Source organism: Coenobita brevimanus, unplaced genomic scaffold (assembly GCF_032717465.1).
Source record: "Coenobita brevimanus isolate Jiangsu-jjx unplaced genomic scaffold, ASM3271746v2 jjx.HiC_scaffold_2611, whole genome shotgun sequence".
Classification (NCBI taxonomy): Eukaryota; Metazoa; Arthropoda; class Malacostraca; order Decapoda; family Coenobitidae; genus Coenobita; species Coenobita brevimanus.
Genome location: NW_027643557.1, coordinates 12,066 through 84,154, shown reverse-complemented (window position 1 = coordinate 84,154; position 72,089 = coordinate 12,066). Strand labels below are relative to the sequence as shown.

General features: G+C 42.0%; 1 protein-coding gene across 1 annotated transcript; it reads right to left on the bottom strand.

The window, feature by feature from the left end:
* Positions 1-18,531: 18,531 nt before the first annotated feature.
* LOC145389921 (cAMP-dependent protein kinase catalytic subunit 1-like) lies at positions 18,532-61,535 on the bottom strand. The gene is made up of 8 exons (XM_080265035.1): positions 61,491-61,535; positions 59,629-59,687; positions 58,380-58,493; positions 32,797-32,923; positions 32,359-32,454; positions 24,984-25,106; positions 19,346-19,510; positions 18,532-18,642 (listed from the first exon to the last, which is right to left on the bottom strand). Exons 1-8 carry the CDS (start codon positions 61,533-61,535, stop codon positions 18,532-18,534), a joined length of 840 nt encoding a protein of 279 aa, XP_080121161.1.
* Between the last annotated feature and the right edge of the window lie 10,554 nt (positions 61,536-72,089).

Below are 72,089 nucleotides of genomic sequence, written 5' to 3'. Positions count from 1 at the left end.
GTTGTAACTATAGATAACTAGAATACGATGCTAGTCACGAAGAAGGGCTATGAAAAGATACAGAGCTCGTAGTATTGGCTGAATGAATCACTCTTGCGTGATAATCAAAGACGGTGAATAAAACCCACACTTGTAGACGAAGAATATAATTACCAAACAGTTTCGGTGGACACTGCCACCATCTTCAGTGGTCAAGATAGTGAGAGGGAGTGACATACTGATTATACAAGGGTTCCTTTTTATGCGTGTGTGTGTGTGGAAGGGTGGGGTAAAGGTGAGGTGGGGTGGGGTAGATTGTAAGCGGGGATTAACCCAAGGGGGATTTTTGGGGGGACATTACCGGACAGGTCAGGTGTAATTCCTATCTGACCTTACCTGTGTCGTAGCAGGAAGGGTGGGGTAAAGGTGAGGTGGGGTGGGGTAGATTGTAAGTGGGGATTAACCCAAGGGGGATTTTGGGGGGGACATTACCGGACAGGTCAGGTGTAATTCCTATCTGACCTTACCTGCGTCGTAGCAGGAAGGATGTCTCTTCCTGCTACGACACAGGTAAGGTCAGATAGGAATTACACATGACCTGTCCGGTAATGTCCCCCCCAAAATCCCCCTTGGGTTAATCCCCGCTTACAATCTACCCCACCCCACCTCACCTTTACCCCACCCTTCCACACACACACAGGCATAAAAAGGAACCCTTGTATGGTCATTATGTCACTCCCTCTCACTATCTTGACCACTGAAGATGGTGGCAGTGTCCACCGAAACGGTTTGGTAATTATATTCTTCGTCTACAAGTGTGGGTTTTATTCACCGGCTCGTAGTATTTTTTTCTTTTAACTAAGATACATGAAATAAGCTGCAAAAATACGAAAATACGAGCTTACTTAATGTAAATGAATTATAGTACGTTCAGGATGGAGGGAAGGCATTTTGTATTTTGTTTGTGATGTTATAGTGCAGTGGTTCCCAACCTTTTTGGTCCTGTGGCCCCCCGAGAAAATTATGAGAAGCTCCATGGCCCCTATATAACTCAGATCGTATATTTATATATTTTTAATATTTGATATTGTGCAGAAAACGGTAATTACCCCAATATACTTAAGGCTAAACCAGCACAGTAAGGTATATTTCATACTTGATTTCTGTCAGGTTTTACCCAGACCAAGTAACTTATAATATCTTATATTACCAATAAGGCCCATGGCCCCCCAGTCAATGTCCCATGGCCCCCTTGGGGGCCATGGCTCCCAGGTTGGGAACCGCTGTTATAGTGTCTCTCAGGATCCTAGGATCCTGTCTCGGCTGAACCAAATTGTCTGGCGTCAGCTGGAACATGATGCTAGAGTTATGTCGGTCGTGAGGGGGTTAATGGTGACGGTATTGACACTGTCAGGCTCCTATGACTCACTCAGTCGAATAAAATCGTCTGAGTCAGCTGAAATGGGGTACTAGAGTTGTCCCGAGCATCACTCAGGGGGTTAAAATCCTAACCCTCTAGTGCTTGGGACAACTCTAGTATTCTATTCCAGCTGACAGACGTTTTTTTTCGGCTGAGTGAGTCATAGGAGCCTGACAGTTACTACACTCACCAATAACCCCCGCATGACCGGCATAACTCTGGTATATCATGTTCCAGCTGACGCCAGACAATTTGGTTCAACCAAATTGTCTGGCGTCAGCTGGAACATGATGCTAGAGTTATGTCGGTCGTGAGGGGGTTAATGGTGACAGTATTGACACTGTCAGGCTCCTATGACTCACTGAGTCGAATAAAATCGTCTGAGTCAGCTGACATGGGGTACTAGAGTTGTCCCAAGCACCAGAGGGTTAAGAAGGGTTAAGATTCTTAACCCTCTGGTGCTTGGGACAACTCTAGTACCCCATGTCAGCTGACTCAGACGATTTTATTCGACTGAGTGAGTCATAGGAGCCTGACAGTGTCAATACTGTCACCATTAACCCCCTCACGACCGACATAACTCTAGCATCATGTTCCAGCTGACGCCAGACAATTGGTTCAGCCGAGTGGGTCTGGGGCCTGGGGGGCACTAAATGAAAATATCCAAAAAATATTAAAGGGGGGGCTATATCAATTTTGCCACAGGAGGTATACCAAAATTGGACTTTTTAATAAAACCCCCTTCTCTCTCACTCCCTGTGTTTTGTATATACCCTTCTGTGTCTGCCGTCTGCCTGTGGTGTGTCTGTCCCACCCTCTGTGTGTGTGTGTGGTGTGTCTACTGTGTGAAGGTGGCTGTGAAGGTGTCTTGTGTGTGTGTGTGGTGTGCCTACTGTGTGAAGGTGGCTGTGTACGTGTCGTGTGTGTGTGTGTGGTGTGTCTACGGTGTGAAGGTGGCTGTGTACGTGTCTTGTGTGTGTGGTGTGTCTACTGAGTGAAGGTGGCTGTGTACGTGTCTTGTGTGTGTCGATGTGTGTATGTATGTAGTAGTGTGTGTAAGTGTCTTGGTGTATGTGAGCTGAAGTGCAAGTATGGGGCCTTGTGGTTTTAAGGAAAGCCTGCTACGCAAACTTCCCTCAGCCACATTTTAAAGAAACCTCTATCACACCGGGACTTGAACCCGGGTCTTCCTGATTACCAGGCCAACACCATGCTGACTCTGCTACCGCGGCCCCACAAGGTTAGCGGCTAAAACTTCTACTGTATTTTATTTCTTTACATGTTTACAAAAAATGGGAAATTGGACAACATGCATAGACTAAACTACATTTTCATGTACCTATTAATGTCGCTTTAGGAGGAGATATCTCGAAATTTCCTGAGCTACTTGGAATACCTAAGCCTGCAGTTTAATGCTAATCATGAACAAGTGCTATGGAAAGAATATAGAGCAGTTGCTACTTATATAAAGGGAGAAAGTAAAAACTGCAACTTAGCCTGCTATCGAACGGCAGGTCTTAAACGATTAACCATATATTACATAAACTTAACACACTGAGTGACACAGAAACTAAACATATGATACAAATTCTTTAATGAAACTTATAATGAGAGTACAAATGACAAAATATACACTGCACAGGAAGACAGTACAATACTTATTGGTCATACCTTCGGTGAGAACTGAGAAAGCCTATCTGTTGTACCGATTTATAAACGGAAGAGATGAATCGCTAAATTTGATCTACAGTAAAAAATAATATTAATAATAATAATGAAGACATAAAACAATAAAGACAAACCATACAGACTACATGTCCACCCTAAACTGACAAAAACCTGGCATCTCTCCACCTTGAATGCTGAGCTGTTTCTAGAGATAAAGACTAGCTTATCATGCAGATCACAATGAAGATCTATGGGGAGGATGCAAAACCATAATACTGTCTTATTCTGCCACTTAGATACAGGAACTAAGCAGCAGAAGGACTAAAATTTGTCAAGGTGAGCCAACTACAATGACACAGATGAAGTCTGAGATTATATAATGTGTAATCATGAACTGATTGCATCATTCAGTAAAGATTACAAAAGGAAAAGCTATCAAATCTGAAAGTGTAAGTACTATACAAGATATGATTAACCTTGTACATCCATATTCTGAGATATGCTTCCTATATCATAGCCTACACATAAATTCATCCCTCTCAACAGTAATGGTATATTCCTGCTGTCTCCTGACTTCCAATCAACTTATGAAACCTCTCTCCTAATTACAGTACAGTAATATGTTAATGAAGGCTACTAGTAATTACCTTCAGTATGATAATTCTTATTTAAAGGTAGCAGCAATGGTTAATGAAGGATGTAAGGTATGCAGTCCTTCCAGTTCAATATACTATGTCTCCAATCAGGCTTTATCCAGTGTCTCTCCTACACATGTTAAAGAATGTCATATGGGACGTTTGAAAAGTCTCTCCTCTGCTGATTAACATAGTTTAAAGGTAACAAGAATGGCTTAATGAAGCCTGTCCCTAACACCTTCAGTCCAAAAGCTCTATCAACCTTTAATTACTTTCCTACTGAACAGGTTCCTGAAGGTTGTAATGTGACCCTTCCAGTTTGAAAAGTCTTACCCAAGCTGAATAACAGTCTTAAATTAGCAAGAATAAAGGCTAATCATTGGAGCAGTTTGTGCCCTGTAATCCAAAAGATGTAGTTATATTCTCATTTTACTATCTATTTCTACCACCAGACCATCATATCTAACTTGAGACAGACATATAGTACTGTATTAAAGGGATTAATGGAGGAAAAACAGGACTGAAGAGTATTGTATCAGTGCTGTAATAAGAAGGGGTAGATTGAATGATGGGGCATGTTGAAAGGATGGAGGATGGCAACTGGACACAGAAAATGGCTTGGAACAAGGTCATAGAGTGTGACATCAGGGATAGGAGGCTGATCACAGAGGTTGCCAGAGGACTAATTCCAACCAGCTAGGGCCAATGGACCACATAGCTCTGAAGGGCAAGGAGAGACCTCGTATACACTACCCTGGTGGGGGCTCGAACTGTCAACTTTATGGTTGTGAAGAGCAAGCGCTACTACTGAGCTACTGCAATCGAGCAGCATGGAAAGTCGCCATTAGGTGACCAAAGCCAATGCATGCAAGAATGTTGGAACCTTCATAAATGATACGATATAACCCCTCCAGTTCAAAGTCTTTCCCATGCTGAATATCATCTGAAAGAAGCATGAATAAAATCAGTTCATCTTTCAAGTGTGTGGTTAAAACTGAAATCCATCCATCCATCCATCATCCAATCCTACGTTGCCCCATGAGGCGCGTAGGAGCCCGGGACTAGGCAGTTGGTCCTGACATTTAAGATGAGAGAGACCAACCTCACTCATCCCTGAGAAGCATTACGTGAGCAATAAACCCCAATCATCCCTTGGATATGAACCTTCACCAGCTTATGGTTTCCTGGTGTACAGGAAACCACTTGGCTTGTCACTCAGTGTAAAGTCACCCACAGGCAGAAGGAAGAGGAAAGAATGAAGGAATGCAAGACAGAATTGGGAGTGTAAAGTCACCCGTAGGCAGAAAGACGAGGAAAGAATGAAGGGGCAAAAACTGAAATAAAATACTTAATCCATGGGTCTTGGCATCTGGTATTGTATTTTAATCCTGTTAATTCTAAGTAATATCATTCAGCTTAGGAAAGAGTACATGAACTGGAGTGGCTAAAGCCTTGATCTACTTCTTTACTACTTGGAGACTCTTCCAAAGGAGATTAAACTTGCTTACTGGCCTAGTTCTACCAGAGGAAACAATGGCTAATGGGGTCTCTGAAGATTATTAAAACTGTCTACAAGTTATTTTTTCTAGCCTGAGAGATCTCCAACCCTTTCAGATTAGTTGATGGCAAGTGTGGCAAGACTGCACAGATGATAAGACTAGTAACCAAGGAGATATCATATGAAGAGAGACAGTGTGAAGGGAACTCCTAAGGTGATCAAAATTGCCTACACAGCATTAATTCTATCCTAACATAAATTCCTAATCTCTTGTAATTGAGCTGATGGCCAATTGTTGTTAGACTGGCTGTCAGTATGAATGGTAACCCAGGAGACTTACTCCTTCCTTACAACTATGACTCATTCTAAGCAACCACAAACTGGTATTTGAACTGTATGAGTGACCCAGGTCCCTCATTTATTTATTTTTTCTTACCTGCTGCTGAATCATACCTCACCCCTCTTTGTATTGAGAATTAGGTTCTGGTTGATGCTGGAGAGGGGTGCCTTCACTTGGTGGCACCAATATCACCAGGCAATAGAGCTGGCTATATTCTATCTATCTATCTATCTATTGCCAGACACCTCAATCCCGTTTGGGGTGGCCACAAACAAATCGCCTCCTACAATAAAACTTCTCTCCATATCGACTATTGAGCCAGAAGGGTCATATCAACCACACATACGCTTTGAGGTAAAACAGGGTGAATTTCATGAATATTAGTAATTCATACAGTACTATGATTATCTGATTAAATGCTGGAAGTTTTATGCAGGGGTTCATTGACAAATTTTGAGGTGCAAGATTTTCAGGAAAGTGATGGCCAATATTATATTTAATCTACCATTATCAAATTACACCATGGCCCTCCCAAAATGAACTACATAACAAACTCCAATCGCCAAGTAATACAGGCCATGACACTGAATTATATAATGAAATGGAATCAAGAAGACATGGCAATAAAAAGGAAACAGCAGCATGAAGAAATGTTACATAAAAGACATTACTAAAAGACCTTAAAATTGAACAGTAAGTGAAATACAGTCAGGAGGTAGAATGATTGCCTCAAAAATGTCAAAACTTCTGAAAATTGATATAGCTACATAATACAGTAATTCTGAAGGGCTTATGAGAAAATTCTCTTGTGGCCACAGGGAACGGGGTCCATGATTTATTTAACTCCTTCAGTATGATGGGACCCTCACTCTAATGGGTCAAGTCTCAAAGCCAATGCCTGGCAGATCTGATCTTCTGAATCACAGTGGCTTAATGAACTCTACTTGATTTAACATAACAGAATTAATATACTCATTCTAACTTATTTGCTTTAACCTACAACACTCAACTTACTGTACTTAGTTTAACCTACTAGACTTAACTTACTACATATAACATTTAATTTAACCAGCTCAATATTACCTCAGTTTAACCTATTCCACCTTACTTTAATTCTTATGGGGTACATGGGGTTAAGGGCTATAAATCTTATGAGGGATTCACAACAGCCTTAGGATCAATTTCATCTCATAACTAAGAGACATGGGTTAAATTCAGTTCTCTCTTCTCCTCATCCAACTTGAAGAAAAGAAATCACAGCTATGGCAGAAAACTGATCATAAATCCATCTGAAAGTATATACTGTACAATTTTTTTATACTGTATCATACACTTAGCCAGTCCTCTCATAAGTCAGGGATCACGCTAAATTATCAGAACTTTTCCCATATCAGGCAGCAATGTTTGAAAATATTACAAACGTTTCCATTCAACTCATCCTGTAAATCAGGAGCAACAAGATCAGATCAGATATACATGAACCAATGGTCACTCTGCCATTAAATGTCTGGACTGAAAACACTAGCCTCATACTCCTACGCTTCTCAAGGGGTACTAAAGGACTGGTCCAGTTGGATTGAGCCAGTTAAGGTTTATATCCTAGGGGTGGTTGAGGTTGATTGCTCATGTAATGCCACTCAGGGATGAGTGAGGCTGGTCACTCTCATCTTAAATGTCGGGACCTACTCCCTAGCCCCGGGCTCCTATGCTCCTTATTGGGCAATGTAGGATTGGATGATAGATGGATGGATGAAAGGACTTTGGGCTATGTTTGGTGTCCACTGTTTAGTAACTCTGCAAGTGTATTCTGATCATTACTTGTTCGCTTTAACACAAGTCTGCCTAAGGAGTCTTTCGTACTGTACACATGATGCTAAGAGGGACTCCTTTGTGTGGTGGGACTGATATAATCATGTGGCTTAACTACAGTACAAGGTAATACAAAATTATGTCCCTCACCACCCTCTTTTTCCCCCAGACCAGTTTTGGTGCCAGCAGTCCACCAAATTCACATTCAGATAAGCCTATGGTTACTACTGCTGGTTCAGTACAACCTGCCAAATCCGAACATCCAATTTCCAAAATATTTTTTCATAATATAGAGGGGTGTTGATATCATGTCCTCACACATTCAAGGCATAACTGAAGACTGAGTTCTTTTGTGGACATGTTTAAGAGCAGATAATAAGTTACTAATCCAAGTGCTTCAGTTTACTTATTGTTCTCAATTGCCTTGACTACATTATTTGTTTCACAAGTCATTTCTCACAGCTGCCATTATGATTCCACTTTCCAAAATGTTCCATTTTGCATAAAGCCTTTGGACCTAGGCATTTTGGATCTGAAAGGTTGTACTGTACACCTACTACTACTGTTCTTCTTAGATGGATACAATAGTTTACATATCTATTATCATAAAAAATACAATCTCATCATACTTCTTTCACAGTGTAGGATCCTGTGGCTAGGCTAACCTAGTCCAATACATGTAAGGGTAGATGACCTGTCTACATCCCTTGGTGGTGTTAAAAAAAAAAAAAAAAAAATCCAGTTGCTTCTTGGGGACAAAGCCATGCATGGATGTCATTCTGACTGGGCGTTCTAACCCCTAGATGTCCTTTTCCGGCCACATGCCCTTACTGGCACCAACCTGTGTCATTGTAGGGTATGGGGTATGATGCATAAAGTGCATGTATAGCAGTGAAGAGCAGGTAGTTATAAAAATGTTTGGCAGAGTATGCTGGCCTACCCTCTATGTTAGTGACACTGAAAAATGTCAAGGGGGAGCTCCAGCTCTCCCTATCACCAGCTTTTCCACCTTCCTTGAGAGTACAGTACTGCCCTCACAGGCTGGTACCATACTACAGCCTGCTCCTGATAATAATTATTTAATAATAATACAGTAATTATAATAATAATAATAATGATAATAATAATAATAATAATAATGCAGGTGGGGAAGGCACCAGGTGTGTCTGGGTTGACTGTTGAAACACTGAAAGCCTCAGGAGATACAGAAGCAAGGTTAGTAACTGACCTGATAAATACGATTATAACTGAGTGTGTTTTCCCAGATGATTAGCTGAAGAGTGTACAGTAATTGTAAATGTCTACAAGGGGAAGGGTGATGCCCTGGAAAGAAGAAATTCGTTTCGTTTCGTTTTTAAAGGCTCCAACATGCTTGCATGTGTCGGCCTTGGACACCTAATGGCGGCTCTCCACGCTGCAAGATCCATTGCAGCCTCCCTGTTCAGTCCCTTAACCCTAAGGTCACACTTAATTATAGAGGCATAAAGTTTTAGACCAGAAAATGAAGGTAATGGAGAGAGTTCTAGAAGGATGTACTGTCACCTCTGCGATCCAGACTTTTACATGGTCATAAGGGGTAGAAAACAAGTCACTATTGATGACCAATGTGTGATGAAACAGTCAGGAACTCAGATTGATGGAGACTCTCTCCCATTAACGGCCTCTTCGGTTGCGTTTATTACATTTCAAGTGGCCAAGTTAAGAGTGGTAGCATGCCAAGATGACTGGGCCAGTCTCCAACTAGGCCAACCCAAGCCCAACCTTTGCAGTTTCCCAGAATGCTTCTAAGTCGTACATTAATAAACCACTAGGTAAGCTCTACACGACCAGTTCTCAAGGGTTATACAAACAATAAGGTTCGAGTGGGAGGGAATGTGTATTAACAAGACCAAAAAGTAGAAATCTTCCCCAGCTACTTGCTTTACAGATTAAACATGAATCAACTGGAACATTGTTCAAAAAATATATACCTATATGGTCCCAATATCAAATGCACAAAATTTAGCTCCTCTGTCCCAGTCCAATGTGTTTCTTCATAATTGTCCCTCTGAGCACAAATTTCACTGGTCCAGCCCTCTGCCACTGCTGACCTTGACCTCCAAACTTGGGACCTTGACTCACTCACTGGTGCTTAGACCTCCACACTTGAACTTTGACTCCCTCAGGTACTTCGACCTCCACACTGGGACCCGCTAGAAGTTAATATGAATAATGAATAACTATTCCTCCCAATGCAAGTAATCCCTTCACATGATCAGGAAGGTCTCATAATAAAGAAACATGAGTTACAACACTCAGCATCTCAAGTAATAACAGAATAACACATGGCACTACAGACACATAGGTCTGCTCAAAATAATACTTATTGTAGGGATAACATGGAAGAAAAAGCACTGTAACAAATACAGTAAGCATGAATAACTGTAACTCTAACCATGAAAATCATCACTGCATCAACATCATTGTGCCTCACAAAGCAACTACGTGAACATTTACTCACAACATAGCCCTAAGAAGTACTGAATTGCAAAGTCATTTCAACTCATTAATAAATAATTCACAGTCTCTGGGCACCTAATACTTGGCCTACAAAAATCACACATTTATCTGAGGCTCAGACAGAACTCTATAGCATTTCGTATTCCAGTTACTAAATAATAAAGTACAGTACACAAAAATATGGGAAATACCTCACTATCCAGCTCATAGGGAAGTTGCCAAAGATCTAGCAGCATGGATATCACTATACTCCTTTCGCAGCAAGAAGTCCGTTCAGGGTGTGGCAGAAGTTGGAATTCCCCCGAGTGCGACGTTGCCAATTTGACCACCAATTATCGGATTATCACTCTGTCTCCCTACCTACCCCCATCTCACCTGTTTCTCTCTCTCTCTCTCTCTATATATATATATATATGTATATTGTTCTCTCTCTCTCTCTCTCTCTCTCTCTCTCTCTCTCTATATATATATATATATATATATATATATATTTATTATTCATTTTCAACTTTTTTTCCACACCACCTATGAGGTAAAAGTCTAGGCGCGTTTTATTTTTAAGAGGTTTCCCCTATAGGCCTAATCCTCTCTCTGATCTTTAATCATAATCTTCTTCGTCATCAGAACTTTCTGTTATATTGACGAAGAATGACTCTATGAAATGCTCAGCTGCTATGTCTTGTTGTGCTAGACAGGGAGTGACCCTGGGTCACTCGCCGACCTCGGCGTGGCAACATGGGAAATAAGCGCTGCCACGTGTCATATAATTCATTCAAATCGTTGTTATAATTCTAAAAAGTGATACTCAATGTACTATATAGCTTCCTTTACTATATACAGAATATAAAAAACAATTTCAAATAGCACATAGATGGGAAATAACAGAGAGAGAGGCACTACGGTTGATTGGGCAGCATCGCTAGAGGTGATTCACCAGGTGGGCCCCACCCTGAACGGACTTCTTGCGGTGAAAGGACTATAGCACTCAGAAATTTTATGCTATCCTTAACCATGCTATACCTAGATCTAGGTTTGGCTGCAATTATTTGGAGAGGGAACAAAATGATGAAAATTCCAAACCTGAACACTGACAGAAGAGCCAAACCCTCCTGTTTTGTGCCCATTTTGGGCCTGTCTGAACCTGAATCCCTGGGTTACCCACAGCACATCCTACCAACTCAGTTCCCTGGCCCAAACTACAATTCCCTACATCGTCATCTGGGATCCACTCGCACATGGCTCTGGTACGCCACCTGCTCCAATGTGCCATTTCACTCAACCTGTGAAAAAATATCATTAATACCATCATCACCATTTGGGATTCATCTGCTTAAGGTTTTGGAATAACAGGTACACCTAACATGCCACAGCAACAATAATAATAACTATGAGGTATTGACATCCTTGTAATAAGGTTTGCTAAAATTACAAGCAAATTCATAAGCAACAGCAAATGATAAAGTGAAAGGAAGTTGTGGTGCTAATGATGATGTGCATGAAAGCATTAGGAGGAATACTCTTGAGATGGTCTGGCCATGTGGAGGAGCAGAAAGTAAGAGTCTATCTATCTATAGCCCGACGCCCTAATCCCGCAAAGGGTGGCCACAGACAAAATGCCTCCAAGTCACTCTGTCACCTACCATTTGACTACCCTCCTCCCAACTCACCCCCCCCTCCCTCATATACCTCTCAACTCCATCCCTCCACCTCATCCTCGGTCTACCCCTCTATCTCCCTCCCTTCACTTCACCTACATACACCCTCTTAGTCAGTCTTTCATTCTCCATTCTCTCCACATGTCCAAACCACCTCAGTGTATTTCTCCTAATCTTCTCAACCACATCCACATCTACCCCACAACGTTCCGTCACTTCTTCATTCGTCAACCTGTCCCTCCATGTCACTCCACATGCTCCTCTCAAGTAACTCATTTCCACTGCTCTCACTCTTGACTTGTTCCCCTCTTGCAAGGTCCACGCCTCGCTTCCATACGTCAGGGCAGGGATCACAATACCATCATGCAGTGACTTCTTAATTTCCATACTCACCTCCCTATTTCTCATCACTGCTTTCAGTGTACCAACAACCTTCCTTCCCTGCTGTACCCTTTCACGTACTTCATCCCCCAAAGTTCCATCCTTACTCATCACACTACCCAAGTACTTGAATGCACTCACATTCTCCATATCCTCACCATCCAACCTCACTGTACATATTGTGACTTCATTCCTCTCAAACACCATAACTTTGCTTTTGTTTACATTAACTTTCAGCTTCCTCCTCCTACACACTGTCCCAAATTCATTCACCAAACCTTGCAACTCCCATTCATCTTCACTCAACAATACTGTATCATCAGCAAACAGCAACACCGGAAGCTTCCAAATCTCACCCTCATTCATTAGGGCCAGCCCCACATCCACTGCCCTACATTGCACCTCCTTTACAACCCCATCCATATATATATTAAACAGCCATGGAGACATCACACACCCCTGTTTCAGTCCCACATTGAGATCAAAGAACTCACTCAGCTCACCATCCACTCGCACCGTAGCCCTAGCTCCCTCGTACATACTCTTCACAGCACTCAACAATTTCCCCTCCACTCCATATATTCTTAATACCTTCCACATACCTTGCCTATCTATTCTGTCATAAGCTTTCTCCAAGTCCATGAAGGCAGCATACACTTTCCTTCCCTTCTCTAGATACTTCTCCACTAAACATCTTAGAACAAATATCTGATCTACACACCCTTTTCCCTTCCTAAATCCCCCTTGTTCTTCTCCAACTAGCTCCTCTGTCATATGCCTAACCCTATCAATGAGTATTCTACCATATATTTTACCAGTCACACTAAGTAGGCAAATACCCCTATGGTTACCACATAATTCTCTCTGCCCTTTTCCTTTGTATAAAGGAACAATTATACCTGATTTCCAGTCCTCTGGAACCCTTCCCTCTTCCCAAGCCAATCTACACAACTTCCATATCCACTCCACAACAATCTCACCCCCATACCTAAGCATTTCACCACACACTCCATCAATTCCAGGGGCCTTTCCCAGCTTAATCTTCTTCATCGCTTCCACTACTTCCGCCCTACTGATCTCTTGCTCCCTCCTCTCATCTCTTCTTCTCCCAGCCATTCCCCATCCACTTATACTCACACTGCTCTCACTCTCTACATTCAACAAATCCTCAAACTGCTCCTTCCATCTCCTCAATTTCTCTCTCTTCTCCACCAACAATCTATTATTCCTATCTTTCACTCCCCTATTATTTCCCCTTTCACACTGCCTTACTTTCTTTACCTCCTTCCAAAACAATTTCTTACTCTCCCTCCATTTCGCACTCAGATTCCTCCAAAACTCTTCATCCACTTTCTTCTTACTCTCCTTCACCAGTCTCTTAACCTCCCTTCTCCTGCTCACATATACCTCTCTCTTCTCTCTCTCATCTTCTCCCCTACCTCTACTCACCAACCATTCACCATATGCCTTCTTCTTTTGTTCCACAGCTCGTTTCACCTCATCATTCCACCATGCTGTCCCTTGTACACCCTTGGATCTCCTCCTCACTCCACAAACCACCTTACACGCTGCGCCTATCTCTTCCGTGAATATCTTACATACGTCTTCCACCCCTTCCATCTGCTCTAGCTCATACCTTCCCAATCTTTCTTCCACTATGCTCTTATACTCTGTCATTTTCTCACTATCTTGCAATTTCTCCACTCTTCTCACAGGAGCTGCTTCCTCCTGTCTTCCCCTTCGCCTCCTCAACCACTTTCTTTGCATCTTTACCTTGGCCATCACTAAGTAAGAGACTGGCTGGAAATGTGCATGTGTGGGAGGGGAAGGGGGAGACTGATGATGAGATGGAAGGAGGGAATGGAGAGAGATTTCAGAAAAGGTGTAAACTGGATGAAGGGCAACCAAATGGCAGAGGATATGGTAACACAGAGGTGATCCATTTGTGGTGATCATTTACAGTATTAAGATATCTCGAGACAGACAAATAGATAAACAGCTAGACTGATAACTAAACAGAGAGACAGACTGACAGGCATACAGATTCATAGTCTTGCTTACCTCACCTAAACTATGTACATTTGGTGCCCTCTCCCCCACCCATCCCACAGCCTACTGATGATTTCTTTAGCACTGCACTAAGCTCACTTTAACCTGACCCAAAATTGCCCTCTCCCCACTCTCAATGCTGTTTTAACAATAAGAGGAAACTTCAAAATTACACTAGTCATGAAAAAATGCTGTGAGAGAGAGTGTGGGGATGTAGGAATGTCCTACTTTGCCACTTAGCTCACTGCAGTCCAGTACATTTAAGGGTAGATAACCAGCTAGCTTCCCTTGGTGGCATTACATGACTAAAAAGCCTCCAGTCACCACTTGGGGATAGAACTTATGCAATTCTGTCACTCCATATGGGGCATTCTAACCTCTAAACCACCACATACCACAACTACAAATAAACCATGCTTAACCCGTTGATTACGCATTTACCTTTCTTTATCCTACCCGTGGCGTGAAAAAAAAAAATATTTATATTGTTTACTATAAACTTGGATGTTTCAAGAGAACATTTAGGAGGGATAAGATTAGATATGGCATTGGAGATAACATAGAGGTGAGCATTTCTAGTGAGTATTCGTGTTTCGTGATCAGAAAGGGCAACAAATTCCAAGCAGACGTTGAAGAAGGCTGGCTTCGTGAGTATCCTGGTCCACTTCCATGATTTTACCTCTAGCATCTGATTTACGTGCATAATTCTGCTCGTTAATATTAAATAAGTTAATGGAGCGTACTAGAGAGTAAGTATGTGAAAGAAATATTCATGTTTTGAGGTGATTGAATGAATGGTGGTGTAAATGGAAGAACAGACGTCGAAGAAGGCTAGCTTAGGTATTCTGACCGGATTCGTTTTTCGGCGCTTCCATCTAATTTACTGACATAATTCTACTCATTGGTGTTAGAGAAGCAACTAGAGATTATTTGGGTGTACGCATGTGAGGGAAAGTGGCTGTATTGAGATGATATTTGGCATCCTTGTAAGATTTGACGTCGAAGATGGCTGGCGTAGTAAGTTAAGTATCCTGCTCTGCCTCCATATATTCCTTACTTACAGCTAATTTCCCCACTTAATTCTGCTTACTGTTCTTATACATGGCAGTGGAGATAAATAAGTGTAGTTTGGTGGGAGAATATTGTTGTTTGCAGATATTTAAAGGATGTCGGGTTTTTCCGTGTCCTTGCCGAAATTTTGTAAACATTCAGCCCCCGAAATATTTAGGATGTTCGTATGTTATGTATTTCCGTTGATTTATTGTTTATTGTTTATTATTTATTACTGGTTATTATTTATTGGTTATTATTGGTGGTTGGTGCTGGCAACAATCATCCACTCACTTGATGTAGTGCTGCCTATGTCTTCCTTAGCCTTATTCTTTTTCTGTACCTGCCCTCCTCTCTTCCTATTTCTCCCATCTTTCCTGTCACTTCTTATTGCTTTTCTTTCCTTTACAGGTGGCTTTACATTGAGTGACAAGCCAAATGGTTTCCTGTAAGCCAAGAAACCACTTACAACACTGGGTGGTAACCATATAACCAAACCATACGTGCTCCCTACGTGTCAAGTGGGTTGGTGGAAGGTTAGTGCCTCTCCCTGTAAAACAAATAACTCAAAGTCAAATGGCCACCCCTTAAGGGATTATGGTGTCTGGCAATAGATAGATAGATACATATATATATATATCAGGCATCTATATATAAATAAAAATATATATACAGTATATATATATATATATATATATACATATGCCGTCATCACCATCATCTGGACCTCCTTTCCCATCCTAGGGCAGGGTGAGGAGTAGCAACATCCAGACAGTCCAAGTTTGCCCACTCCAATGGGCCATGCTTCCATTCATTCATCATTCAAGCCCCTGGAATCCTGGCTTTATCTGATATGCCAAAAACTTTCACCAGGTTCTGTAGCTTCACATAAATGTATCCGATAGAGCCAATCCCAACGCTGTCACGTTTAAAAGGGGTGCCAAATGACTGATCATGCACTTCTTCTCACAACATTTACCAAGCCATCTTGATCTCTTGTCAGTCCCCAGCCTCACCAACTTCCATACCTCTCTTCCTTACACATTCATCCACCATCCCTCCATCTTCTCCTTGGCCTACCTCACCTCCTCCCTCCTTCAAATTTGCTCAGATATACCTTTTTCACCACTCTATTGTTATCCATTCTCTCCACATGACCATACCATCTCAGTACACTCTCTACAATTCTGGTGTCCACAGACTCCCTCACTCTCCATCCTTCACGAGTCACATTACTTCATATCCTATCCATTCTCTCTACTCCACACACATTCCTCAGCAGTCTCATCTCCACTGCTCTCACACTTTTGACTTTTCACTTTCATGCCACACCATAGTCTCATATCCATATGTTAAAACTGGCACTAACACTCCTTCGCGTAAGCCTCGTGCAGCAGCAACACTCAAGCCTCTGTTTATTATCAAGGCCTCCATAGCACCAGCTACCTTCCTTCCTTGTCACTCTACTTTCCACTTCTTTTGCACGTTTTCCTCTCTTTTCTGTCACTGTACCCAGGTATTTGAACTCTCTCACCAATTCAGTCTCTCTCCATTCACTTAAATATCACACTAAGAGTCACCTTCTCACTTGATTACCATCACTTTACTCTTTTTTATGTTTACTCTCAAGGCATGATGCTCATAGACATCAGCAAAACTCTGCATTAGTCTACCAAGCTCTTGTCCGGTATTTGCAAGTTGCACTGCATCATCAGCGTACAACAAATGTGAGATACCATATTCCGTTCATCATCATTCATTACTAATGCCATCCCTCTCTCCATCACTCGTATTGTTACTTCTCTCATCACCTCATCCACATATATATCGAACAACTATGGGGACATCACACAACCTTGTTGCACGCCCACAATGATCGTGAACCATTCATTTACATGCCCATTTACCCTTACACATACCTCACTACCATCATAAAAACTCTTGATGGCACCTAGCAGCTTACCATCTACACTGTACATGTGCAAAACCTTCCACACTCCTTCTCTGTCTACTTTGTCGTATGCTTTCTCCAGACCCATAAATGCCATAAACACCTTATAGTCCTTCTTAAAAGCCTTCTCCACTATCTGCCTCACTGCAAATATTTGATCCACACATCCCTTGCCACTCCTAAAGCCACCCTGCTCATCACTCAATGGGACTTCTGATATCTCTCTTACTTTCTCTCTATGTACATATTATATAGATAGATAGATAGATAGATAGGTTGACTGATTGACTGATTGATAGATAGATACATACAGTACACACATATAGATATATACTTCTATTGGGATAGGCCGGTCCTGCGGTGGACATTCAACGGTTGGTGATGATGATGATGATGATACATATATATATATATATATATGCAGTAGATATTATATAGGCTTACCTTTATATCACAGTAAAGACTGGTTATATAGCTAGTTCCCATAAATGTTATTCTCAAGTAGCTCCCAAAGTAAAAGCAAGTAGTGTATTACATCTACTTTACGGTAAGCAAATAAATACAGTATAGCAACATGCATTAGTTAGTATACACCGCATAAAGTAAGAGAAAGTTAAAATATAAATAGTGTAAAAGTAAAATACGATCACTGTATACAGTACTTAAGCATCTAAAATTTATAGCCTTACTTTCAACAGAAATACAGTTCAGATCTGGTAATGTCCTATGGCTGCTTTCTGAATTCTAAGCACATCTATCTAAGCATCTGGCATAACTGCAGGAAAAGAGCTAGTGCAATGGACTTCATTTATAATAATTAAATATATTAAAAAAAAAAATACAGATGCATTTTTATTGCCTAGTTATTCTTGCAGACTGGAGTGCACTGCATCCATGGTGAGGAAGCTTCAACTAAGGTGTGTATGAGTGAGTTTCAGAGGTGAGGGGAAACAAAAACCTTAGTGCAGGGTGAACAGACCTTGATTGGTAATTATATACCAGTACTGCTACAAGAGTGAAATTAGTGACCATATTTTGTGTTGAAGACACTGGAAATTAAAACCTTCCACTAAGATCATGCAAACTTCTACTGTAATTCTACTGCCACCATTACTTACCGTAAGATGGGGCTATTCGACTCACCTGAGGCAATTAGACTCAATAAGGAGTAATGAGACTCAGGTGGTCAGACAGTGTAAAAAGGGGTATATCTGACACTCTCATATGGTGCTATAATCTGAAATTGCTAATTTATATTGTAAATCAAATTTAGGGACAGCTTGCTGAAGGTCAGTGAACTGTGATCAATTTCTCATTCTGTTATTATCACATTTTTTTTAGCTGTAACTTACAACAATAAAGACAAGATTAACTGTATTTTCCTCCGCTGTCCCTTGGATATATAATAACAAACTGAGTGTCATTAATGTTTATCCACCTACCAGAGTAAGTTAGCTGCTTTTGTTTATAAAATAATATGATTTTAGACTAAAGGAGCAATTTGACTCAGGCAATTTGCCTTGGCACTTTGGGGCAATTTATATGCTGCAACTTCATCAGTACTATCTGGACAGTTGTAAAGATTACATCGCAGATTTCAAGGATAATCTTCCAAGTACAGACTGAGTACATGGCTTCCTGAAGAGACATAAAAGTCCTGCTGTCCTCCAGGATATGCCAAAATATTTTGAGGAAGCAGCTGCTGTCTCTGAAGAGGTCATAGTGGCCAACTTTAAAAAGGTAGAAGACAGCCTTAGGGGAGCACCCCCTCCAAACATTATTAATTATGGCAAAACCAACATCACGGATGATCCTACGGGAAAGCTCCGGATATTCAGGTACGGTAAAAAACATGAGGAGATTATCATGAATACGATGAAGAGTTCAACATCTATCATGTTTTCCATCACTGTCAGCAGCAAGTACCCCAAATATTGTTTCCAGGGCTCAATGCTAGCAGCTGTCATGGATTGAAGGAGGACCAATCAACGTATATATAACCAAACTTCTTCTGGCTGCTTCGATTCGAATTGAAGCAGGGGGAGCAGAGAGGCGGGCCTCCTGAAGGCACACAACTAATGGACAGTACTGGGCAAGAAGGCATCAAAGGTCGGAGCAACCTGAATGAAAACCTCGAATGTTTCACTGAAGGAAAGCCCACCGAGTCCAACTGCCCCACATCAGGTGTTGATAAACATAACTTCCCCCCCCCCCCAAATATGCCTTTTCTGTGTTTTTCTATGTTGAATCATTTGTGTTTCATTACCCATACAGTAAAGCTTTTTAAGTGCCCTAAATGTTGCACTACAAACCTTAGTGCAACAAAAAATAGCCAATCGGTGAGTTGAACAGCCCACCTTTCGGTACTTTTTCAGTGAGAAAAAGCAGGGCATACATTGGATCAATCTTACCTTCCTTTGATATACAGCAATCCAGTCTGTCGACGCAAACCACTTGTGATTCTTCATATCATTAACAGCATTCTTGAGGTTTCCATACCGCTTGGTCAGGTCAACCTGCAGTAGATTCCTTAACAGTTCCTTCAGGTCAGAAGAGAAGTGACCAGGGAACCACACCTGTAATAACAAGGTTGTGATTAAGTTAGAGTACATCTTGATGAAGCTTCCCAGCCTCTTTCACCTATGATGATGGCCAAGTGGTGGGTCAATCTGATACATCACCAAGAAGACTCATTCCTACCTCAAAAATAAGGTTTATCATATTTCATGCAACCACAACTTAGTGCAGGGAGGCCTAGTTATACAAGAATCAAGTGTTATAATGCTGGCATGTACTGGGCACTTTCTGGCATTACAAGTACTGAAAATCCAAAGTTACAATGGCCAGTTGAGAATCCATGAATCAATTAAGAGGCCTATATAATGAAAACTCAAGACATGCACAGCTGCGAAGCTAGCTGGACAAAGTGTGGAATAACATGACACTGATGTCTTGGCGCCAAGTTTGTGAGCTCTATGCACCCCTCCTTCCCACTCTTCCACAAGCTGCCTCACTCTCATTCTCTCTTGCACTCACTTTGGTTATATTTGGTGTAAAGGGCTGTACACACACGTACGGTATTATCTAAATGATCGACTCTATTGGATACCTTTCTGTGAAGCTACAGAATGTGGTGAACATTTTTTGGCATATCAGACAGAGCCAGGATTCTGGGGACTTGAATGATGAGTGAATGGAAATGTGGCCCATTGGACTGGGCAAACTTGGGCTCTCTGGATGTTGCTACATTTCAGCCTGCCCTTGAATGGGAAAGGAGGTCCAGATGATGATGATGATAGTGATATACAATGAGCTCGCTCTGCTTCTTACTTCATGCCTTCCAAACAGTGGTGAAGTGACAGAAGGGCAGCTCAACCCCAATGAACTCAAACATTTGTACCGTATACTGTTCAAGTACAGTAAGTGTACATATACAGTATATTCCTATACTATTTTCTCTTTCATTCTGCTTCCATTACAGTACTTATACATTATTATAGGTCAAATGTTATTGCTATATGTGCTTTAGGTGTAACTAAATTTATTCTTGTTTAAAACTGTCATACATGGCAGTGTAGGTGTAATGTGGTGGTGGTCAGGAACCAAGTCTTTTTAAAGGTAATGTAATTTGATGTACAAGCATTCACTTAACAAGCTGATTTTGGGGTAACTAAACTATAGTACTCATAACTCTGTGACCTCCCTGTATTCAAGTTGTAGGAAAGGCCCTGTTCTGTCAAGTGAAATGAAACTGAGTACAGTCTCCGAACAAGTTCCGAGTGATAAATCATACGTATCATTTATAAAGGCTCCAACACACTTGCAATAATAATTACAACAAATAGCTGGTGCTTCAGTACTCCCCATGTAAGGCATAGAAGAACCTGAGGCTAGGCTACTGTGGTCCACATCATTAATGCCACAGGAAGCTACCCTGTTTCCTTGCCAGAGTTATGTGACAGAAATACCTATGGACACTTCTTGGGTTGAAACCATCGTTGGTTAGTGAATATTCTCTTCTGATCCAAGACCTCTATCAATTGAGCAACTGAGGTGTCTATTAATAATAACAAATTATACCATACACTGGGCTCTAACTGAATTGTAATGGGACATGAGTAAAGAATTTTCATAATACAGTAAAAGTCCTCTACTTCGGCCTCCAATAATCTGCAAATCCCAATACTCTGAATTTGTCAAGGCGAATTTTTTTTATTTTATCTGGTCTTTTTTCAAAATTTTCAGGGCTTTATCTAAGGATTTATCTGGCTTGGACTTGCTCTTGGCCTTGGATGTACCAGCATGAAACTGTTCATCTTCACCTCTATTGTAGAGGTGAAGATGAATAGTATGACAGGTGGGGTGGGGGTTAGGTAGGGGTATGGGGGAGGGTCGGGAGCTGGGATAGTGGCAGGTGGAGCTTGTTTCGTCCCCCCTCCCCTCTTCCCTGGGTATACACGGGTAGGAAGGGGACACCCCTGGGCAGGAATTAGTGATCGTGAGTGTACATATGTCTAATGTTTACAGAGGTCCCTCCCAATAGTCTGAAAAAACCAACAGTTTGAAAGACCCTTGGTCCCCTGCCATTCGTATTACCGGACTTTTGCTGTATGTGTAATCACAAGATATTATTATTAGTTTACACAGAAGCTGAGGGTTAGGGGGCAGAGACCTAAAGATACACAACAGAACTTTCAAATTTAATACTGCATAACATGAATGTTATTGTTAACACCTGTGAGCTCTAATGCAATTTACATTATTTCCTCATCATCATCAAACTGAACAGTTATATATTCTGTTTGTTGAAAGGACATCAGTGAAGGAAATTTACCTAAAATTACAAGCATCTAGTTTACATTCAGGCATTTCTACAATTTATGTACGAGTTCTGGAATAACACAACTATACTGATATTTGTATAACTATAATTGTTTTACTCGAACCTGGGCTAAAATTGCCATCTCTCCAACTTGATTACTGAGTTCTAACAAGAGACTGACACTAGAATATGACGCTAGTCATGAAGAAGTGCTATGAAAAGACTGTAGAGCCACTATATTTTATTCTGCCACTGAATTATGTGAAGTAATCTGCAACAGGGCAAAAAGCTGGGCCAAAGTAAAGTAAAAGAACTGTAGTGCATTAAAATGGTAAAACTGGCCAATCCACTTCCCCGTTAGCAATCAACCTTGAGGGCAATCTTTTTCTGTATATTAGTGTATACTTAAAAGCAAAATGGAATAACAAAAAGGATGCTTTATGAAGAGGACTTAATGTAATAAAGGAGCGTTGTGGTGTTGATGTGGATGTGATAGGAAGCGTTATGAGGAACACACTGAGGTGGTTTGGCCATGTGGAGAGGATGGAGGGTGAAAGACTGACGAAGAGAGTGTATGTGAGTGAGGTGGAGGGGGAAAGAGGGAGGGGGAGGCCGAGGATGAGATGGAGGGATGGGGTGGAAGGTATATGAGAGAGAGGGGTGTGAGCTGGGAGCAGGGGAGTGAAATGGCGGGGGACAGGGCGACTTGGAGGCGATTTGTTTGTGGCCACCCCAAACGGGATTGAGGCGTCTGGCAATAGATAGATAGATAGACTTAATGTATTCTTGTATATACTTCCATGACAAAATTAATTAATGATTCACTGCTATGCATCCTTATTTCTTTCTGTATTACTTACATGTACTGCATTACAGCAGCAGCATTGTATCAGTAGGCACACTTTTCACTATCTCAAACTTACATGGCTGCACTAGACTTTTCCTGGATGTACTGGATTGCAGTTCAATATACACATATAAAACTGATAGTATGAGCACATGTGAATGGGGGAAGGAGAGGATGAGATGCAGTGATACAGTAAAGTGGTACAAGTACACTAAACTCTCAATTATCTGTCATCACAATTTCCGTCCCATTACATTATCTCATGCTTTTGGCTCAGTTCTGTTAAAACAATATCTGGCAAAATTAGGCAACATCCAGCTCAGAAACAGGAAGCTATCAGTGGTACGATGCACTTTTCAGAGGTAATGTGTATCATAAGGCTCAGACACCGGGCTCAATCTGCACACAGGCAGACCCCAAAACACACACAAGACAATCTTGGCTGTAAGTCTTGCCAATAAACAGAAAACTGCTGGAAAATGGGTGTCTACTCTATGGAATTTCACCCCCAAGATACAGAAAAGTTGAAAGTATTTTTTCATCTATTTAATCTATATTTAATTTCATTGCATAAAAACCTAAAGTCACGACATTAAATCTTTTTAAATTAATTTTTTAATACTATCAAGTTTCAGTTTCCTGCTACACACTCCTCAGGAAAATCCCAGATATAGCATGGTTCTTACATTCTTATGACCGAGGGTATGGGCTAACATGAATTATATTGAGTGTATGCACCGTATTAAATGGAATCAGGTTTCTATCTGCCATAAGTAAAAAGTTATTATCCTCTGCAAAGTGTGATGGTGTGCCAGGTTGCTCATATTCGCTCTGTTGTCCTTACTCCGACAGTAGACTTTCCTTCGCTTGCTCACTCGTAATTATACCTGTATATGATTACTGTTTATATTACTTATGATATGTACGATTAAATTATGTACTGTATTACTGTACAACATGTACTGTGTCAATACTGTATGTATTTTATGTTTAATTTTAATCTTTTACTCATGGGTAATACAGTCAATCCTCGTAAATCAAGTGTTCATAAATTACGGATTCATAAATCAAGGCTAGGTGGCCATCAGACTGCTGCCAACCTTAAATCACTGTTAAGTCACGAAAATCGCGGATCTAGGCACAAAAGTGGGCCTTTTCTGAGGAGAACCATAAACCGCGGCATTCAAACTGAAAATCGCGACCCAACAAACAATCACCGCACGTCCCTGGTGGCATATGTGCATACTAATGCCGCCATGTTGTTGCTCTTCTTGTCCCGCCAGTCCGCACACTACAGACCGTTGCCGTGGAGTACGAGAGTTACCTGCCTTTTTGTGTAACTTCCCCCCACCTCCTACCTGCCAAGGCCCCTCCCGACCCCCCAATGAAGCGCTCTAAGCAGTATGGCGCCAAGAAACTGCCGCAGTTGTTGTACAGTCAACGTTTGGAGCTCACTTGTCGTGTTGAGAGGGGAGAGAAGTTTTCAAAGCTGGCGAAAGAGTTTGGGAAGAACAAGTACTGAGAGGTTCTAAGTTCTTCCCAACACCACCCCACTCCATTCACTTAAGCAATTTCGTCATAGGATTAAGGTGAGATCCCTTAACATGGCTTATTTCTATTTAATACATGCACTGAATATTCCTAAATTTGTACGTTTGTGTTTGATGGTGCCTAGATAGGTGTAGGTAGGGTGCTGTGGGGGCGGGTTGGCCAAAGTCCAGACCCAAATTAATTTTTCACATAAAAGATATTATTCATAAATCACGGCAGTGGTCCAGACTCAAATTGACACGATTTACGAAGACTGAGTGTATTGTAGGAAAGTTTTTAGGATAGCAGGTCAAGACGGATAGCTTAGGGTGGTGACATATTATCTGGTTCAATGCCCAATGGATAGCCAACTGGAGGTACCGACGTAATATCCGGCATTTTGCAGTATCCAGCACTGAGTTTTGCTGAATTACACTGGATATTTGAGAGACTTATGTTTACGAGAAAAAGGAATGTGAGCTGGAGATGGCAGCCAGATAGCTAAAAACAGGATAGTATAATGGCAATTCATTTATTGCCACCCCCTACAGGATTAAGGCATCTGACAATGAACTGATAGATAGACATAATGATATAATCAGTGCAGTTAACCTTTTGCTTAAATCAACACTGAGTCTTCTTGTAATTAATCCAATATACACAACAGCAAGACTTTACTGTGTGTGTGAGTGTGCATACTTTTTATCTACTAGCATGTATATATGCTGGTATAGCCTATACATTTTTTAACACATCAATGTAGGATACTACTTGATTAACAGTGCGACATAATGAGCATAATAATGATGTCTACATAGTCTTACTCCTGCTGGCATGTCATAGCTCTTACCTTCCCTGATACAATTTTTTCGTATATTTGTATGGGCTGATCAGCAAAGAAGGGTGGGTATCCAGCAGCCATCTCATACACAAGTACTCCTAAAGCCCACCAATCCACTGCCTTGTTGTAGCCCTGTCAAGAAAGAGCCACAGGTATTAAAACACTATGTTCTTGTGATGAAATTATTACACATGATTGTTGAAGTATATATATCCATCCACCTTTCCATCATTTAACACTTCACTGCTCCATCACACTGGCCCATCAAATATATATTTACTTGTTATATATATATATATATATGTGATTACCACCCACAATAGTAAATGGTGTACATTCATCAAATTACTATCTTCTCATACAACAAACAGAACAGCATATACAGAACCAAAAATGAAGGAAAATGTCTATTAATAATACTGTAGTTATAAAGGTTGTTGGTAAACTGCAAGAAGATGCTACAGAGAGACACCTTCCACTGCCAGATTATATAAATGTCCCTTAAATCCATCCCTGTCCTCTGAAAGGAGGATGGTGGAGTGCAGGAAAAGGGTTACTTCAGCCTGCAGTTCACTGAGACATCCAGATGAGTCTGGGGCCACATTACAATGAGTGACAATGAATGGCAATTACAGTACTATTATTGTAAATTATTAACGTAATGTAATATACATATACTTATTAACCCTTTGGAAATGACTTAGGCATTCCAATATTTACTTTGGCATTGTTGGAGGATTATTCAGCTTCTTTATGGATATGGGGACACCATATTATCTTACTTTAGCTACTGTCAGGCATTCTCATTCAGCAAATTGAGGAACCTCAACCCAAAGGGGTTAAATGACCGAAAAGCAGATGAGCTTTCCACTTATTGCTTGATGTTGTGGGAATGGTGGTTTTAACAACAAAACCTCCAGGCATTTTCATCCAAATTAGGTAGTGATCTCTCTTATCGAGACATTTCTCTTTCCCTCCCTCATGTGACCTGTCACTTCATTCCTCCAACTCACACTTCGTCTACCTCTTCTATTACTGGTTACCTCACTCTCATGCAACCTCCTGGCAAATCTTTACAATTTGCTTCAAAAGGCTCAGCCTCTCAGAGCATTTTTTGCTGTTTTCACATTAAAACCTCATACCATATTGCTCATTAACTCTTTCATATATCTAAGAATCATACAAAAACTAACAGACATAAATACTGTAAAGCTATTGACACAGTACCAAGACATATCCTGATCATCAAATACCTGGAGATCAACATGGAAGACAATAACAAGAAGTGGTTAACCACCATCCTCTCAGGAAACATATCCAAGTTTTCAGCTTTGAACAAAGATTTTTATTTAGAATATTCCCCAGTGGTGTTCTATAGGGCTCAGTCCTTTCACCCTCACTTTTCAACCACCTCCTCCACAACCTACCAACTCTTCCCCCTTTGATGACTTGTCAATACCTTCACTGCACCCCAAAACTCAAATGCAGCAGGAGAGTTCCAACATTACCTACACTTACAAGAACACTGGCTTCAATAAAGCAGAGTGACTGTGTCACTCAACTCAACTACCACACTCATCATTGAGGACAAACATGAATCTCAAACATAACCCACAGCCACTGTCCCTAATTAATCACTCAAAATTATGGGGTTTACTCTGGATAATATGATCCACAGGTATACATGGCGAGTGATGAGAAGGGTGGGTGGTGAACTGAATGAAAGGAAGGCAATGATTGATTATGTGTGTGTGGATGAAAGGATGCGAAGATGTGTAAAGGATGCAAGAGTGTATAGAGGTTGGGGGAGTGGACTTTCTGACCACTACTTGGTGGTGGCCAGAATTAGGATCCAAGTAAGATGGAAGAATAGAAGAAGGGAAAGACGAGAGGAAGGAGTAGTTGCAAGGACAGTGGAAAGGTTACAAGAGGATGAGAAAAAGGCAGAGTATAAGAGAGAAGTGGAGGAACGATTGGGCAAATATGAATTGGAGCAGATGGGAGACGTGGAAGGTGTGTGTAAGATATTTACAGAAGAAATATGTGCAGCATGTGATGTGGTGTGTGGAAGGAAGAGAAGATGGAGGGGGGTGCAAGGAACAGCATGGTGGACTGAAGAGGTGAAACAGGCAGTGGCACAAAAGAAGAAAGCATACAATGAATGGATGAGAAATAGGGGCGTGGAAGAAGTTGAGAGGCGGAAGAGAGAGTTATATGTGGAAAGGAAGAGAGAGGTGAAAAGATTAGTAAGAGAGAGTAAGAAGAGAGTGGATGAGGAATTTGGAAGGAATTTGAGTGTAAAGTGGAGGGACTGTAAGAAAATGTTCTGGAGAGAAGTGAAAAGAGTAAGACAGGGTGGAAGTGAAGTTAGCAGGGGAGTGAAAGATAAAAATGGTAGATTACTAGTGGAGAAGGGAGAAAAAGTGAGCAGATGGAGAGAACGCTTTAAGGAATTGTTGAACGTAGAGGATGGAAGTAATGCGAGTATAAGTGGCTGGGGAATGGCTGGGAGAAGGAGGGAGGTGAGAAGACAGGAAGAAATCAGTAGGATAGAAGTTGTGGAAGCAATGAAGAATGTTAAATCGGGGAAAGCCCCAGGAATTGATGGAGTGTGTGGCGAAATGCTGAAGCATGGGGGAGAGATAGTAGTAGAATGGATATGGAAGATGTGCAGATTGGCCTGGAAGGAAGGTAGAGTCCCGGAGGATTGGAAGTCAGGTATAATTATTCCCTTGTACAAAGGAAAGGGGGATAAAGAAGTGTGTGGTAATCATAGGGGCATTTGTCTTCTTAGTATAATAGGAAAAGTGTATGGTAGGATACTTATAGACAGAGTTAAAGAAAGAACAGAGAAATTAGTTGGAGAAGAACAGGGAGGCTTTAGGAAGGGAAGAGGTTGTGTAGATCAGATATTCATTCTTAGATCTTTAGTGGAAAAGTTTCTAGAGAAGGGAAAGAAGTTGTATGCGGCTTTCATGGATTTGGAGAAAGCATATGACAGGGTGGATAGACAAGGATTGTGGAAAGTGTTAAGAATATATGGAGTAGATGGGAAGTTGTTGAATGCTGTGAAGAGTATGTACGATGGTGCGAAGGCTGCAGTGCGTGTGGATGGTGAACTAAGTGATTTTTTCTCTTTGAGAGTTGGTTTGAAACAGGGATGTGTCATGTCTCCATGGTTGTTCAATCTGTACATGGATGGGGTAATAAAAGAGGTACAAGGTAGGGTAGTGGATGTTGGAGTGGCCCTGGTGAGAGAGGATAGTGTTTGGAAACTCCCTGTACTGTTGTTTGCAGATGATACTGTGTTGTTGAGTGAAGACGAAGGGGAGCTGCAAGGTTTGGTGGATGAGTTTGAGAGAGTGTGTAAGAAACGGAACCTAAAGGTGAATGTAGGGAAGAGTAAAGTAATGGTCTTTGAGAGAGGTGAAGTTAGTGAATGTACAGTGAGGTTGGATGGTGAGGAATTGGAAAATGTGAGTACGTTTAAGTATTTGGGTAGTGTGATGAGTAAGGATGGAGGTTTGGAGGGTGAAGTGCTTGAAAGGGTACAGCAGGGAAGAAAGGTTGCTGGTTCCTTGAAAGCAGTGATAAGAAACAGGGAAGTGAGCATGGAAGTGAAAAAGTTACTACATGACAGTATTGTGATACCAACTCTAACGTACGGAAGTGAAGCTTGGACATTGTTGGAAGGACACAAGTCAAGAGTGAGAGCAGTGGAAATGAGTTATTTAAGAGGAGCCTGCGGAGTCACGTGGAGAGACAGGCTGACGAATGAGGATATAAAGGAGCGTTGTGGTGTGGATGTGGATGTGATAGGAAGCGTTATGAGGAACACACTGAGGTGGTTTGGCCATGTGGAGAGGATGGAGGGTGAAAGACTGACGAAGAGAGTGTATGTGAGTGAAGTGGAGGGGGGAAGAGGGAGGGGGAGGCCGAGGATGAGATGGAGGGATGGGGTGGAGAGGTATATGAGAGAGGGGGGTGTGAGTTGGGAGCAGGGCAGTGAAATGGCGGGGGACAGGGCGACTTGGAGGCGATTTGTTTGTGGCCACCCCAAACAGGATTGAGGCGTCTGGCAATAGATAGATAGATAGACTCTGGATATATATATGAAGTTTCCTCAATGCACTTGCAACATCAATGCTATGGTGTCTTGTTGCTGTTGCTGTTGCTTACCCTCGGTCCACCTGACCAAGTAGATCTGTTGACTGCAAATAAGCAACCACCTCTACGGGGTCATCCCACAGATTTCATCCACCACTGATGTTGCGTCTGCATCTCCGGGATGCGTGTGCTGCACAGTGCTCCATTATGTGTGTTATGTTGTGTGGACCTATTCTACAAGTGGAATACATGTCATATGTGATTATAACTAAATCAAATATAAACTGATAACTTTGGAGGGCTGGGTGATGTCCTGATCTAAGCCTACCTAGGTCATCTCGATCAGCCCTTCCACTACAATAATTCCACCACATACCTTTCCTACAACACTGAATATACTCTACAATAATTCTTCCACATACCTTTCCTACAACACTGAATATACTTATGTCATGACGAGTTTTGCACTTAATTCATTCACCTTTATACTTGATGTCTCTTTGCAGGCAACAGAATGTTCCTTTTGACTATGTTCTTAGTTTTTTACAATATCACTTCCATTTAAAGAATGAAAACGAGTTAAAGATGAGCAAAAATCCCAACTTTTGCTCTCTGTTTAGGAAAAAGCTTCTCCTTGGAACATATGCATTTCTCTTCTTCCTACTTCTTTTCAGAAAATGACTTAAATTGTGATATACATTCATATATCCATCCATCATCCAATCCTACGTCACCCCATGAGGAGCATAGGAACCCTGGGCTAGGCAAGTTGGTCCTGACATTTAAGATGAGAGTGACCAGTCTTACTCATCCCTCAGTGGCATTACGTAAACAATAAACCCCAACCACCCCTTGGATATAAACCTACAGCACACAGGCTCAATCCAATTGGAGCACCTTAATTACCCACTAAGCCACCAGACGCCATAATTTGGTTATATGGTTACCATCCAGCGTAGTAAATGGTTCCCTGGTGTACAGGAAATCATTTGGTTTGTCATTCAGTGTAGAGTTACCCATAAGCAGAAGGTAGAGGAAAGAATGAAGGAAAGAAAGACAGAAGAGAGAGTGTAAAGTCACCCGTCTGCAGAAGGAGAAGGAAAGAGTGAAGGAATGAAAGACACAAAGGAAGGATGGAAGAGAAGAATTGGCAGACACCCAAAGCAGCATTACATCAAGTGAGTGGATGGTGAGTGCCCCCACCTACCATAAAGAGAGACATTCATCTTCACTAATCCCCTTCATGTTACTGTACTGAAATGTTTCCATTCAGGTTTACTAAATAGGAAATAATCAGTATGCCTTTCAACACCACCCAATTCATATATCATCACTCTGCCTGCTCTTTCCACGAACAATGTGTTGCATACAACCATGGTTAATACATCACTGAAATTAAGTATTCTCTCACTTTCAACATTCCTTATGCTATACCACACCCCACCAAGCACCCCCTGAGACCCATGAACTCATCTAAATGTCCACTTAAGTCATCACCCAGCATCACTATTTTCTCACCAAATTCTGAAATAAGTAATAATTTGCCCCAATACCAGTCCTCCACCTCCATACATCTCCCAGCTTTGAAGGCATACATAGATACAACTGGAGGGATGTCATAACCAATGGCTTGATGAGTAGTACTGTTGTATTCACTTTTCACCTCCACACTCCACTGTATCTACCAACTGCTAAGCAGCCAGAATTCACACCCCACCAATTCTAGACCTTTCACTTTTACAAAAAATAAATAAAATACTAATACCTTCTTCAACTTGCTTACAATTACTGTAATCTCCCACCCACTGTGTTTCCTATCCACAACAGGGCAGGCCACTTAACATCTCCAGTACACTCCACTGTACTCCCAATAACATCCCCACATTCATGACTGACTAGTCTGAACTTAGAGAGCAACTTCCCCCTTTAGTCCTTTACATCCACTGAGTATGCTGAAGTTTACTCCAACACTCATCACATATTGTCCAACACAGATTGACTGCAACGTCACTGCAGCCGACCAAACTCATCCATCCACCACTGCCAACAAGGGTTGGTGGGGAAGCCCTTCATGCCAGCTGCTCAAACACATTTCTGAGCACAGCCTGGCATTACAGCTGACAGATATTATTTATTCATGGCACATAACTACATCACCACTAATATCCTCATAATCATTGACAGCAGATTATCCACATCATTACACCAGTGTTCTGGCCTCTCTTTTTTTAGTGCAAACCCAATACAGTACAGTAAAATTTTCCTTCCCTGTACCCTTCAGCATAGGCAGTGCACCAGCCCTACAATGCAGCACATTATGTCTGGGGATCAAAGAATAACCATGCCACCAGTGACACCAAGCCACTTTCTTGCAACAGTTAGACATGTATTTATGGTTGTCTGGCCTAAACTGATTCTACCACCACTGTCTGTTGATGAGAAACAGGTTCAGGATTATGATCAAGATGGTTCAAACTGCTGCATGATGGGAGAAAATTACATTAATGTTGACAATTTGTTACCTGCTATAGTCTGAGACTCTCACCTTGGACTTGTAGCTGAGTACATGTGGAGAGGATGGAGGGTGAAAGACTGACGAAGAGAGTGTATGTGAGTGAGGTGGAGGGGGAAAGAGGGAGGGGGAGGCCGAGGATGAGATGGAGGGATGGGGTGGAGAGGTATATGAGAGAGGGGGGTGTGAGTTGGGAGCAGGGGAGTGAAATGGTGGGGGACAGGGCGACTTGGAGGCGATTTGTTTGTGGCCACCCCAAACGGGGCTGAGGCGTCTGGCAATAGATAGAAAGATAGATAGAAGAAGTATATCAACCAACTGCCATAAATCACTCTCATGGCTGTAATGGGAACCAACCAGCTAATACCTATTTCACACTACTAACATCACTAGCATTTTCATCACTTCCATCAAAACACAACTGCCATCACAACTCTTTCTTATAACCACATGTCCAACATAGTTATTGTCAAAACAGTTTCAGTATTACATTCAAACCCAACCTTCATAATATAAAAAGCACCACTATGGACATGTATCAATTAAGCTATATGCCTGACCAACTTCTATAACAATGTTGTGTGATAATTATGTCTAAGTCCTTGACTACTGTACTCTCTCCATTTCATACTCCGTATTCTAAGATATCTATATATTACAGAAAACACCTACTTTCTAGCCAGATAAGGATAATATCAATGTCCAGATAATCGGCCAAATAGAAAGAGAAATTAAATACAGTAGAAGTATCAGAAAAAAACTAACCTTAGAAAGAATGATTTCTGGGGCCAAGTAGTCTGGGATTCCACATAATGTCCACGTCCGTCCTTTGACTCGCTTGGCAAATCCAAAGTCTGTCACCTGAAATATTAAAAGTAATGAAATATTAAAAGTAATCATTGAAATGACATGCACATTGTCTGACTAAATTCAAGATAAACATCATTAATTAAATATACAAATACACTAAAATACACACATTTTATGCATATAATGAACAATAATGCATTCCTACTGTATGGGAAAGAAATTCAACATAATTTACAAACATTCCATATAATAAAGTTACCTGCATTGCAATTTATCAAACTATTCAATATGTCTATCAATAACTTCAAATGACACTCCTTGCAACTGTAATGTGTATATTGGAAATTAAAAAAATGCTCCTCCCCTCCCCTCCCCAAGCAAACAACAACAAACCTTGAGGTATCCTTGGCTATCTATTAGTAAATTTTCTGGTTTTAGATCTCTATAAATGAGATCAAGGTAGTGGAGGTATTCAAATGCTGGCACAATCTGGGCAGCATAGAACCCAGAGTGAGGTTCACTGAAAAACAAATTTTAAAAAGATTAGTTAAGGTTCACTGAAAAAGGAATTCAAAATGATTAGTTTTATTCTAACATTATACAATAATCAACATGTGGAGAGAATGGAGAATGAAAGACTGACTAAGAGGGTGTATGTAGGTGAGGTGGAGGGAGGGAGAGGGAGGGGTAGACCGAGGATGAGGTGGAGGGATGGAGTTGAGAGGTATATGAGGGAGGGGGGGGTGAGTTGGGGGGAGGGGAGTCAAATGGTGGGTGAGAGAATGACTTGGAGGCGTTTTGTCTGCGGCAACCCTTTGCGGGATTAGGGCGTCGGGCTATAGATAGATAGATAGATAGAACAACCTAAAGAAAATAAGTAGCCACAGCACCAGAACACCACACAAAGAACAGCTGGAATACAATATGAGTTTAGTGTGCCAGGATTTACCAACATCTTTAATATACTGCAGAGTCCAAAAATCATCTATCTATCTATCTATCTATTGCCAGACGCCTCAATCCCGTTTGGGGTGGCCACAAACAAATCGCCTTCAAGTCGCCCTGTCCCCCGCCATTTCACTGCCCTGCTCCCAACTCACACCCCCCTCTCTCATATACCTCTCCACCCCATCCCTCCATCTCATCCTTGGCCTCCCCCTCCCTCTTCCCCCCTCCACCTCACTCACATACACTCTCTTCGTCAGTCTTTCACCCTTCATCCTCTCCACATGACCAAACCACCTCAGTGTGTTCCTCATAACGCTTCCTATCACATCCACATCAACACCACAACGCTCCTTTACATCCTCATAACTGCTGTTAATACTATATAATGCAATTTCAGCATTAACCTATTACAACCAGCTATATGTCATGATAATCTGCAGTTACATTAACTAATCCTCTTGCTTTGTGCTAAGGAATTAATCAACTCCTAGTTCACATACATACCATTTAATTATAACCAGTACAAGTTTTCTTTGTTACACTGTTTATGATACAAAATATGAAATTACTTGGTATACAAAAAAAAAAAAGAGAGAGAGAGAGAGAGAGAGAGAGAGAGAGAGAGAGAAAAAGGACACTGGTAATGGGTCATCTATCTATCTCTCTATTGCCAGATGCCATAATCCTGTAAGGGGTGGCCACAAACAAATCGCCTCCATGTCACCCTTTCCAACTCCATTTCACTGCCCTGTTCCCAGCTCACACCCCCCTCTCTCATATACAGTACCTCTCCACTCTATCCCTCCATCTCATCCTTGGCTTCCCTCTACCTCTCTCCCCCCTCCACCTCATTCACATACACCCTCCTCATCAGTCTCTCACACTCCATCCTCTCCACATGGCCAAACCACCTCAAAGTGTTTCTCCTAATGCTTCCTATCACATCCACATCCACACCACAATGTTCCTTCACTTCTTGGGTTATACTCCAAGTAAAAAAACACTGAAAATTATGTTAAATACTGGTACTGTATTAAATCTATGAATATAACTAATGCACACAGCCTTACACTGTACGCCAAACTGTATGTGTCCTAATGTTCAATTTACATATGATAAAAAATCTTTGTAAGTATTCAATATATGTGACAAGTTTTTCATTCTACATAAAGCTGCTCATAACACTGCCATGAAAAAGTTGTAAACAGCTCCATACCAGAACGGGCTAATCAATTCTAGACTAATACTATACCAATCTTCCTCTCTTCTAAACAAAGCCAGCATTATCATGACATACGAAATGTACACGTCCTGCAAATCATATTGATCTTTCTTTATAATCAACCTGACCCAATTTTACATGTTCATATGGGATAAGCAGATTTAGAGCAAAGATATCTCACTGAGGAAATAAATTAGAAAAAGACAGAACCTAGGTTGGTCTCTCTGCCTCCACTAGCATCATAGCAGGTACCAAACTCTAACTCCAACACCTCTCAGTTGTCTTTTATAACACAGGGCATACACATACATTATTCTTTATCTCCATCCCCAGATATTACAGTTTATATAAGCTTTAGAAATACTGTATACAACAGCACACACATGCACCCAAGTGAAGCAAAATTTATATTTTATTACGCTGAAAAACAAAATCTCTTACAGTTACAAACAGCTGGTAAGCCAAAACTTTAATAAAAATAATTATCATTAATACAGAACCTCAGCTGCCCACAAAAGTACAATATATTAGAAATCTGAAAGCTATACTTGGCCATTTACAATATCAGTGGAAAGGGATACTATGTCACGTCCAGCATGAGCTTATCAGGCACCAGATCTATTTTCCTGTCAACCTAATGTGTGTCTGGTATGACCCAAATGATGAATTTCATCTTACAAACACTTCCGCTGATTAGTGTGAGCGACTGGTCAGTTCATGATGCCGTGGTATCAAACAGGAGTACAGCCCCATTTCACCATGGCAGTTGTCCTGGAACTGCCTTTACAGCAAAGGTAAATGCCAGTATGAAGGCTGCTCCATAGTTTGGGTAGTTTTTGAGAGGAGACCCACTGCCCATTACTAGACATACTGTGTGATTGGGTTTTTAAAATAAGCTTTTATCTTTAGTACCAATGAATTAAGACATTCTTCCTTCTCCTGACATTGGAATGGTGCACTTCTGCTGGGCAACAATCTAACAATGTCTGTAATTAGCAAAAGGTCACTGCAATCCTGGCAGAACACACTTAATGACATCAGATGATTTCATTCCAGTACTGAATATAATGTGAAAAATACTGTATATCAGGGTATCATATTCAGATCATTTCCTTTAAAAATGTCTTCGTTATCTACCTTCACATTCAGCAAATGAAAACTTTTCTCTTAAATTTTAAGATAATGGAAACAGCAACATCAAAACATCAAGAATAATAGGGACACAATAATGTAAAGAACTGATGGTTTAAGAACTCCTATGGATACTAGCTGTGGTACTTTCAAAAGCTACACAGATAAAAGGTTGAGCTGTAAGTGGAATGATAATAAAGAAATTACAGAAAAAGGATGGTAGCCAAAGCTCTGCTCTATAAAAAGGTTTGATGGCAAATAAACAAAGTTAAGACAGAATAAGGAGGTTGAAAAGTCTAGGCTAGGCTAGGTATAAATGACAGACATTCCAGCAGATATATACAGTCCTTCTCCTTAGTACCATGTTCACGGTGTCCCTCTTGGCCTTGTACACAGACGGGTCAACAATCCATGTGCAGTATACCCCTGGACATGCCTAACACCCCAAAAGATGTGAAATAGCAGGCAGAAGTGGGCCAAATCCAGTGTCACCTCCGACATCACAAACTCCTATTTACCAAGCTGCTCCTCCCAACCCCGCACCACTGAAGACAAAACACATGCTGCTCTGAGCCAAAACACATACCTCTTCCTCAGCTGTCAGTTGGGAAACCCCATCTTATCTACCCCTGCAAGCCCTACCATCATTAAAATTAAGAAACTTGCATAGTTTCTGTGATTAATAGCACCATTTCTATGCATGCAATATATGGATCATAATGTAGGAAAAATGGTTGAAAAACTGTGTTCTCAGAGAGATGCTGCCTATACGAGCAGTCTGAGAACATACTGCTCACAGACTGCATGTCATAAAGAACAAGTAGTTTATGTCACCCATAACGGGTTATTATGAGGAAGAACTGTGTATGTGTGTGTAGTGGTGGGCAAATATGGACAAACTGAATATTGCATACAATGGGCTTATGCTTTTATTGATCCATCTGAAGCTTTGGGGCTCAGGGGCTAGTCTACTAATATCAGACATTAAGGCAAGAATGATCACTTGCTCACCCCTAAGTGGTGTTGTGAGCAATAAACCCCACCCACCTCTTAGATTTAAAACCTAAATGGGCCATATCCAGCTGGAGCCCCTTACCCACTTTACCACCCTGCATTGATTTGTTGGTTATATGGTTACCACCCAATGCAGTAAATAGTTTCCTGGGTTGGAGGAAACAATCTGACTTGTTACACAATGCTGTATTCAGTCACATGAAGGCAGGACCTTATTAAATGTCAGAACACTGACTGCCTTCACCTTCCAGGATGGAGTATTATACAGGACAGTAATACAGTTTTATTGCAGCTAAAGTAATCTACCAGGATGGACCATTATACAATTGTTTTTAATTTTAATAAAGTATGAAATGTCAGGTGCAGGATATTTATGACTGTTCAGCTACATAGGAGAAGGAGATGGAGATGCATGGGATAAACAAAGAATCATTAGTTGCTTAATACTGTGAAAGACATTGGCATAGATTTATTCCGCTTACTGGAGGTGTGACCTCCAAGACTAAAAAGTAGATGTTCAGTACTTTTGAGACAAGCAGGCCACTGCTAAGTGAGCTTCTATAACTGGTTGTATATGATGTAATTAAAGCAAGCAAAATGTCAGTTAAGTACTGTAGTATGATGACAAGAAAAATAGCATAATTCATTACTTGCAGCCAAATATGGCACCATTTAATCATCACAGTTATATTTGTTTTTAAACTTGTGCTTCCTACATCAGATCAACTTACATTCTCTGATGTTATAATATTCAATATTCAGGACTTAAAATAACTGTATTTTTCATGCAAACAAAAACTATTTCACGTAATTGCAGGTTTAATTTCTGCTTTTTTCCCCTGGATTATTTGAACTGTTGGTGAGGGGGGTGGGGGTAATATTATATAGAATATCCCCGTCCCAATGACGGGGGGTTGCCCATTTATCCTCCCATCCCCTCCAGGAAAAATGCCCATGAAAAGAAATTACTACCTGCAAAAAGTACATAGGTTGTATTCATCCCATCATGTACAGGTACTTCAATTTAATATCTTAATGATATCAAAGCTTCATTATGATTACATATAGACAAATGTAAGAGGACCATAAAGTATAAGTCAAGCCTATGAAAATGAGTGGTCTAAAGTATCATTATAAGTAATCTGGAAGGATAAGCAAACAAATGAACATGAATATATTAATGTGGGATGCTAATGGATGCAATTTAATTAACCGTATGAAGGGCATTGTGACTGCTGAGTTTCATGGTATCTAGGGAGAACAAAAGAATGACAAGAGTTCTACATCAGTCAAGAGGTGAGAACATTAGAAGATTAAGACCACATATGAAGGTGGAAAAAAAAAAAAAATGGTTAGTACATTTGACTACCTTGAAGTTGAACAATTTAACTCCTTCCGTATGGTGATGTCTTTATAACTTATTCTTGCTACCTCCAGATGATCTTTATTCTTTTTAGGAAGGATCTCTAGTGGTGAAGAGATTAATGAGGGCTGTATCTAACCTATCCAGCATGAAAAGACTCTCATAATCTGAATAAAATCATCTTGGGGAAGCAATACAAAACAAATGACATCATTAGACTGAACGGGTTACATAAAAGAGCAGTGGGAATTGAAGAAGAATGGGAGAGAAAGCAAAGAAGACAAGAAATGACACTGAAGTCTGGAGAGACTTCTGTCATGGCCGTCCCTCGAGGGGAAGTTCCTGAGAAGGAGAAAGGCATCAGGAAGATCAACAACACAGTACATGCAGAAACACGGAATGGGATGAACTAATGGATAACAGCTAAGTCAGGATGAAGCTGTGGGGCCTGCTACGGTGTCCTTGCTAAATGAGTGGAGTGATGCAAACATGACATCCATCCAGGAACCAAACCTCTGCACTTTTCCCCATATCTAGTGGATCACTGCATGGGAATATCCTGCAGGGACTGCAGGCCTGTGCTTGATAGGTCAGCTCAGCCAGACACTCTGGGATTGATCAACAACAACAACCCCTCAAATCCAGCAACATGCTTTATTAATTAATTATATTTAACCCCAGCAGTCAACTTCCTGTGTCTAAATGCTTTTTTTTTTTGCTCCCGGCCATGGAAACAATAATCATCCCAGGGAAAATCAAAGAAGTACTGCCTGAGGGCCTCCCAATCCGCAGCTCCAAAGTGCCACAGACAACGTTTCTTTGGAGGGTCCACAGGCCGTACCGGAGTGATAGGACACGTTAAGGTGATAAGGTTGTGATCGGAGGAGCCCAACGGAGAGAAAAGGTTAACAGTGTAAGCAGAAAGATTAGCTGTACGGAAGAGGTCAAGTACGTTGGAGCTCTCTCCAAGGCGGTCTGGAATACGGGCAGGGTGCTATACAAGCTGCTCTAGGTCATTAAGGATAGAAAAGGTGTAGGCTAGTTCACCAGGTGGATCAGTGATAGGACAGGTGAGCCAAAGGTGGTGGTGAACATTGAAATCTCCTATAATGGAGAGTTCAGAGAAAGGAGAAATGGATAGAATGTGTTCCATTGTAGAAGTAAGATAGTCAAAGAATTTTTGATAGTCAGTAGAATTAGGAGATAAGTAAACAGAGTCGGAGAATGACTAATTAGTCAGAGAATGACAGGAAAGCCAAAGCCAGAGTGTAGAGAATTCAGAAGTATCGAGTTCAGGAACACAAGAGCAAGATAAGACGTTGCGTATATATACACAACAGCCACCTTTGGCTTTGAAATGAGTATAGAGAAGGTAGAAGGATACACAAAAGGGTCTGCTGTCAGTTGCCTCAGACAGCTGAGTCTCAGAAAAAGAAGGTGAGGTTTAGAGAAGGAGAAGCGGTGCTCAACAGGGCGAAAGTTAGAGGAAAGGCCGCGAATGTTGCAGAAATGAAGAAGAAGAGAGTCAGACAGTGATTCCAGGCAGCTCGAGTCGTCACCGGGAGAGGGGCAGAAGGTGGGGGCATTTATGGTCCCTCCCCTGGGGACTCCGAGGCCACGTGTAGTGTAACTATCTATCTATTGCCAGACACCTCAATCCCATTTGGGGTGGCCACAAACAAAACGGCTCCACGTCGCCCTGTCCCCCGCCATTTCACCCCCCTGCTCCCAACTCACACCTCCCTCTCTCATATACCTCTCCACCCCATCCCTCCATCTCATCCTCAGCCTCCCCCTCCCTCTTCCCCCCTCCACCTCACTCACATACACTCTCTTCGTCAGTCTTTCACCCTCCATCCTCTCCACATGGCCAAACCACCTCAGTGTGTTCCTCATAACGCTTCCTATCACATCCACATCAACACCACAACGCTCCTTTATATCCTCATTCATCAGTCTGTCTCTCCATGTGACTCCACAGGCTCCTCTTAAATAACTCATTTCCACTGCTCTCACTCTTGACTTGTGTCCTTCCAACAACGTCCAAGCTTCACTTCCATACGTTAGAGTTGGTATCACAATAATGTCATGTAGTAACTTTTTCACTTCCATGCTCACTTCCCTGTTTCTTATCACTGCTTTCAAAGAACCAGCAACCTTTCTTCCATGCTGTACCCTTTCAAGCACTTCACCTTCCAAACCTCCATCCTTACTCATCACACTACCCAAGTACTTAAACGTACTCACATTTTCCAATTCCTCACCATCCAACCTCGCTGTACATTCACTGACTTCACCTCTCTCAAAGACCATCACTTTACTCTTCCCTACATTCACCTTTAGATTCCGTTTCTTACACACTCTCTCAAACTCATCCACCAAGCCTTGCAGCTCCCCTTCGTCTTCACTCAACAACACAGTATCATCTGCAAACAACAGTACAGGGAGTTTCCAAACACTATCCTCTCTCACCAGGGCCACTCCAACATCCAATACCCTACCTTGTACCTCTTTTATTACCCCATCCATGTACAGATTGAACAACCATGGAGACATGACACATCCCTGTTTCAAACCAACTTTCAAAGAGAAAAATTCACTTAGTTCACCATCCACACGCACTGCAGCCTTCGCACCATCGTACATACTCTTCACAGCATTCAACAACTTCCCATCTACTCCATATATTCTTAACACTTTCCACAATCCTTGTCTATCCACCCTGTCATATGCTTTCTCCAAATCCATGAAAGCCGCATACAACTTCTTTCCCTTCTCTAGAAACTTTTCCACTAAAGATCTGAGAATGAATATCTGATCTACACAACCTCTTCCCTTCCTAAAGCCTCCCTGTTCTTCTCCAACTAATTTCTCTGTTCTTTCTCTAACTCTGTCAATAAGTATCCTACCATACACTTTTCCTATTATACTAAAAAGACAAATGCAGATTTTACGAGAGATGTAATATGATCTTTCCAAGATAAGTCCCGAGTAAATGAAACCCCAAGCATGTTAAAGGATGATGCAGGATTAAGCTGAATATTATTAAACATTAGTGGGTATACCTGTGGAAGATTTTGTCGGGTTGATAGGTGTAAGAACTGAGTCTTAGATGCATTAAAAACAACCATATTATTTTTACCCCAGTCAGAGATACGAGCCAAGTCAGACATTAGGTGTGCCATAGCCTCATCCCTTCCCTGTTGAAGTAACTGTTGAGATGGGCGTTGCGGGAACTGAATGGAAAGGTGAAGGGTGGAGTCATCAGCGTATGAGTGGATAGGGTTAGATGTACAGCTTAGAAGATCATTGATGAATAAAAGGAAGAGAGATGGTGATAGGACAGAGCCCTTAGGAACACCATTGTTGATAGAGGAGAAGAACGATGGTCGTCTACAACAGCGGCTATAGAACGACCAGAAAGGAAGCTAGCGATGAAGGCACAGATAGAAGGATAGACACCGTAGGAGGGCAGTTTGGAAATTAAAGATTTATGCCAGACTCGATCGTAAGCCTTTGAGATGTCAAGTGCAATGGCAAAGCTTTCGCCAAAGTCCCGAAAGGAGGATGACCAGGAGTCTGAAAGGTAGGTGAGAAGATCGCCAGTGGAGCGTCCCTGACAGAACCCGTACTGACGATCGGAAAGAAGGTAGTGATAGGAAAGATGCCTTAAAATTTTTCAATTGAGAATTGACTCGAAAACTTTTGAAATACAGGACGTTAAAGCAATTGAACGATAGTTGGAGGGTTAGGAGTGGTCACCCTTCTTTGGGACTGGCTGAATGAGAGCAAACTTCCAGCAAGAAGGAAAGGTACAAGTTGACAGACAAAGGCGAAAGAGTTTGCCTAGGCAGGGTGTGAGCACAGAAGCACAGTTCTTGAGAACAACAGGAGGGTAGTGCTGTGGCCTTTTCCAATAGCTCTCAAAGTTAGGGTATGTATGAAGGGGGGCCCGGGGAGAAGTCCATTATCCAGAAGGATCCACTATCCAGACATGCCGTTGGCTCTATTACATCAGATAACCGAGGGATTACTGTAGTGATGTCTTTATTAGGTATGTAAATGTCTTGGGAAAAAAAAAAAGAATGAAAATCGCCCCAAATGGAGAACTTGGGGCTGGCTTAGGTAACATGAAACCCTTTAACATGTAAACATATGGCCTGATAAGGTGGAATTCTCATAAAGCAGGAGTTTCAGGGTACAGTACTGTATATCCGCATTATGTGAGTGCTTGCTGTATATGCAAATGGACTATATTTCCTCACTAGATTTGTTAATATCTATCTACCTACCTACCAGCAGGCAAGGGTTAATACAGTATAGTATATAGCTGAAACCACAACTGCAATTACAGTACTCTGTATTCTGAAGCATTGTTTGTCTCATCATTTGCTGACATTTTTCTTACAGTATAAGCCATTTCTGTCACAAATGCCCCCTGGGGACATTGATGAATCCCCCTGGGGGCATCAATGACTCCCCTTGAGGATTAAATAATCCAAGGAAGGAAGGAGTTAATTTCAACTGAAATCTCACAGAAGAAAAAAAATCAACAAATGGTGAGATATAAACAGAAAATACCTCAAAATACAGTGCTTGAATTCCAGACGTGGTTTCTGCTAAATACTCACATTTACCGTTCTGACTGGGGCAGCTGCTGACGTGGAAACGTACCCCTCAACAGCTGGATATCATGATGCCACCAGGGTGACCACAAGCAATTCACCTCCATGTCACCGTCTCCTCTGCTATCAGGCACTGGAATGAATATTTTCTTTTTAATACCTTCAGTCTTCACTAGTTTAACTCACAGAGCAGGGATTTTTTTTTTTTCCCATCTCATGATTATATTTAGCTTTGTATAGACTTCTGGAAGTGTAGGGGTTAGGCACAGCCTCACTGAACTCCTGCAATAGTAGAGACTTTGCATAAGTTGAATAAAATTGCCTTCTGGCACTATGAATAAACTGAAAAGGGCATCACCGGGATTGCAAGAGTTAAAGGGACTCGCGGAGTTTATATCCCCGATGTAAACAAACTACCCATTAGTTTTTACACACATCCCCTCATTTTATCCAGCCAATTAACCTACTATGCCTGCCCATGTACAGGATCACATTCGACCTTAAAACCTAAACAGACGGTGTGAATATCGGGGGATTTAAGTAGCACTGCTTACTCCAGTTTAAAGGGACATCTTGGTCACCTGGAGATACACACCGCCGTATATCATCCTTATAGCTAATAATTACAACTTACATCAGCCGACTACACCTCTCGATAATGACAGCAAATACTGATAAACACATAGGCATAAGAATTACCATAATAAGAAGTAGACTAACACCGTAAAGAATAAATTCTTCACTCACCTCCAGCATCTCTCAACGTTGCTCCCATAATGCAACAGTGACGTCACACTTCAAATTAAACATTTACTTATTAAATTTTAAGAAGAAAATTTCGTGAATATATTATCAGGCTTTTAAACAATAATTTTTGTGCAAACCGAATAGTGAGGTAAGTAAAGTGTTTCTTGTTAAATTAAAGATAACCCCATGAATCAGTGGCATCATCATCTCTCTCTCTCAAATTCCATACAGAGTACCAGAGTAGGATCACTATTTACTGTCCTGCCGATATATCTCTACAGTTTTACAAGGGGATTTAAAAATAAACTGCCTGGTGGTGGTGGCAGGGGATAAAATTTTGCAGATAGCAGTCTCTAATCTGCTGCCATTCCCAACAGAACCTGAGCATAATAGACGAGAAATTAGCCCAGGTTGATGCAGCAATTCTTAACTCAAAATTGCCCCGAGAACAACTTTCAGAAGTTTGTCAAACATTTCCTGCAACACCCTGTATGGGAAATTTGGATAAAATATTGGTGATATAATTCTCTAACTGTGTGCCATTCCCAACAGAATCTGAGCAGTCTAATGAGTCCACGCTTTGAAGGTTGGGTTGAAATAGGGATGTGTCATGTCTCCATGGTTGTTCAATCTGTACATGGATGGGGTAATAAAAGAGGTACAAGGTAGGGTAGTGGATGTTGGAGTGGCCCTGGTGAGAGAGGGTAGTGTTTGGAAACTCCCTGTACTGTTGTTTGCAAATGATACTGTGTTGTTAAGTGAAGACGAAGGAGAGCTGCAAGGCTTAGTGGGTGAGTTGGCTTTAGCATCGTGTTCTTCAACGTCTAACAAACAAACAAGAGAGGGCCACCTAAGAAGGGGCGCTGGAGAGGGACGCCTGCACGTGGTGGGACGGACACAACCAGAAGACTCCACAGCCTGGGTATACAAAAGTTCCCTCGCTCCTTCCCTAGCCCAGAAAAGGAGGATGGTGGACTGGAGGAGAAGGGAACGCAGTCTGCAGTCCACCGAGTTTATGCCCCAATAAGCCTGAGGTGAAAACAACAGCTAGAAAAGACGGTAATTCTGTGTGGTGTGTGTGTCTGTGTAACCTCCCCTCCATTCACCCCCTCCCCCTTTCCCTTCCCTCTCCCCCTCCCCTTTCCCTTCCCCCTCCCCCTCCCCTTTCCCTTCCCTCTCCCCCTCCCCTTTCCCTTCCCTCTCCCCCTCCCCTTCCCCTTCCCCCCCTTCCCCTTCCACCCCACCACATCTCTTGGTCTCTAGTTTCTTTTCTCCATTTCCTCTTCCTCCTCCATCTTTTTCTTCTCCTTCCTCCCCCTCTTCCACTCTCCCTTTCTTCCTCCTTCACCCCCTCTCTCTTCCTCTTTTTCTCTCTCACCCTCCTTCTCTCTTCCCCTCCTCCCTCCTCTCTTTCCTCTACCATCTCTCTTTTCACTTCTCTCTCTCCCTTCTTCCTCCTGCCTCCCTCTCTTCTCGTCCCCTCTCGACTGACACTGTCTTCCTGTGTCTGTCATCTCACTCTACATATATATAAACACGTACATACATATACAAACTTTCACACACACACACACACACACACACACACACACACACACACACTGATACATACAAACAGATAGATATACAGACAGGTAAGTAGATACAAAGTTGGCTGTACTGTAGATAGGTAGATATATAGACAGACAGACAGACAGACAGCCAATTAGACTGATCAATATGGCTAGAGAAACACACAGGGACAGTTGAATATAAAACACAGACAGACCAAAGGAATTGATGTCCCTGGCAGCAACAACCCTTCTCCCTTTAGTTCTTATTCACTCCATTCACTTTAGACTCTTTCTCCTTCCTTTTCTCTCCATTCTTTCCTCCCTTCTCTCTTTCCCTCACCTCGTCCCCTGCTTACCCCTTTCGTTCGTTTTCCCTCTTTCACCTGCTCCCTCTTCCCTCTTAGTCTCCTGTTCCCTCTTTGTCTTTCCTTTGCCCTCCATATCTTTGTCCCTCCTCTTTATTCCTTCTCTCTCTCTCTTTACCTTCCGTTCTCTCTCCCTCTTTACCTTCCCTTCTCTCCTGCACCCTTCTCCCTTGAATCCTCATCTCTCTTTTAGTCTCTCTTACTTTCCTTCTTTCCTCTCCCTTCCCTGTCCCAGTCAAACTCCTCATTCAACAACCGGTTATAATGCTCTCTCCATGCATCTTTAATATCCTCACTGTTCACCACTACCCTTCCTTCATCATTCTTCACACACTGCTCACCTATGATATCCCGATTATCCCTCTTCACCTGACCTGCCACCCTAAATATATTTTTCCTTTCCCCATGATTTAGGTTATCAAGTAAAAGTCTCTGTGACTCAGACTTTGCCCTGTATACCTCTCTTCTAGTCCTACATTCAGCAGCCAAATATTCCTCTTTGCTACCACCCTTCTTCCATTCCCGGAAAAGCCTTCTTTTCTCCTTAACTGCAGCTTCTACACCCTCATCCCACCACCAAGTTACTTTATGTCTTGGTGGTCCTCTTGTCCAGCCGCATGTTACATCAGTAACTCTCAAGAAATTGTTCTTGAGGGCTCTGTACTGTTCATTAACGCCTCTGTCTACAGCTCCCTGTTCAGCCACCACTCTCCTCAACTCGCTATACAAGGCATCCCTTACTACTTGGTTTTTCAGTTTCCATATTTTCCTCCTAGGTACATAAGTCCTCTTTTTCATCACTTGTTCTCTAAGCACCATATCACAAATCAATAGTTTGTGCTGCTGCACACACTCCTCACTTCCTATAACTTTAACATCCCTCACTAACCTCCTATCGGCCCTCCTAACCAGAAAATAATCTATCTGACTGCTATTTCCCCAGACTCATATGAATTAAACCCTGCCTAACCTCGAATGACCTAATCCAACTTAAATCAACCCAACGTAATCTAGCTTAACCTCACCTAACCCAGTCTAATTGTATTTAACCTCACAATCTCACGTAACCTCCCCATACTTAACATAACCTATTTTGAAGCAGCCTAACCGCATCTAACCCTACCTAATCCTACCCAGTCTCACTTAACCATACCATACCCGACCTAACCCAACCCAGTCAAGCCTAAAATGACCTAATCCAACCGAACCTAACCCAGCCTAACCCAACCAAATAAAACCCATCCCAAAACATATCCAAACCGACGTATTCTAAAGCAATCTAACCTAATCCGTCTATATCTAGTCGAACTGAAGCCAACCCAACCAAAAATTACCTAATCAGACCAAACCCTGCCCAAAGTGACCTAACCTAACTTTCGATCGCCCATAAATCGCTTACTGTAGAAATTTTGCTGCCTGAAAGGCTACGGGTGTAACAGTCCAAGTTTCGACGGTTCTGTGTACAAGTGTGTGTGTGTGTGTGTGTGTGTGTGTGTGTGTGTGTGTGTGTGTGTGTGTGTGTGTGTGTGTGTGTGTAATAAAGGATATTAACCAGCCTTGTTCAAAAATATTTCCCTAAGAAAATCTTTGCTTGACCGATAGGAGGTGTCTGTGTTACCATGGCAACCTCCCACAACACCACAGTTACATAAATACACTTCCCCGCCAGCACGTTCCATTAGAGAGTATTCTGTGTGTGTGTGTGTGTGTGTGTGTGTGTGTGTGTGTGTGTGTGTGTGTGTGTGTGAGTAGATACGGCTGTGTCTAACGTGGATATGCATGTGTGTAAGTGCAGTATATACTGTGTGCTACGGTGTAGCCTTATGTGTTCAGGTATAGCTGTATATAGATGAAGGTATGGCTATGTAAATAGACACAGAACTTTGTGTTTCGAGTTATGGATATTTATGTGTAAATGAATCGACATATCTGATGATGACATTGTGACCGAATGAGTGGAGTTCAGGATACGTGTGTTGAGGTGAAACTAAGTGTGTGGAGGCGAGGTTGGGGTTACGTAGGTGGAGGCAGAGCTACGTGTGGAGGTTTGGATATGTAGAGGAGTGGGGGTGTGTGTGCAGGGTTGGCGATTGTCCTTGGAGGCGAGGCTGTGGAGAGCTGTGGCTGTGTGTCTGGAGGTGTGCTGGGATGCTGGTGTGGTACTGTGTTAGGTTGTCTTTGTATCTGTGTGTGTGTGTGTGTGTGTGTGTGTGTGTGTGTGTGTGTGTGTGTGTGTGTGTGTGTGTGTGTGTGTGTGTGTGTGTGTGTGTGTGTGTGTGTGTGTGTGTGTGGGTTGAGTTGTCTGTGTATACACAGGTCAGCCTGTGTTTGTGTCGGGGAAGGATACAGTGTGTGGAGGGATGGACAAGATCTCAACTGTGTGAATGGAGGCTTGGGTATGGATGTTAGTAAATGTGTGTGTGTGTGTGTGTGTGTGTGTGTGTGTGTGAACAAGATTCTATCTGCACGTGTATGGTAATGAAGTGTGTGTGTGTGTGTGTGTGTGTGTGTGTGTGTGTGTGTGTGTGTGTGTGTGTGTGTGTGTGTGTGAACAAGATTCTATCTGCACGTGTATGGTAATGAAGTGTGTGTGTGTGTGTGTGTGTGTGTGTGTGTGTGTGTGTGTGTGTGTGTGTGTGTGTGTGTGTGTGAACAAGATTCTATCTGCACGTGTATGGTAATGAAGTGTGTGTGTGTGTGTGTGTGTGTGTGTGTGTGTGTGTGTGTGTGTGAACAAGATTCTATCTGCACGTGTATGGTAATGAAGTGTGTGTGTGTGTGTGTGTGTGTGTGTGTGTGTGTGTGTGTGTGTGTGTGTGTGTGTGTGTGTGTGTGTGTGTGTGTGTGTGTGTGTGTGTGTGTGTGTGTGTGTGTGTGAACAAGATTCTATCTGCACGTGTATGGTAATGAAGTGTGTGTGTGTGTGTGTGTGTGTGTGTGTGTGTGTGTGTGTGTGTGTGTGTGTGTGTGTGTGTGTGTGTGTGTGTGTGTGTGTGTGTGTGTGTGTGTGTGAACAAGATTCTATCTGCACGTGTATGGTAATGAATGCCAGTACACAATGCTAGAGCCTTCTTGATCATTCATAATGTCTATGTGCTGTGTGCATGTAAGGTTTTATGTATGTGTACATTTAACAATGCACTACATTATCTGAGTGTGAAATGGAGGGAGAGTAAGAAATTGTTTTGGAAGGAGGTAAAGAAAGTAAGGCAGTGTGAAAGGGGATATTAGTAGGGGAGTGAAAGATAGGAATAATAGATTGTTGGTGGAGAAGAGAGAGAAATTGAGGAGATGGAAGGAGCACTTTGAGGATTTGTTGAATGTAGAGAGTGAGAGCAGTGTGAGTATAAGTGGTTGGGGAATGGCTGGGAGAAGAAGAGATGAGAGGAGGGAGGAAGAGATCAGTAGGTCGGAAGTAGTGGAAGCGATGAAGAAGATTAAGCTGGGAAAGGCCCCAGGAATTGATGGAGTGTGTGGTGAAATGCTTAGGTATGGGGGTGAGATTGTTGTGGAGTGGATATGGAAGTTGTGTAGATTGGCTTGGAAAGAGGGAAGGGTTCCAGAGGACTGGAAATCAGGTATAATTGTTCCTCTGTACAAAGGAAAAGGAGAGAGAGAAGTATGTGGTAACCATAGGGATATTTGCCTTCTTAGTGTGACTGGTAAAATATATGGTAGAATACTCATTGATAGGGTTAGGCATATGACAGAGGAGCTAGTTGGAGAAGAACAAGGGGGACTTAGGAAGGGAAAAGGGTGTGTAGATCAGATATTTGTTCTAAGATGTTTAGTGGAGAAGTATCTAGAGAAGGGAAGGAAAGTGTATGCTGCCTTCATGGACTTGGAGAAAGCTTATGACAGAATAGACAGGCAAGGTATGTGGAAGGTATTGAGAATATATGGAGTGGAGGGGAAATTGTTGAGTGCTGTGAAGAGTATGTACGAGGGAGCTAGGGCTACGGTGCGAGTGGATGGTGAGCTGAGTGAGTTCTTTGATCTCAATCTGGGACCGAAACAGGGGTGTGTGATGTCTCCATGGCTGTTTAATATATATATGGATGGGGTCGTAAAGGAGGTACAAGGTAGGGCAGTGGATGTGGGGGTGGCCCTAATGAATGAGGGTGAGATTTGGAAGCTTCCGGTGTTGCTGTTTGCTGATGATACAGTATTGTTGAGTGAAGATGAATGGGAGTTGCAAGGTTTGGTGAATGAATTTGGGACAGTGTGTAGGAGGAGGAAGCTGAAAGTTAATGTAAACAAAAGTAAAGTTATGGTGTTTGAGAGGAATGAAGTCACAGAGTGTGCAGTGAGATTGGATGGTGAGGATATGGAGAATGTGAGTGCATTCAAGTACTTGGGTAGTGTGATGAGTAAGGATGGAACTTTGGGAGATGAAGTACGTGAAAGGGTACAGCAGGGAAGAAAGGTTGTTGGTACACTGAAAGCAGTGATGAGAAATAGGGAGGTGAGTATGGAAGTTAAGAAGTCACTGCATGATGGTATTGTGATCCCTACCCTGACGTATGGAAGTGAGGCGTGGACCTTGCAAGAGGGGAACAAGTCAAGAGTGAGAGCAGTGGAAATGAGTTACTTGAGAGGAGCATGTGGAGTGACGTGGAGGGACAGGTTGACGAATGAAGAAGTGAAGGAACGTTGTGGGGTAGATGTGGATGTGGTTGAAAAGATTAGGAGAAATACACTGAGGTGGTTTGGACATGTGGAGAGAATGGAGAATGAAAGACTGACTAAGAGGGTGTATGTAGGTGAGGTGGAGGGAGGGAGAGGGACAGGTAGACCGAGGATGAGGTGGAGGGATGGAGTTGAGAGGTATATGAGGGAGGGGGGGGTGAGTTGGGGGGAGGGGAGTCAAATGGTGGGTGACAGAGTGACTTGGAGGCGTTTTGTCTGCGGCCACCCTTTGCGGGATTAGGGCGTCGGGCTATAGATAGATAGATAGACTACATTACCAGTCAACTGATTTAGATCATAACGTTATGTATTTTACCTTTAACCAGTACGTTACACATGTGCACTACTGTAAACGTACGCCACTATCAAGAATCGTTTTCGTTTTTAAAGGCTCCAACATGCTTGCATGTGTCGGCATTGGTCGCCTAATGGTGGCTCTCCACGCTGCATGATCCATTGCAGACCCCCTGTTCAGTCCCTTAACCCTAAAGTCACACTTAATGACCTCGTCCCATGTCTTTCTCGGTCTACACCTCATAACCCCACCCCCAATATTAACACTTCTCACCTTCTTCACCCAATTATCATCCCCCATCCTCTCCACATATCCAAACCACCTCAATCTACCTCTCCTCATCACAACACCAATACACTCCAGTCCCATCCTACCTCTCAACTCTTCCATTGTAAACCAAGCCCCTCCAGGCCTTGGAAGCAGGGACGCACTGCACATCCACCTAATCATTGTCATTTCTGTACGTCTGAGCCGGCGAATATCTTCCTCCTTCACTGCCCAGGTCTCACTGCCATACAGCATTACACTCCTAACACATGCTGCATACAAAGACCCCTTAGCACGTAGGGAGAGCCCTCTCAATGTCAGGAGAGGCAAGAGCTCCCTGAACTTCTTCCAACCACTTCTCACCCTAGCCACAGAGCTACCTCCAGCCCCACCTCCAGCACACAACATGTCTTCCAAATAACAAAACTCTTCCACACACTCAAGAGATTCACCAGCAAGTTCAATCCTTTCACGTCTGACAATCTCCACCTGCTCACGCCGGCACACCGTACACATAAAATCAGCATTATCTCGCAGTCTACCTCTGATACCACTACATCTCTTATGCACCCATTTATCACACACACCGCACAAGGTGGAATTACTTCCCACGCCCTTGTGGCAAACTGCACATGGCCACTCTCCCTCGTCTTTGACAGTACCACCACCAACCCTAGATATCATCACTTTTGTTTTATTTGCATTTACCCTTAAACCCTTTTGCCCCATACCATCTCTCCACTTCCTAAACCTTTCCTCCGCCTCCCTTTCATTCTCTGCAATCAACACCAAATCATCAGCATACAACAACTCCCACGGGAGTCCATTTCTAAAGTCACGTGAAAGGGCTTCGAGTACCATGATAAACAACATGGGACTCAAGACTGACCTCTGATGCACACCAACATTCACGGAAAACTCATCACTCAAATCTCCATTCACTCTCACCTGGGTGTGAGCACCCACATACATGGCCATAACCACCCTAACCAGCCACTCCTCCAAGCCAAGCTTTCTCATTGCCCACTTCACCATCTCTCTAGGGACTCTGTCAAAGGCCTTCTCCAAATCAACAGAAACAAAATAAAGATCCCTTCTCCTACTAATATATTTTTCCTGAAGCTGTCGAACAATGAATATGGCATCAGTGGTCCCCCTACCTGGCATAAACCCAAACTGCATCTCATCAATATTCACTCTTTCTCTAATCATACCTTCTAAAACTCTCTCCATTACCTTCATTATCTGATCTAAAAGCTTTATACCTCTATAATTTCCTCTTTCCAGGGCATCACCCTTCCCTTTATACACATTTACAATTACACTCTTCAGCCAATCATCTGGGACAACACACTCATAAATAATCCTATTTATCAGGTCAGTGACTAAACTCACCCCTATATCGCCTGAGGCCTTCAACATTTCGGCAGTCAACCCAGACACACAAGCTGCCTTCCCCACCCTCATCCTGCCTATTGCCTCACTCACAGTAGCAGTATCAATCAAAGGCCAAGGGCCAGACACTGGATCTGCTGGCTCCAAACCTTCCCTGTCCCAGTCAAACTCCTCATTCAACAACCGGTTATAATGCTCTCTCCATGCACCTTTAATATCCTCACTGTTCACCACTACCCTTCCTTCATCATTCTTCACACACTGCTCACCTATGATATCCCGATTATCCCTCTTCACATGACCTGCCACCCTAAATATATTTTTCCTTTCCCCATGATTTAGATTATCAAGTAATTGTCTCTGTGACTCAGACTTTGCCCTGTATACCTCTCTCCTAGCCCTACGCTTGGCAGCAAATATTCCTCTTTGCTACCACACTTCTTCCATTCCCGGAAAAGCCTTCTTTTCTCCTTAATTGCAGCTTCTACACCCTCATCCCACCACCAAGTTACTTTATGTCTTGGTGGTCCTCTTGTCCAGCCGCATGTTACATCAGTAACTCTCAAGAAATTGTTCTTGAGGGCTCTGTACTGTTCATTAACGCCTCTGTCTACAGCTCCCTGTTCAGCCACCACTCTCCTCAACTCGCTATAGAAGGCATCCCTTACTACTTGGTTTTTCAGCTTCCATATTTTCCTCCTAGGTACATAAGTCCTCTTTTTCATCACTTGATCTTTAAGCACCATATCACAAATCAATAGTTTGTGCTGCTGCACACACTCCTCACTTCCTATAACTTTAACATCCCTCACTAACCTCCTATCAGCCCTCCTAACCAGAAAATAATCTATCTGACTGCTATTTCCCCCAGACTCATACATAATTAACCTACTGTCTCTTTTCCTAAAATATGTGTTGCACACAATCATGTCCGTTGCCTCCCCAAACTCGAGTATCCTTTCCCCTTCTGCATTCCTTAGACCATATGCACATCCCCCATGCACTCCTTCATAACCTTGTGCTGCTTCACCTACATGACCATTTAAGTCCCCTCCCAAAATCACTATCTCATCATCCCACATACCACCTACTACACGTATTAAATCATCCCAAAATCTATCTTTCTCTGATTCATCCAATCCTGCCTGTGGAGCATATGCCGATATAATCACAGCTATCTTTCTTCCCAACAGAATTTTCCCCTTAAGAATAAATAAAAAGCTACATTCTCATCAGTGTAGAAGGCTAACTTACACCTCTTCCTTACCAGTCAATTTCCACAAATGGCATGTTACACAAGTCAGCCAAGGGATATTTAATAATTTCTATTCTTGTTGCCTCTATAAAACTACATTCAACTAAGGATGACTTTTTGAACTGGAAGAGCTGGATATAGTATTTGTCAGAAATGAAACTGGCCACAGAGTAAATGGATCGTTAAGATAATGATGGTGATTAAGACGGGCAGAGGAATGGCTGAGAGACACAAACACCCTTCCTATCCCTTCACCAGTTTCCTAATCCTGCCTTCACCACCCTGCCTGCCCTCTGCCCTGCCTCCTATATGCCCCTCTGTTTCCGTTGGTATCAGGCAGGACCCAAGGGGTCCCAGCAGGCCAAAGGTGAAAAGTTCACAGGGTAAACCAGGTCAGGGACTGATAGTAGGTGGTGATGGTGGCTGAATAGATAAAGCAGTGGGCTAGGAACTACTGTATGTGGTTGTGGTTTTTATTCCACCTGTTGCTGAGAATGGTTTGAGGATCTTGGCTTCCATAATACTTTTCACTGCTCTCCCACGAGACCCCCTGACATCGTAAATACATGTTCACTATCATGCCAGTGCTGAATGTAATGCCCCAGAGGTGGTGGATAGTATGATCATTTGATGACCCCTATCTGGTGCATGGTAGGTGGACTTCTAGGCCTTGGAAATGTGCATAACAGCCATGTCCAGAGACAGATACATTAAAAAAAATAAAAAACTGTATGAAGTTAGACTGGGAGAGGAGACAAAGGCTGAATTTTTGTTAAATATAAAAGTTGTCAAGTGCTGAAACACAGAAGTCATTAAGGAAATGCCTGTTTAGTGCATAATGTACTGCAGGATATGCTACAATCCTCACAAATGAGCTAAATAAGTAAAGTTGTGAATGCCACAATCCTCACAGATGTGCAAAGTTGTGCCTGTACATAAAATAAAAGACACAGGAAAACAGATGTGTAAGAACTAGGTTGTACACTGGCAGCAGAATTATATTCATTTTTCTTAGCTTTAGCTAAGGTGTGGTAGGGTTTGTGACTGATCAACTGCTACATCAATCCTCATGCAAAAAAATATAAATAAATAAATAAAAAATAAAATAATAAAAGGACAAATTAAAATAAATCACCAGTGAACCTCAAGGCATTTCTCCTACAGCCTTCCACCATAAGGGAGGTTCCCAAAGTGATCAAGACATGGGAGATTATGATGAATAACATCAGAAGAAAACTCATCTTCTAGTGGAGGTGTGACAGAATCAGACAGTTTCAAAATATTATTGTTTAGTGAGTTAGAATGATATGTTAGAATTAATGGAAACATAGATAAATCGTGAGAATAGCATCAGTTTTAAGTCAGATTTCATAAACACATATGAAAATGGACGATTTCGTGAATAAGTACACATTGGGGGTCATACAGTACATATAAACAGTACTGTGTACTCTATATCTATCTATCTATCTACCTACCTACCTATCTATCTACCTATCTATAGCCCGACGCCCTAATCCCGCAAAGGGTGGCCGCAGACAAAACGCCTCCAAGTCACTCTGTCACCCACCATTTGACTCCCCTCCCCCCAACTCACCCCCCCCTCCCTCATATACCTATACCTACCTATCTATCTATCTATCTATCTATATATATATATATATATATATATATATATCCTCCCTGGGGAAGGGGGATAGAATACTTCCTCAGTATTCCCTGCTTGTCATAAGAGGCGACTAAAAGGGACACTTTTATCTACATTCTTTTTGCTCTCATTCTTTCCCTTGTACTTTGTCTGTCCAAACCCTGTGCATTTTACTTTCATTTAGTTAATTTCCTCTCTCCACTGTCTGGTTCCTGCGAGCCACTGGCATTGGCTCCAGGGTAAAATATTTTACTGCTTAAGAAATCTTGATGAACTCTGGTGACGAAGCAATGGCCCTCAGTTCCGTGCAGCCCTTAAGTGGGCAGGGGGTGCTAAGAATCCCACGGTGTAAAAATAAGTTCATAAATCCAAAAAGAACCTTAAGAATAGGAAACTGGAATGTTCGAACTCTCAATCAGGCTGGTAAAATGGAAGAACGTATTTCAGTGTTCAAGGAATACAAGATGGATATTTGTGCTCTGACAGAAACGAGGTTGCTTGGAGCTGATAAAATGAATTTGGAAGATGGTATTACTATGTTGGTTTCTGGTAGGAGTGATGGAAATCATTACCAAGGAGTAGGCTTACTGCTGAGTAGAGATGCTTGCAAGGCACTATGTGAGTTTGAACCAATTAATGAGCGCTTGCTTTATGCTCGCTTAAAATCTGACCATGGTAATATCAGTATGGTTGTAGGGTACGCTCCGACAAATGAGGCTGCTGATGAAATGAAGGATGACTTTTATGAGAAGCTGCAGGATGTAGTGAATAGAGTGGCAAGACATGATGTGTTAGTTTGCATTGGTGATTTTAATGCGATTGTTGGCAGTAGTAGGGATGGCTTTGAAGATTGTATGGGTAAGGAGGGTGTTGGTATAAGAAACGAAAATGGGGTGCGACTTGCAAGCTTTTTGTTTGGCAAATGACCTTATAATGAAGAGAGAACCTGTATTTTTACACAAATGACCTTATAATTGGTGGAACTATCTTTGAGCATAGAAAAATACATAAGACTACTTGGATTTCACCATGTGGTAAATATTGTAACCAGATTGACCACATTGCAATTAGCAGAAGGCATAGGAGTTATTTGCAAGATGTTTGGGTAAGGAGGTGTGCAGATATAGGTAGTGATCATCAACTTGTTGTGTCAAAGATTAAAATAAAACTTAAGAGAAACGTTAATGGTAATTGTACAGGAGGTAATAATTATGATTTTGATGAGCTGAGAAGTGATGAGAGCACGAGGGAAAGGTTTCGGTGCGAATGTAGAAACAAGTTTCTAGTCCTGCAGACTTTGATGGAATCTGAAGACAATGATATTAATCAAATGTGGAGAGAGGTAAAAGAGGTTTTGCATGAGAGTGCTAAGGTTACTATTAAGAAAAAGGGAAAAGTGAGAAGGAAAAAGTGGATGTCAGATGAAACATGGAATGTAATTCAGAAAAGGAAAGAGGCTAAGTTAAGAAGTGAAGAACAACATGTTGATGGCCAGGTAGTTGAAGTACTTAGAGCAAAGTATTGGAGTTTACATTCTGAAGTAAAAAGACTCGTTAGACGTGATAAGAGGAGACTATATGATGAAAAGGCGACAGAGACAGAAATTAAATTAAGTAGAAATGACGGTCAGAGCACAAGAGCAGCGTATCAGGCCATAAAGGAGTTAACTGGGACTGAAAAGAGAAGGAAGGAAATACCTGTACGAGATAGAAATGGTAATTTGATGACTAAAGATTTGGATATAAAAGGAAGATGGAAAGAGCACTTTGAATCTGTTCTAAATAGACCAATCCCAGCTGAAGAGGACATTTTGCCAGCCGAGAAAGATTTGCAGATAGAAACAGGGGATATAACTTTGGAAGAGGTAGCAAAATCTATAAAGGAGTTAAAGAATTTTAAGGCTCCAGGTGAGGATGGAATATTCCCTGAAATGCTTAAGGTGGAAAATGACGAGTTGATGAATGCACTTTTGAAACTTTTTAATGTGGCTTGGGATAATGGTGGAATTCCAGAAGAGTGGGAAAAATGGAGTGATTATAAAAATACCAAAAAAGGGAGATTTAAGTGTGTGTGGCAACTGGAGGAGGATAACTTTGACACCTGTAGTTGCAAAAGTCTTTTCCAAAATCTTGTTGAACAGAATAGAGCCAGTAATTGATAAAATTTTAAGAGAAGAACAAGCGGGATTTAGAAAGGGTCGAGGTTGTAATGATCGGATTTTTATTGTAAGGCATCTAATGCAACAAGCTAATGAGATGAAAATGCCACTTAACATGTGTTTTGTGGATTTTGAAAAGGCGTTTGATAGTGTTTCACGTGGAGCTATGTTGAAAATTATGAGATTCTATGGTATACCAGAAAAGTTTGTAAATATTATTAGAAGCCTGCATGAAGGTACTTTTTGTAAGGTAATGGTGGGTGGTTCTTTGAGTGATCCATTTCAAGTTAGGTCAGGAGTGATTCAAGGAGGAGTTCTTTCGCCATTGTTGTTTGTTTTGGTTATGGATTATGTTATGAAAAAGGTTGTAAGGAGAACAGGTGCAGGAATTAACTGGAAAGAAAATAAGAAGCTGATGGATTTGGACTATGCTGATGATATTGTACTGATTTGCGGAAGTATTTACGAGATGCAGAGGGTGCTCGATTGTCTGGTGGAGGAAGGAGAAAAAGTGGGATTGGTAATAAATTGTGGAAAGACTGAAATTATTAATATGAACGTGGAGAACCAAATCGATTGTGTAATTGGGAATAATGTGGTGAAGAATGTAGAAAACTTTAAATATCTGGGAACGATTGTATCATCTAATGGATCATTAAACAATGAAATTGAGGAGAGGATTAGACAGGCTTGGCGAGCTGTTGGAATGTTGAAATCTGTTTGGAATAATAATATGCTTTCGGTACATACTAAAGTGAAAATTTACAAGTCCATGGTTAGACCCATTTTAATTTACGGGCATGAGTCATGGTACAGTACAATTGCAACAGATCAGAAAGTATTAGGATTTGAGAATAAAATACTGAGAAGGATTCTTGGGGTAAAGTGGCAAGACAGAGTTACAAATGAAAGAGTAAGGGATATTACGAGAGTGGAACCAGTTAATGAATATGTGAGACTGTCTCGCTGGAAGTGGCTGGGGCACATATACAGAAAAGAAGGTTGTTTAATACAGGATGTGCCAGAGTGGATTGCTAGAGGAAGAAGAGGTAGAGGTAGGCCGAGGGAAACCTTGGTTGAGGACAATGAAAAAAGAAGCAGGAGAGGAGTGTTGGTGGGACCTGAAGGAGATGGCAAGAGACAAATATTGGTGGAGAGAGTTCATTGAGACCCTATGCATCCCGTGGGGTGCCACAGGAAATGATTGATTGATTGATTGATATATATATATATATATATATATATATACTGTATATGTACTAAAGAGAGATAGAGAGAGAGAGAGAGAAATATCAACTCACAGCTTCCTGATGCCAGACTCTTCTTTCTTCCAGGGAGCGTCGTCAGGCTCGAAGGGCATTGGTCCCTGCACTGGGGGGTCATCCTCTTCATCGTTAACTCCCGCACCTGTGTCCCTGTGCCACAGACAAAAACAGAAACAGTAAGTCTCCTTTAATTTCATCAGAGTTTGTCTTCATTATTGTTGCCTTCTTTGTTTTTAATTTGTTATTACAGGGTTTAGTAGCTGCCATTTCTGCAAGTGTAGTTTGCTTTGTATGTCGAGTGGTGTCACTGTTCTTTTAAAGGTATAAACATGTTTTGAGTGCTAGTGAATTACTTAGGATGAATTGTTACTTTTGAGAATCAAAAGATGAGGCTATTATCTATCTATCGATCTATAGCCAGACGCCTCAATCCCATTTGGGGTGGCCACAAACAAATCGCCTCCACTTCGTCCTGTCCCCCGCCATTTCACTGCCCTGCTCCCAACTCACACCCCCCTCTCTCATATACCTCTCCACCCCATCCCTCCATCTCATCCTCGGCCTCCCCCTCCCTCTTCCCCCCTCCACCTCACTCACATACACTCTCTATTGTTTTTATCATTTTATTGATTTTATTATTATTATTATTATTATTATTATTATTATTATTATTATTATTATTGCTCACCAGATATGTTGATATTAAAAAGATACACAGTACTGATATGATACAGATGATAATGTTAACCCCATGAATCCAACGACATAACCATTCTTTCTGCTACCTCGTGACGATGATTTTCGTCAGAAGATCGTCTGTTAGTGAAGATGTTGGTGGAGGCTATATTAAATTCTTCCAGTTCAGAGTCTCAGTTTGAAGGTGGGATGAATAATATAGAAATACATTCCTGGATTCATGGAGTTTAGGTGCACAAGACAGTTAACAGTGATGGAATTGTTCTCTTGCATGTTATTTATGTAAACTGTGTAGATATTAAAAACTTTATAGATAACATGAGTGAATACTAAGGTGTAATGGAATAGGTTAATACTTGGCTGCTGAGATGTGCATTAATGAAGTTAAGGTTATATGGTAATATTCTTGCAGCTCCTAGTTTTAATCAGCTGTTCAGCTATATAGTATGTGGATTTAATGGTTTAATGTCTACTTGAGATGAAAGCCCACTTATGTGTGTGTCAGTTTGATTTCCTGATAGACAGTGAGAGATTTTTTGATCAGGTACTTCCACCAAGGGCTTTTCTAGTCATCTATCATTCTTTCTACCTTGAAGGGGGTAATATGTCAGTGGCTGTTACAAACCCTGCCTCATTGTTGGTTGTGCCCTGGAATAAGACATATAGGCACACTATGTATTATACTGAAAGATGCTCCACAAATGATCACGGAATGTTTGAGGTCTGTCGTAACCTTCTCTCTCTCATTTTTAAAATTATGGCCTTTATTCTCAGAGCATTAGAGTCTGAATAAGCTTAAGGGAGTTTTTCTTTATTTCAGATTGGAAGAATTTTACCCATAGCAGGAAAAGCTGGAAAAATAGATGACTGTTCCACATGTGAGTACTATATAATTCTTCCTTTTGAACAGTTACCTGTTGATCTGTCTATCTATTGCCAGACATCTGAATCCTGTAAGGGGTGGCCACAAACAAATCACCTCCATGCTGCCCTTTCCCCCACCATCTAACTGCCCTGCTCCCACCTCATACCCCTCTGTCTCATATACCTTTCTACTCCATCCCTCCATCTCATCCTTGGCCTCCCCCTCCCTCTACCCCCTTCCACCTCACTCACATACACTCTCCTCATCAGTCTTTCGCTCTCCATCCTCTCTATATGGCCAAACAACCTCATTGTATTTCTCCTATCGCTTTCTATCACATCCACATCCACACCACAACACTCCTTCACTTCCTCATTTGTCAATCTGTCTTTCCATGTGACTCCACATGCTCCTCTCAGATAACTCATTTGCACTGCTCTCACTCTTGTGTCCTACCACCAAGGTCCGGGCTTCATTTTCATACGTTAGAGTTGGTATCACAATACTGTCATGCAGCAACTCTTTTACTTCCATGCTCACTTCTCTGTTTCTTATTACTGCCTTCAGAGAACCAGCAACCTTTCTTTCCTGTTGCACCCTTTCAAGCACTTAACCCTTTAAACTTCCATCCTTACTCATTACACAATCCAGGTACTTAAATGCCCTCACATTTTCCATTTCCTCCTCATTTAACCTCACTGTACATTCGGTGCCTTCACTTCTCTCAAAGACCTTAACTTTACTCTTCCCTACATTCACCTTTAGATTCCATTTCTTACACACTCTCCCAGACTCATCCACCAAGCCTTGCAGCTCCCCTTCATCTTCACTTAACAACACAGTATCATCTCCAAACAACAGTACAGGGAGTTTCCAAACACTGATCTCTCTCATTAGGGCTGCTCCGACATAATCTGAATTTATTTTGCACTTACTTTAGCATGTTTAAATTTACTGGAGGTCAGGCTTCATAACTGAAACTGTTGTGATTTTTTTTTCTCTGACTACAGGTCTCATTTTCGTTTTTAAATTCGTTTTCGTTTTCGTTTTTAAAGGCTCCAACATGCTTGCATGCATCGGCCTTGATCACCTAATGGCGGCTCTCCACGCTGCACGATCCATTGTAGCCTCCCTGTTCAGTCCCTTAACCCTGAGGTCACATTGACCTTGTCCCATATCTTTCTCAGTCTACTCCTCGTAACCCCACCCCCAATATTAACACTTCTCACCTTCCTCACCCAATTATCATCCCCCATCCTCTCCACATGTCCAAACCATCTCAATCTACCTCTCCTCATCACAACACCAATACACTCCAGTCCCATCCTACCTCTCAACGCTTCCATCGTAAACCCAGGCCCCCCAGACCTTGGATGCAGGGACGCACTACACATCCACCTGATCATTGTCATTTCTGTATGTCTGAGCCGGCGAATATCCTCCTCCTTTACTGCCCAGGTCTCACTACCATACAGCATGACACTCCTAACACATGCTGCATACAAAGACCTCTTAGCCCGTAGGGAGAGTCCTCTCAATGTCAGGAGAGGCAAGAGCTCCCTGAACTTCTTCCAACCACTTCTCACCTTAGCCACAGTGCTAGCTCCGGCCCCACCTCCAGCACACAACATGTTTCCCAAATAACAAAACTCTTCCACACTCTCAAGAGATTCACCAGCAAGATCAATCCTTTCACGCCTGACAATCTCCATCTGCTCTCCCCGACACGCTGTACACATAAAATCAGCAGTATCTCACAGTATACTTCTGACAGCACTACATCTCTTGCACCCCCATTTATCACAAACACCGCACAAGATGGAATTACTTCCCACGCCCTCGTGTCAAACTGCACATGGCCACTCTCCCTCGTCTTTGACAGTACCGCCACCAACCCTAGATATCATCACTTTTGTTTTATCTGCAGTTACCCTTAAGCCCTTGTGCCCCATACCATCCCTCCACTTCCTAAATCTTTCTTCCGCTTCCCTTTCATTCTCTGCAATCAACACCAAATCATCGGCATGCAACATCTCCCACAGGAATCTGCTTTTGAAGTCATGTGAGAGGGCTTCAAGTACCATGATAAACAACATAGGACTCGAAACTGACCCCTGATGCACACCAACATTCACGGAAAACTCATCACTCAAATCTCCATTCACTCTTACCTGGATGCTACCTGGGTGCGAGCACCCACATACATAGCCATAACCACCCTAACCAGCCACTCCTCCTAGTCAAGCCTTCTCATTGCCCACTTCACCACCTCTCTAGGGACTCTGTCAAAGGCCTTTTCCAAATCAACAAAAACAAAATACAGATCCCTTTTCTTACCAATATATTTTTCCTGAAGCTGTTAACAATGAATATGGCATCAGTGGTCCCCCTACCTGGCATAAACCCAAAATGCATCTCATCAACATTCACTCTCTCTCTAATCATACCTTCTAAGACTCTCTCCATTACCTTCATTATCTGATCTAAAAGCTTTATACCTCTATAATTTCCTCTTTCCAGGTCATCACCCTTCCCTTTATACACATTTACAATTACACTCTTTAGCCAATCATCTGGGACAACACCATCCATCCATCATCCAATCCTACATTGCCCCATGAGGAGCGTAGGAGCCCGGGGCTAGGCAGTTGGTCTCGACATTTAAGATGAGAGTGACCAGCCTCACTTATCCCTGAGTGGCATTCACTCATAAATAATCATATTTGTCAGGTCAGTGACTAACCGCACCCCTATATCTCCTGAGGCCTTCAACATTTTGGCAGTCAACCCAGACACACCTGCTGCCTTACCCACCTTCATCCTGCCTATTGCCTCACTCACAGTAGCAGCATCAATCAAAGGCCAAGGGCCAAACACTGGATCTGCTGGCTCCAAACCTTCCCTGTCCCAGTCAAACTCCTCATTCAACAACCGGTTATAATGCTCTCTCCATGCATCTTTAATATCCCCACTGTTCACCACTACCCTTCCTTCATCATTCTTCACACACTGCTCACCTATAATATCCTGATTATCCCTCTTCATCTGATCACTTCATCACCTTAAATATCATATTTTTCCTTTCCACACTATTTAGGTTATCAAACAAAAGTCTTGGTGACTCAGACTTCGCCCTGTATACCTCTCTTCTAGCCCTACGCTTGGCAGCCAAGTATTCCTCCTTGCTATAATGATAATCATCATCATCATCCAGGCAGGGTGAGGAGTAGCAATGTCCAGACAGCCCAAATTTGCCCAATCCAATGGGCCACGCTTCCATTCGCTCACCATTCAAGCCCCCAGAATCCTGGCTCTGTATGATACGCCAAAAACATTGACCACGTTCTGTAGCTTCACATAAACGTATCCGAGAGTCAATAATAATAATAGTAATAATAATAATAATAAAAATGCAGTACCCCAGTCTGCAGTCCACATACAGTATATGCTGGCTACAGTTTACATATTGAAGGGACAAAAAAAATGTCACCATATGCTGGATTAATCTGCCTTCCAATACAAAGAATTACAGAAATCTGCCTATATCACACTCCAGGGGTTGTTGCTGTTGATCAACCCTTGTCTGTCTAGATGAGCAGACCCATCAACTGCAGGGAAGCAACTGCCCTTCCCATGCACTGAGTCTGTATTCCCTTGCGGCTGACAGCGGGGAATAGTGTAAAAGTTTAGTTCCTGGATGGATGTCACATTTGGGTAATTCCACGAAGATGTCAACCTTTTGTGTCAAAATCAGAATTGCTTAAAAGTATATAAATTATACATCATTTTAAAGCTTAATCATTGAATTTTATGAATCTGAAGAGAAAGAGAGCCTAAACTGTCAACTTGGGAAGCTGCATAAAAAACTGTCATGTTATGTCACCAAAGAAAAACCAGTGCTGAATATAGCAACTTTCCTAACAACATTGACCAGAGTATGTTATTGTTTGGAATGCTGACATTGTGTTTTACTGAAAATGTGTCTATTTGAGTTGTGATTGACACTACAGTTGTTTACATATACTGTATGTTGTGGTCAGAATGTAGCAGGACCTTTAAATGGAAGTATTTCAGGAGTAACGTGTCTCATGTTTTTTCCTCATTTTTCCCATACACAACTAACAAACTGGAGAATACCAACATAACTTTATATTATAAACAGGCATCCCAAGGCCTTAATAATGTAATGCTGGGATACTTTGAAACAAACCCTGGTAAGCCATATGGTCTGTCACACACGTTACATGCCCACTGTGAGGAACGTTACCAGAAAATGATGTAAAGTTTCTCACGCACACCTTTGAACAAAAAATCAAAGTACCTGCACTGAAGTCCAATGATAAAACCCCTGTGTTTGTAATTTAGTATGTTATCTTTAAGTTTTTATTCTTTCCAAACAGTAAATTGATTTTGCCTGGTACCTGGTGAGTGTGCTTTACCATCATGTCTCCAATGACTCCAGCTGATTATTTGAATTCTGCTGGTATTCATTTTACACATGTATCATTCCTCTCAACTCTTCCATTGTAAACCTAGCTGTTATGTATTTTGAATTAGCCGCGCTTGGCGCGCTACCCACAATGCTCAGCTGTTTTGTGTTGAGGGTCAGATTCGAAAGCTAGAGAATAAACACCGCTGTCTCACTCCACCCATCTCTTGTTTGACTACCCTGCCTCGCCAGTATATCTTCACGGCAAACGACATAATACACAAGAACACGAAACATGGTGGCAGCTGATGGAAGTGGAGCTGAGAAGAGAATGCGGTCTGCAGTATAAGCCATTTGAGTGATATGACCTGCTGCTACTCCTGGCGAAATTTTGAAGTGGATGTTAGCCTGCTGGGGAACCTGCACATTCTTCCTGCTTGTGAGTGAACTGGTCCCCTACAATCTACTGATGTTCCTGCCTACAGCCTGTGAGTAGACGGATCTCCTTTGACCTGCAACCTATTGATAAGTTCCTGTAACCTACTAGCCTCACCCACCAAGATGAGTACAGACACTGACAGTGAGCGCCGTTATGCTGGTGTCAGAGCCCCTCAGCCCTTCTGTTTGGGGACAAATGTTGCAGAAAACTGGAAGCTTTTCAAACAGAGATGGAACATGTATGCTCTTCTCTCAAGACTACACACTGAAGAACCCAACATCCAGGTAGCTACGTTCCTACAGTATTTAGCAGATGATGCCCTCAAAGTATACAATGGTTTTCAGTTTGAAGGTAATGAAGCTGATAGGACAGTGCAAGATATAATCAACAAATCTGATGAGTTTGCCATTGGTGAAATTAATGTTACTTATGAGAGATTCATATTTAATACAAGGAACCAGCAAGAAGGGGAACCCTTTGATAAATTTTACTCAGATTTGCAAACTCTTGTAAAGACTTGTGATTACTGTGACACATGTAAAGCTTCCCTGATGAAAGACAGAATTGTGTTAGGCATTCATGACTCCAGTGTTCGTACTGAGCTACTTAAAACAAGAAATTTGACTTTAGAGAAGTGTATTGATACCTGCAAAGCTGCAGAGAGTGCCATCTCACAGACCCGAGTGTTGAATCCTGTCCCTGAAACTGTGAACAAGGTCAGATCTAGGACAGACAGTTGTGCCCAAGCAAATAGTTCCAACAGTGTAGCTAGGAAATGTAAGTTTTGTGGTCTTTCACATGTGTTTGCAAGAAATAAATGTCCAGCTGTAGGGAAAGTATGCCTGAAGTGTGGGGAAAGAGACCATTTTGCAAGTATGTGTCGTGTTAAAGCCTCTGTCAATGCCACTGTAAAATCCTCGAACTTCAAAAAGAAAGCTGTACATCAGGTTGCTGAGAGTGAACCAGATGCCCAGCCCCATGGGGCGTCCAGTTCGGATGAAGAGTGGGTTAACACATTACATTACATGACAGTAAACTCTGTAAAATCTCCCAAGAAAGATGTTAAGTGTTGCATGTTAATTGATGATAATGAGGTAATTTTTCAGATCGACACTGGCTCATCAGTTAATGCCCTACCACTACAATATGCAAAAAATGTACAGAAGACTAAGAGAATCCTTACTACCTGGAATAACTCTGTTCAGACTCCTGTGGGTGTGTGCAGGAGAAGCATTAAAAATCCCAAAAATGGTAAGAAATATTCTGTGGAGTTTGTGGTGTTTGAAGGAAATTTAGTCCCTCTCTTAGGTCTTGGGGCTAGCAAACAGATGGATCTGATAACTGTTAATGAAGATGTATTTGAACGTGTGGATAATGTGAAAGTGAGTGAGTCTGACTGTAATAGTGACATGTTGAGTAATACCGGCACTGATGGTTTAGGTACTCTGCCAGGTCTACAGTCATTGTCAGTAGACCCCCAGGTGAAGCCAACCATCATGCCTGATAGAAGGGTCCCTGTTGCACTTAGACCAAAGCTGAAAACTGAACTTGATAGACTAGAGAACTTAGGTGTCACTGTGCCAGTTAGTGAGCCGACTGAATGGGTGAGCCAGATTGTGGTTGCACCAAAGAAGAATGGTGACATCAGAATTTGTATAGACCCTCGTGAACTCAACAAAGCACTGCTCCGAGAGCGTTATACTCTTCCTGTACTTGAGGATACATTGCATGAGTTGAGCCAGTCAAAAGTCTTCTCTAAAGCAGATCTTGCTTCTGGTTACTGGCACATCAAACTTGATGAAAAATCTAGCTACCTAACCACTTTTCAAACGTGTTTTGGGAGATACCGCTGGGTTAGACTACCCTTTGGTTTATCAGTGTCATCAGAAATCTTTCAGAAAAGACTACTTGAAACTTTACAAGGTGTACCTGGTGTAATTTGCATAGCTGATGATGTGATAATTCATGGGAAATCTCTGGAAGAGCATGACGCCAACTTGAAGCAGTTCTTTGAGAGGTGTCAGAGAATGAATATAAAACTGAATGAAGACAAGCTCACTCTGAGAACTGACAATGTAAAATTTATGGGTCACTGTATTACAAAAGATGGCCTGGTAACTGATCCTGACAAAATCCGAGCCATATGTGAGTATCCAGCACCTACTAATGTTGTGGAGCTAAGGCGTTTTCTAGGTATGGTCAATTATCTTGCTAGGTTTCTGCCCAACTCAGCATCTGTTTTGTACCCCTTGCATAATCTTGTAAAGAAGGATGTTTCTTGGGTTTGGTCAGCAAGCCAACAAGAAGCATTCAACCGAATTAAGTGTATGATCACCAATAGCCCTGTGCTCACATTTTACAACCCCTGTGATGAGCTTACCCTAGAAAACGATGCTAGTGAATATGGTCTGGGTTCAGCATTAATGCAAAATGGGAAGCCTGTAGCCTTTGCCAGTCACTCCTTATCTAACTCTGAAAGAAATTATGCTCAAATTGAAAAAGAAATGTTAGCCGTTGTATACGGATTAGAGAAATTTCATCACTACACATATGGGAGATCGGTCAGGGTCCTCACAGATCACAGACCTCTTGTGTTCATAGCAAACAAGCCACTATCTCGTGCCCCACGACGACTCCAGGCGATGCTCCTTCACGCTCAAGACTACCAGTATCAACTATTTTACCGTCCTGGCAAAGAAATCCCCATTGCTGATGCTCTTTCACGTGCTCCCCTGCCTGACACAGGAGATGACTCTTTCTCAGTTAACAGTCTAGCCTACTCCCAGTTCAGGGAATCTCGCCTTCAAGAAATACGGCATGCCACAGAAAAGGACCCAACGTTAAGACTGCTCAAGGATGTCATCGTTCAAGGGTGGCCTGATGAGAAAGGTCACCTTCCAGACTGCCTAGCCCCATATTACAGTTATCGAGAGGAGATGTCTGTACAAGATGGTGTTATTCTTAGAGGAGAGAGGGTGGTAATCCCTAGCTCTATGCGATATGAGATGATGGAGAAGGTGCACGCTGGCCACTCGGGTATAAACTCCTGCCTACGACGTGCAAGGGAGTTAATCTACTGGCCTAGGATGTCTTCGGAAATTCGTCAGTTTGTGGAGTCCTGTGACGTCTGTTCCTCCTATTCACTTAAGCAATCCCCTGAGCCCCTGTATCAACATGAACTTCCAGAACGTCCCTGGGAAAAAGTGGCAACTGACTTGTTCACCATCCAAAACCGAAACTATCTGGTAACTGTTGATTACTTTAGTCAGTTCACTGAAGTTGACTACCTTCCAGAGATAACTTCAGAAGCCATCGTCACAAAACTTAAGCACCACTTTGCTCGACATGGCATACCTGACGTTGTGATCAGTGATAATGGTCCACAGTTTTCCTCTCATCAGTTTCAGTCATTTGCAAAGAAGTGGAAATTTTGCCATGAAACTTCTAGTCCTGGAAACCCCAAGTCCAATGGTGCAGCTGAAGCCGCTGTAAAATCTGTCAAGCTCATGATGAAGAAGTGCCATCGGGCCAAAGAAGACCCCTACCTTGGATTGCTGAACATGCGCAATACCCCTCAAGAAGGTATGGCAACCAGTCCTGCTCAGCGGCTTATGGGGCGTCGCACCAAGACATTGATCCCTGCTATTAATGCTCGCTTGCAGCCAAATATCATTGCTGGAGAACGAGAATGCATGGAGAAGAAAAGAGCCAGCACTGCAGAACACTACATGCATAGAAGAAGCCTCAAACCCTTGTCCGTTGGAGATACTGTGCGAGTACAACCAATAGACGATCCAAAGAAGGAGTGGAAGGAAGCCACTGTAGAGAAGCAACTTAGTCCCCGAGCTTATGAAGTAACAACGAAGGATGGAGGTACATACAGGAGAAACCGTCAACAACTGCGATCATCTAAACCAGCCAGAACACACAAGAGTCGGCCCAATGATGATAAGACAACACTGGCAGGTGATGCATCCTTAGAACCTGAGACTGTGAGCTGTGGGGACTGTGTCGGATCTCCTTTAGTAAGTGACTATGTAACCCGGTCAGGTAGGACAGTTAAAGCACCAAGGAGACTGGACTTGTAGGAATAATGTACCGTACAGTGTACCATTTTGCACTGTGATTAATCTTGCCCTTCAAGGAAATAATAATTATTCATTTTTTTTTAAATATGTGTGGTCTGTAAGGAATTATTGGGTTCTATACAGCACTTTATTTCCAAAGAATGTAAATGGAGTGCAACACCCGACACTTGATATATGTCCAACTGTCTACTGAATACCTAATCTTATCATGATTGATTATGCTTTATTTATTAAAGGGGTAAGGTGTTTCGTGCTTTGCATGTCAGGATTGATTATGTGTCTTTTACGAAAGGAGGAAGATGTTACGTATTTTGAATTAGCCACGCTTGGCGCGCTACCCACAATGCTCAGCTGTTTTGTGTTGAGGGTCAGATTCGAAAGCTAGAGAATAAACACCGCTGTCTCACTCCACCCATCTCTTGTTTGACTACCCTGCCTCGCCAGTATATCTTCACGGCAAACGACATAATACACAAGAACACGAAACACTAGCCCTCCCAGGCGTAGCATTCAAGAACACACAACACATCCATCTAATCACTGTCCTCTGTATGTCTGAGCCAATGAATATCCTCTTCCTTTACTGCCCATGTCTCACTACCATCCAGCATTACACTCCTAACACATGTCCAAGATGAATATAATTTCCTGACCAACACATATACAACATAAGGTCCAATACTAGACTTCCTTTACTTAGCCTAAGGTGCCTTCATGTGGTGGCACTGATGTGTGTGAGTGGTGGAGCTGCCCAGGTATTTAAACATCCCTCAACACCTTCCCTATCTCTGCTTGGAGGAGGATGGAAAAAAAAAATATGTTCATCCTTGGTTTGTATAAATCCACCAACTGTGTAAATTAAAATAAAAAAAGAACTGACGCTAAAGAGGGATGCCTTCACCTGGTGACACTAATATACAACCTCCCTCAACCCACAATTTCAAATAAGGAGGATGGTGGAGAGGATGGAGAGTGAGAGGCTAATGAAGATAATGTATGTGAGTGAGGTGGAGGGGAGGCCAAGGATGAGATGGAGGAATGGAGTGGAGAGGTATATGAGAGAGAGGGGTGTGAGCTGGGAGCAGGGCAGTGAAATGGCGGGGGACAGGGCGACATGGAGGCGATTTGTTTGTGGACAACCCTTACGGGATTAAGGCGTCTGGTAATAGATAGACAGAGAGATAGGATGGTGGACTGCAGGAGAAGAGCAACATCAGCCTGCAGTCCACTATATTTCAGAATCTACCTTTTGATTCACTTTCATCGCTTCACCCACAGATAAACAAACCGAGATACATGAAAGCAACAAAACCACACGTGCCCTATGGTAACATGCCACACATACCTTCACTATAAGCACACGCACACACACACACACACACACACACACACACACACAAAGATTCATATCCTGATGGGCCTGAAGCAATAACAAGAACAAAGAGGCATCACATTCACACACTTACCACATTGTACAGGGCAGGTGTTGGGGTTAACGTCCATTACAGTTTCAAGTTAGCTGGGGATTCCTCTTCTTCTTCTTTCTGCCTCTCTCTAGGCAGCTTCCACGGCTGACAATCAACTCACGCACCTGAAAAATATATTACACAATTAGTCCTTTCCTTCTGAACCTTAAGTTTACCTGGTAAGAAATGTATCTGGTGGCATCAAGAACAATATCATTTGGGGACAACAACAGGGTGACATGGAGGCAATTTGTTTGTGGCCACCCCTGGAGGCGTCTGGCAATAGATTGATACTTTTTTTTTTTTTTAATGCACAGAAGGAACACAAGGCTACAAGCCCACAAGATTGTTCCCTCCAAGAAAAAATAAAAACACGATAACAGAAGCCATATTCAAGACCCAATCATTTCAAGATGCCTGGACACACTGTATTTAAAACACTAAAGATCACAGACAGTAGGAAATACAAAGACAGTTCCAGAGTTGACCTGTTGCATACATGAAGTACTGAATGTAATGGTTAACTCTTGCATTTGAGAGTTTACATATTACTATCTATCTATCTATCTATTGCCAGACGCCATAATCCCGTACGGGGTGGCCATTTGACTCTGAGTTATTTGTTTTACAGGGAGGGGCACTAACCCTCCACCAACCCACTTGACACGTAGGGAGCACGTATGGTTTGGTTATATGGTTACCACCCAGTGTTGTAAATGGTTTCTTGGCTTACAGGAAACCATTTGGCTTGTCACTCAATGTAAAGCCACCTATAACGGAAAGAAAAGCAATAAGAAGTGACAGGAAAGATGGGAGAAATAGGAAGAGAGGAGGGCAAGCACAGAAAAAGAATGATAAAGGCTAAGGAAGAAGTAGGCAGCATTACATCAAGACAGGTTATCATTCTCATTATTTATAACCAAATCAAAGCATTATAGTGTTTTAACAAGTTCTTGATATTATGTCAAAGTTACCATCACATGATGTTTATATATTTATTTTAAATTTAAGTTTTGCTGATTCTATGAATATTATCAATGTCAATATTTTTCATTTCCTTGTACGGTCCAAAATGAGCATATGGTCAATTAATTTCATCAATCAAATGTCAACTGTAACGAACTCTCTGAGGAAACTGAAGAACCTTCTCAGAATTACAACACATCAGGTTTGGTAAGTAGGGCAGACACAGCCAACCATCCTGCCTACAATTTCAGTCTTACTCTGCCTGGCATTGCACTTCCACCACCGCTCTGCTACTTACCTAGACCCATTTGACTGTAATTTGGCCTACAATTTCTGTCTCTCCATCCTGAATACTGAGCTGTAACAACAAATTTACACTAGAATAAGATGCTAGTCCTGACTAAGTGTCATGAAATGGATGCAGAATGCTCAGGAGAGAGAGAAGCAGTCAGGGAGAAAGACTGAAAGTTGAGAAGCTGAGGATCAAAGAAATGGCAGATGAATACAGGACCAAAGTAGAGGACGAGTTAGAATTACTGAATTGGAATGAATTGGATCTGGACAGACTGTGGAAAGCATATAGGGATTGCTTAGTTAGGAATGCTAAAGCGGTATGTGGTGTGGCAAGAGTAACAACAAAGAAGAAAGGTATGGCATGGTGGGATGAGGAGGTAAAGAGAGCGGTGGAGGAAAAGAGGAAGAAGTGGCTAAAGTGGTTACAGGATAGGGGTTCAGTTGAAATAAGAACTGAATATGTTGTGAGCAAGAAGCACGTAAAGAGACTAGTGATGAGGAAA

Excerpts from the sequence above, each read along its gene's own strand:
- LOC145389921 (XM_080265035.1), bottom strand. The coding sequence starts at position 61,535 with ATGTTGTGTGCTGGAGGTGGGGCCGGAGCTAGCACTGTGGCTAAG. Across the intron at positions 32,924-58,379 it reads GAGTCTGGCATCAGGAAGCT|TGAACCTCACTCTGGGTTCT; the intron begins GTGAGTTGATAT and ends TTTGTTTTTCAG. Across the intron at positions 25,107-32,358 it reads CAGAAATCATTCTTTCTAAG|GGCTACAACAAGGCAGTGGA; the intron begins GTTAGTTTTTTT and ends CTTTCTTGACAG.